Raw genomic sequence first — 72,089 nt, forward strand, 5'->3', positions numbered from 1 at the left:
TATATATAGTAAGGCTTAGAATAATGTCTAGCATAAGAAAAATCTCAATAAATACCAGATTTTTTTATGGTTATTTTACAGACAGGAAAAAAAAAAAAAAAACAGAGGAAAAGAGAAAGTACATAACTTGACTAATGTCCCCAACCACTTAAAGGAAGTTTAAACTCAAATCCAGGCACTCTGGCTTCATATTTTGTATTCTTAACCCACTGCACAGAGTGCACTCAGTATGCATTATAATTAGGTAAATCAGAGGTGGCACTGAAGGACAATCTCAATCCATGTTCCAGAAATAGGAAGGAAAGAGCAAAGGGGTGCTCATTTCTTATATAAAATGAATATTATTCTTATCCTTTTGTGTATAGTCACATTTAATTCTCCACTTCCATGATGTATATAATTGAATCCCAACTCACGGAAGAGGAAATTGAACCTAAGGGAAAGCACCTCCTATCTATGGACCAAACTAATATTAGCATTCATAGGTGTGTAACACCAAAGCCTAGGTCTTTCCATATACAAAACTGTTCCAATGACATCATATTTGCTCTGATAATTTTCAGCTTGCCTCTGGCATTGTCACCATAGTCAGAATCTAGGTTTATCCTGGACCCCAGACAGCACGGACTTGGTTGTCTCTGTAATTTCCGTCGCTCTGAAAGCTAAACCAGGTGGTCAGGAGGTGACACGGGGATGAAGTGATCAGAGCTCCGCCATCTTTCTCGGCACAAAAAGACACTTTCCAGAAAGAGAGAAACCTGTCATCAGTTCATGATGAAAAATAATGCAATAGTTCTCATCTTCAAAGCCCTCTGATATTGCTTGGGGATATTTTTGTTGGCCCAGAAATATTCACACTCCCTTTCTTTTTAGCATCTAGACCCTGGGATTGTTACTGAGGCTCAGTCTCTGCAGTCTTAAGATTCTGGGGGGAGTTGTTCCCAAAAGACACTAGCTATGCACTTTCATTTCATACAGGAAATTTGGGATTGCATTTGTTGGTTTCCTCTTCAGCTTCCATTCACCAACCCCCTCTTTTTTGTTTTGTTTAATTTCTGCCACCAACACTCTCGATTTCCTTTGGGTAAATTACTTCTCAGTGTTTTTTTTTTTTTTTTTAATTTTATGACCTTGTAGTTTGTTGGGATTGACCCCACTCCTAGCTCCAGGGAAGGGGACTGATTGGTTTAAGGTAATAGCTGTGTTTCATTCCTTCTAGCTACGGTAAGTAGTTCAGGAATAGACGCATGATCCAATTAGGGCCCATAAAAGAGACTGAACCCCAGAATTTAAGCAGAAGCTTTATGATTCTTCTTCCCCTTGAGCTGTACTGGTAGATACGGGATACATTCTGGTGTTTGAAAAAGAAACAAATCCTGCAAATGCATGGTGAAGATATAACTGAGCTATGCCTCAAGCCACAGTTTTAGAAGAGTCTTCAAATTGTTTCAGCTTTGTGAGCCAACAATTATTATTGGCTTATTGGTACTTCGGGTTTGCATTCAGTTTTCCATGTGTAGAGAAATAGAGTCCTAAAGAATTGCATGTGCCATCAGGGAAATACCACGTAATCTAGCAACCTCTGAAATCCGAAAGTTTTAAGTTCTTATGGAGGAGTGAATTAAGTATCAAATTAGAATGCAATGCCTTCTCTCAGAATAGGAAGCACATTCAGTGCTTCAAAAGCCTTCCTAGTTTCAGATGCGTACGATTAATCTACTTTATTCAATCTACATGTTATAGTAACATAACCATGTGCAGCTGCAGGATAGATTTCCTCTCACACAAGTCATTGTGGCACCACCACCATACTACAAACAGCACTGTGACTTCCTTTCCTCTACCAAGAGTCTGCTCAATATACTGGCCTTAGAGGGATCTGTTGTGAATTTATTGCTATCCTGTGACCTAGTGGCACAATAATATTATGAGAAAGTGTCCCAGAGAAAGAGGAAGCCCCTAGCTCTGATAGAACAATAGACTAAACTTGAAAAAACAATTGATTTGAGACCTATATGAGTTGATAGAGAGAGACAAATATTCTGAGTATTCTTGTGTTCTAGTAATAATCATTATGCTTTTAGATTTCTAAGACCTCAACATGCAACGCTGAGAAAAATGTGAAAACTCATATTTGAGTAGAAAGAATCTACTGTATATGTCAAGCATCACCTACAATGTGTTTGCATGCCTGTAGAGATACATATATTAACATGTGTTATATATGCAGATATGTGTATACTCTTACACATCACATATATTTAGGCCTTCTATATGTCTTTATTTCTAAAATATGAAGGGCCACCAAAAAAAAAAAAAAAAACTGACTGAAATCCTGCAATTGAAATCCTGCTCAGTGTGAAGCAGAACTTCTCTTACAATAAAATAGTGATGGTGTGGCCAGCACTCTGGGAAATTTTATTCTAGAGTCAAGACACTAGCAAAATAAACATACTCTTATTTGAATAGTTCTGAAAAACATTTTTGCATTTATGATCAATAAGAAATAAAGCAGTAAAGGGGTGACATATCAAAGTTCTTGGCAGAGTGTAGGCAGTCTGTGATTATCCAGATATCAGGCATTCTGCTTTCTCCTATCACGTTTCCATTCTCCTTTTGGTATCCAAGGACAGTACTGCTGTCATAGCTGTCCTCAGGGCTGGTGAAATTGCGGTTTGCACCTCCGAAGGTAGAAGACCATAAATTCTAATTGGTATTGATCAATGGAAATTATCCTTCATATATTTCAAAGGGGTCTTGCTTTGGAACTAGAAACATTAAAATTAAACTTTGGACTGATACCTTATTAACTTTTTAGCCTTGAGTAAGCTATTTAACCTTTGAATGCATAAACTTTCCCATCTGTTAAGTGCATATAATAAAATTTGATATGAATATTAGATATGGCATAAACAAAACCATTTAGAATGCTTACTGAATGGCATGAGGATTATTTAATGGGTGACTCCATGGCTAACTAGGACAATGTTTAAGGCCACTAAGGCTCTAGTGCCCATCATCACACAGAGGCTATTAATTCAAGTAAAAATGTTAATTGAAAACAGTTTTTAAAAAGGTAGTGGGTGGACAAACAAATGTTGGCCAGTTAAAAATATGAAACTGTTCTTCAAAATAGCATGAAGTTTTTTTCCTCATTTTTTAAATTGGAAAGTGTAGAATCATCTTGATCTTATTTATTTGGCTTACGATTTTTTTCCTCCCTAGGTAGTGGAATTTTCACTAATCAAAGAGGCATAGAGCGTCTTTAGTTTATTGCAAACAATAATGAAAGAAACTCAAGAGCAGGAAGTCAGGATATATCAGTCCTATAGTCACCTATAATAGTTTTGAATACTTTGGTTTCTTTATCTGAGCAATAAAAAGATCACTAAGTCTCAAGTCACCAAGTAAAATGCTTGATTCACTTCTATTTAATAAGAACTGTTATCTAGAAGAATCATTTAGCTTCATGATACAAAAATATCAAACTATCTCAATGTTATCAATTAAAAGTTTCTTTTAGATGGTGGAATGAGATGAATGTCATTACCCTAGGTACATGTATGACTGCACTTATGGTGCAATGCTACACCATACACAGAGAAATAAAAATTGGTGCTGCAATTATATACAATGAATCAAAGTGCATTCTGCTGTCACATAATTAAAATAAATAAATAAATTTACAAAAAAAAATCTTTGCTTTCCGTCTTTGTCTTAATTCATACCACGGATTACAAACCAATCACTGGTAATTATAACTCAGAATCTATAATATATACATTATGTAATGATCATATATTTTATCATTTTACATATATAACAATAATATTAGTTTTTCTTAAATATTTTTTTGTACTTGGAATTGTGGTCATGAATTCACCTACCTGTTACCTAAGCTAAACTTCACAGGAAATCTAATTGGACAGGTACTATCTACCTCTCATTTTGGAGGTGACAAAAAGAGAACAACAACAAAACAGTAATGTTAATTATTCATGTTTTCTTCTCTAGCAAATATTGAAGCCAGTGTGGAAACCCCAATAATCTATTTTCTGAACCCAGCCTTGTACGGTTGGCATCACACAACAAAATGCAATTGTTGTCTCCTCACTTCTCCCAGCTTCCATTTGCAATGCTAACAGATTCAAATAATATATCATAGCCTGGAAATATTGAGTTTCATAGCTCAGATTGTGTTTCACATCACTGTTTTTATAATATGGCTACCAAAATTAGGGGGAGTCTGCTTTATGAATAGAACTACTTGATCAATAGGAGAATTTTGAAATTAATCACAAAGAAGCATCATGGGTCCAATATAATCTTTTATTTTAATGGAAACTCTGAAATGATCCAAACACCTGAGAACAAAAGGTCAGAACAACAAAAAACAAAAAAGGTAGGAATTCCAAAAAATCATTAAAATATAGTCATATAACACATAATGATGCATTGGCAATATATATTAGCTGGCCCCATAGGATTATAATGGAGCTGAAAAATTCATATTATCTAGTGATATTATAGCTGCTAGTAACTTTGTAGCACAACATGTTGCCAATGTGTTTGTAAAGATGCTAGTTTAAACAAATCTGTTTAGATACACGGATATATGTAATTATGTTATACTTGTCTATAGTATTCAGTGAAATAGAGCAGCTACACAGGTTCATAGCTCAGTAAGACACACCAATATTGTAGCTGAATAAGAGAAGAAACACAAAACCATTTTCAAAACAAAGAATAATTTCTAGTTTCTCAAGTTATGAATTTTTAAAATTATGTGCAATTAATTCTATTAATTATTTTAAAGATAAAATGTAAGCATTTATTCATTTTTCATATTTGTAAAAAGCCAACTGCCTTTATGGGGGAGTGAGGTGGAATTATTTCTCATTTTTTCTCTATGCCTCAAGTTTTTTTTCATTTTTTCCTCCCCTTTTTGCACTAAATTAGACTGTTAATTTATTTACCTTGTCCATTACCCTTCTCTGTTTAATAAGGGAATAGAAAAACTAAATTGATAAATGAATTCCTGGTAGTGAAGGGGGATATATATATATATATATATATATATATATATATATATATTCCTGGTAGTGAAGAGGGAGATATATATATGATATATATATATATATCATATATATATCATATAGATTACAGAGTTGGCCAAGTATATAGAAAAGGAATGACGGGAAGTAATCATGAGGATTTTATCAACTAAATCAAACAAAAATAGATTTTAAAAAATTAAAAAGGAAAAGACACAACGATATGCGCATTCTTTCCTTCTTACCTTTGGCTCACTTTTAGTTTCTTGAAATAAAAAAAAAAGGAAGGGAAAAAATAGAAGAAAGAGACAATGAAACAAAGGAAAAAAAGAAAAAAGAAAGAAAAAAAACAAAGGGAAAAAAGAGAAAAAAATTGAAGTTGTTTCTCTATTTTCAGAGAGAGGAAGTAGACATAGAATTTTTTTTTTTTTTTTACCTAAAATGTGTCTACCTCCTCCCATGTGTTTTGCACCTTGGCTTTGATGGACAGGCAACTAAATGACCCCATGAACCCAAGACTACACGTTACTTACATGATTAATGCTTGCATCATCATCACTTCCATGAGCATGATAGTGTTCCTAAATTACTCAGGTATACCTCAATTACTCAAACTCTATCACTGAGTGGTAAGGTGGGAATATAACTTATATTATATAACATAAGCAATGGATGTGTTTTCCAAATCAGATGCTATCTCATCATAACACAGTCAACTAATAAAAAAATATTTTTTATTAACTTCTACGACTACGGAATATGAAACAGATTTGTTATCCAAAGAAATTTGAGTATAATTCATTTTCTGATGTTGTAGTAATCACAATTTTAATTTTGGCCTGAAAGAAAGTAATTCATTTCAAATTAAAAAGCATAGTGTACGTGAAAATTTTTGCCTAAATAATGATTTCTACTTCTAAAATAAAAATGGAAGACCACTGTAGTAAAGTATTAAAAATATGGGCAATATTAATATAGTCAATCTGCTTTATGTATCAGCCACTGGTCTGCCCTACAATGTGCACTTTTTGTAAAATTGAACAGAATATTTGAAGTGAAGATCCATAGGTGAATCTGAGCCTTGCAAAACCATACTTTGCACAAGGCTGTTAGCTGACTTATTTCATGATGACTTCATTGATAATCACATTTCATGAGTAAAGAAGTATTACCAATACATTAAAATGTAGATTCAAGTAAAACTCCTACAATGAAAACAAGCACAAGACATTTTTTCTAAACAAATTTTTGTATGTAAACAAACAAAAAATCTCTGAGAGTCAATGGTTCTGACTTCCATTTCCATATTATAAGAACAACGTTCATCTTTTACAAACTTCTAAATGGATACAGTAGCTAATTTTTTAATTAGATAAGAATACTTTTAATCCTTGAAGTATTACAGAGCAGGTTATAAAGAGGAAGCTGGATTCAAACTACCTGTTCAACATCTTTTCCTTCTGTAAACCTAACTTCTGTTTATATCAGTTTTATCATCTGTAAAAAAATCGTGGTAATACTATTTTGTATCTCCTGTTAGTACTATTCTGTGCCTCCTAAGCTTTCATAAGAGTGAAATGAGTGAATACAGAAGTGAAACAATAAATATATTACTAGCTATCATTACATATATATTTTTCCTCTTCAACTTAGGTGGTATGATAGAGCTGAATGTGGGTTAAAGGGTGGGAGATGGGAGGTGAAGAGATGGACAGAAAATAATCATAAGTAGTTTCTGATGGCAGAAATATACTTTCCTTTAATTGTTGGCCAGACTCTGGTTTATGAGCACTCCAGGGCTTTAAAGATGCACTCTCTAAGACAGCAGGATGAAAACTTCTTACCTAGCAAGGACAGAAGGGGACAGGGAGGTGTTAGGAGTGAAAAAGGGACCACAGCTGGGTATTTGCACTGATGTGACAAGTTTGTTTGCAACAGAAGGTATTTGACTGTAGGCTCATACTTTAAGCCCCATCTTATATATTTATTTAATGGACTAGCAGATTGTAGCAGAAATTCACCTTTTGTGCTTTCTTTCATATAATGACTTTCCTAGACCATGTTGTAAAGCTATAGACTAAAAAGTGCTTCTTCCTTTTCAAATGGAGATTTCAAGATGAATGGGAACTTTGGCCACAAATGGTTTCATCATAAATGAGAGAATAAAACATGTTTTTCTTTGTTTTCTCTTGAGGACAATAAAAAAATTAAAAATGACTTGCCTAAGGACCCCATCAATAAAAAATATTGCCAGGCAGCTTGAATTTAGTCTCTTCTAGCCGTGTGATCTTGATCAAATTATTTAACCTTTCTAAAAAAGGTTTTCCAGCCAGAAAGTAGGATTATGATAGTCCTAGTTTATAGAATGTTTTAAAAGTTGAAAAAAGTTAATATAGAGAAATAGTTCGTACAATAGTGTTTGCATTCAGCAAATACCCTTCATTTTTGTCTTTTTGATATTCTCTGCTTCTGATGGAAGGGGTTCTATCAAATTGTTTCCTATGAGCAATTTTATAAATATAGTCAATTTTCTGAATAGAAGTGAGACCAGTTATAAGAGACAAAATGGGAGAAAATAAATATTTATCACCCATCTTTCTGTTAAAACATATTTGTAGAGATGGCTGCCCATTCCACTCAGAACTCTAGGGAATACACTCTACAGTCATGACCGCCACACTCTTACCACCAATTAAATGTACCAGTTACCCTTGAAACAACAATGCTCACTTCTACTGGCTACAATGGTAGCATCCCTTGAAAATTCCTGGAGTGTGTACAGCCATGCTCTTCACCTTAAAGTACAGTCTTCTTTCTATTGGGCAAACTCAGGTGTCTAGAATACAGCAATAGGCAGCAATAGGCAGAAATCTCTAAGTGGCTCTTTCTGGAAAACCACCAAACTGTGCTAGTGAAAATAATCCTCATACAGAAAAATTCAATACTAGCCTCAATCTACGTAAACCCTAGCTTTTAATGGTTGCAGTTACCACATGCTAGGAGGGTAAATGAAAGGGAATTAACTTTCATGGAACTGATTTTTCTGGAAACCCCTCCAGATGCTTTCTATATTCAGTCTTATAGGACATGGCTCCTGAACCTTTAAATTAGCTTAGCTTACAGGTATTTTACCAAGATAAAACAATGACTAAATCATGAGCCAGGATGTCTGGGGCAGAAGTGTTCATGCTCTCTCCCACACTTAAGAAATATAGTAACAATAAAAATCATTTGGTACCCCATAGACCCATAAGTTTTTAAGTTTATTTTTTCTTCCTCCAGATATGAAAGAAGCAACAATTTTTTCATGATTAAAACTGGTATTATTTTTAAACTTCTGAAATTAGGAACACTGAATAGTTGAGAGGTATCATGGTTCAGGATAGCTGGGTTCTGCTACTTACAGGACAAAGACTGCCATTCAAGTCATTTCCTTTAGACCTGACATCATTTTTAATGGATATAAATACTCTGCCTTCCTTTCTGAACTCTGAGCTCCGGGAAGCCAGGGGCCAAGTTTGGTAGGTTTTTCTCCCATTATCCAGCTCTTAACATAGCACCTTCATCTCCACAGATGGATTGTTAACGAATGAATTAATGAGTTGATTGAAAGAATTGTGAAATCTCTCCCAAACTTCTTGCCCAGATTATATGATCTATTATTATTACCTAAGGATCAGATAATTTGACAGTTATGCAACTGAAGTCCTCCAGAGTAGTACAAGCTTTAAAAATTCTGTATTGCTAGGTGTGGTGGTGCACGCCTGTAACCCCAGCCTCCTAGGAAGGCTAAGACAGGAGGATCAGGAGTTCAAAGCCAGCTTCAGTAATAGCAAGGTGCTAAGCACTCAGTGGAACCCTGTCTCTAAATAAAGTACAAAATAGGGGTGGGGTTGTGGCTCAGCGGTAGAGTGCTCGCCTAGCATGTGCGAGGCCCTGGGTTCCATCCTCAGCACCACATTAAAAAAAAAAGAAATTATTCTGTATTGCTATTATATTAGTTGTCAGAAAATATGTCTATCTCAGTTTTGTGTTTGAGAAAGATAAGCCTCATACAATTGGCATAAAAAACTGTAAACTCATGCCCACCTTAAAGCAATGCTTGGAAGGGAGGAGTGAGATTTTGGGATCCCAGGGACCTAGGTTCAAATCCACATTTGGATCTTTACTATAGGTTTTCCAATGATTTTTATTGTCTCTGAAAAGCACTGTTTAATCAAATTTTTACATGGAAGCCAAATATATATGAGAGAAAAAAGATCTTCTCTCCTTGGAGCAGAGTAAAAGATGCACAACTTCAGCCAACACATTTCTACTTTTCCTCCATGCCTAACCCACCATGCCATAGCCCATTGGACCCAGGAAGTCAGGGCTCTGTGAAACAAAGCCGGAAACCCTGCCTAAATTTCCCTGAATCAGATAATACCTACCTGAATCCAATGTTTTTCTCACAAAAAGGTTTCATAAGCACAAGACTGATTTGGTCTTTAATCTTCAGTTATATTTTTTACTGTTAGAAAATTTTTCCTCCTGACTGAGAGGAATGGATCAGTTTCATTGTTTAATTCATCAAGTCTTGGCTCCACATATTTTCTTAAACTATTTGTAATTTGTATATACAATATTTTTTAAAAATTATCTCTTTACTCTCTCTCTCTTCCTTTAGCTTAGCCTTCAGAGTTGAAAAATTTAAAGGGAATGAAGTTAGATTCCAGTCTTTTATTCGAAGACTACACGAATGTAAGGGGCCGGTAGAATCAGTGGTATCCATCTTTTCAAATAATCTAGCACCAGATCTAAGACTATGAGAGACAACAGTTTACCTGTGATTCACAGTCATACAACATACTTTGATGCTTTTGCAGTCTCCAATAGAAGCTTGAAATCTGTCCAATCCTCTCTGTGTCTTTGCCCGCTTTTCTTGCCACCCTGTCTCAAATATAATGTGATATATTTTAAGCATCTATTGCCATTCCACTAAAATTTTGCTACCAAATTCCATATTCATTGTTTATTTTTAAATGAACAACTATTCCCAAAGAAAAAGGTAAAACTGTAACTATTATGTTGGTTTATATTTTTTTGCATTACTAATTTGAGCTGGGCTCAGCCTGGTGGTTTTTCTGTTGGTTTCAGACACTAGTAAAAAAATGAATGAAATAATCTTGAGGCTACAGTGACTTGCAGACTTAATTGTGATCTGATGATCTATAATGATTATGTCCATGTATGTAGCCTTTGTTCTTAAGACTCTTCTTATGTAACATTCTCATTTACCACATTGGCCAAAATGTCACAAGACTAAGGTCAGATTCTAAAGTTAGAGAAATAAATTATTTCTTTTGGTGGGAGGGGTACCACAAATTACAAAGGTTTATGCAGAGAGATAGAAAGAATTACTGTAACCTCTTTAAAAACAATCTACTGAAGATTTATTATAACCAGTTGTAAGATCTTTATTTTACAATTGTAAAATGTTTGTTTTTTTTAAATAATCAAATAATGAAATTTAGAAAAGTTTTTAAAAATATGATTAACAATAGATTCAGTGTTGTTCTTGAAATTACTTCTCACCCACTTGAATTTAGACTTGCTTTCTTAGAAGTGAGAGAAGAATATGGAATCATATTCAGTGTCTTGAGAATTATTCATTATTTAGATTTCTTTGGCTAAAGACCAAAATATCCTTGATAGGATGTTGATGATTAACAATATGCTGGGAGACTGCAGAACCAAACTTGAAGGTTTGCAGGAACAGAGACAATGAAGGACAACACAACACACAAAGGACAGCAAGAGTCTATTAATAGGCATATTCTGATCTTCACTGGGATATAATAAAGTCACAAACATTTGGAGTATGTTTGCCCATCTCCTTTAATAATGTTAGTTTTCAAAGAATGCTAGTCTGAATTAGCCTGTCTTTGTGTGTTCTTTTTCTGAAATTATTAATTAGTTAATTAATTTTAATTAGGTATTTATGACAGCAGAACACATTTTTATTCATTGTACACAATTGCAGCACAACTTTTCGTTTCTCTGGTTGTACACCATGTAGTGCCATACCATATGTGTAGCTATACATATACCTAGGCTAATAATGTCCATCTCATTCCACCATCTTTTCTGCCCTCATGCCCTTTCCTCCCTACCTCCCCTTTGCCCTGTCAAAGTTCCTCCATTTTTTTCCATGCACCCCTCCGCCATTATGAATCAGTATCCACTCACCAGAGAGAACATTCATCCTTTGTTTTTTTGGGATTGACTAACTTCACTTAGCATAATATTCTCCAACTCCATCCATTTACCTGTAAATAACATAATTTCATTCTCTTTTAATGCTGAGTAATATTCCATTGTGTATATATACCATGGTTTCTTTATCTATTCATCTATTGAAGGGCATCTAGGTGGCTTCCACAGTTTAGCTACTATGAATTGAGCTACTGTAAACATTGATGTGGCTCTGTTACTATAGTATGCTGATTTTAATTCCTTTGGGTGTAGACTGAGGAGTGGGACAGCTGGGTCAAATGGTGGTTCCATTCCAAGTTTTCCAAGGAATCTCCATACTGCTTTCCAGATCAGTTGCACCAATTTGCAGTGCCACCAGCAATGTATGAGTGTGCCCTTTTCCCGTCTTTGATCACATATTTGACCAAACACATGAATATGGTTTTCATAATATATATCCAATAGGAGTAAGTGTCTTTTTTTTTTTATAAAGAGTTTAGGGTTTTAGAGAGGAAGGAGTGGATGCTGGCAGCTGACAGAAGCAGAAAGTCACTTTCTCTGTCTAACAGAATTTGTCATATGTGTGGTAGAGGCATCTGACAAGTCAGGTGCAAAGGAGTTTTAAAAAGTTTGAGAGGTATTTCTTTAAATTATTAAACAACCCATGCTAAATTCATTTCAGATACCAGAGAATCTTCCTTGCTTTCCTTCCAGATCAATGTTGAAGACCCTGGGTCTTGGGCATGGGGATGTGATTGACCTAGCAGAACGCATGAAAACTTTTTTCTTTAATGTCACTGCTATGGATCATTTTCTATCCTATGGGATGCTTGTCACTCAGGGAAGGGAACAATGGAAAGTGGCTTGGTACCTGATGAATTGTCACATTGTCTCTTGGAGCCTCAGCGCTTGCATGCTTGTGTTAACTGCCATCTCAGCAAACCCTGCAGGGATGGGGTCATAACTCCACCTCCAGCAGTGACGGTCGGTTGTGCCTGGTAGATTGCAATCTGATGACTCAAAGCCACCATCCCAGGTAGCAGCTGGCTGTCTTTGGATTTCTCTTTTCTCCTAATGTTCCATTAACCTCTCACAGCTGGCCTCTCCATGCAAGATCAGCAGTTCAGCTAATCATTCCCTGATCTCTCCCCTTCTTGCAGGAAGTTCATCATTAATACATTCTCCCTTTTCTCCCTGCTTCCTCTCAGCCCACTAGTGCTCTCTATTAGTACATGCTGAGCCAGAGGCAATTCACCCTGCTGTCTGCTCAGCACCAGCTTTGTTGGGCTTCAGCACTGTAGGGCCCTAAGGCAAAGTATGTCCAAGCCCATTACACACCGGGCTGGAAGCCGCGCAAGGGTATCTACTTACGTAGGAACATGTTGAGCCCACATTTTCTCATTTGGCTTCCTTGTGTGCTCCTGTTCAGTTCTCGCCCTCTCCCATAAATGTGACTCAAATTAATTATGACAATAAAATTTGCTGTAACAGCAGTTATTTCATCAATAATAATAATAGTATCATTATAATAACAATAGTCATTTTCATATATATATGTATATATATATATATATAGTATTAATGGCTGGATCTGGGCCTAATGCTACATGCTCTCATTAAATTTTTACAATATCCCTGAGAGATAGGTAAGGTTGGTGAGGATACACGAGGTCACAGAAAGTTTAATGAAGCTGCCCAAGGCCATCCAACTACTAAGGAAAAAGCTCGGACTTGATCCTCACTTCCCTATTTCCTTTAAAGCCTGAGGTTTTAGCCATTATGCATGGTAATAAAATAGCTACCACTAACCTTGCTTGAGGTTTACCTGTGTCGATACTCAAAATTAAATGTATTTTGGTATGGGAGTGATTAGTAAGGTTGATATAAATTAATTTGGCATGTTTTAGTACACGGAATATTAACTCTATGAATTTTAAAATGAAATATAAAAAGGAAACATAAACATAAATTTCAAACGTGGTCCATTAGATAACTGAGGGTAGCTTCCCCTCTCTTCTACTTTTAAGATCAACCTAAATGGAAAGACTTAAGAGGCACTGATGTGAGTAATGAGGGTCTCCATGGAGTGTTTTTAAGAAATGGCAGGACTAGACTGAAATTCCAAGAAGGCTTGGAATCGATGGAGTGACTCCTGTTAAGTTGTGCTTTATCCTCTCCTGCTTTATGTCCCAGCCAACTTCTTTCAGCTGTCCCTCAGTATTTGGCCATCCATGTTCTTTCTACTGACTGTTCTCTCAATCTGGACAGAATCCCACTCCTCTTTTTCTCTAAGTAAGTCATCTTTCCCTTTCAGAGTTTGGTTCCAGTCTTACCAGCTCACGTGTCTTCACCTAGTCTATATCATCAATTCTTATATCCCTTTGGGTCTCTCCTTTCTGGTGTATGTCATATTTTAAATTTTATATTTGTTTTGTGACTGCTTGATTCTTGACTATTTTCCTTAGTTTGACTAGATAAGAGTGTCATCAGCAAGAAGGCAGGACCCATGCCTACTTTCTTGTACCTGCACTTAGCACAGTACCTTGCATATTGTAGATACTTAGTCATTGTTCACTGAGGGAAATAAGGAATGAAAAGAAAAAAGAAGAATGCAGGGAGCATAGGGGCATGTCAAGTGTTGACAGTATCATTCCTAACCATTTGACCTGTGCAGGAGGCCAGTGCCAGCAGGCCCCATCCCTGTTGATGGTTCTGCATTTCTGTCAAAGGCCATTCTCACTTAAGATCTGAGGAAGTGTTTATCCTTCTCACTGGGAAATTGAGAAGGACCAGAGCACTAAAGTCACAGAGAAACCAACAAAGAGAAATGCACTTTGAGCATTCAACATTGTATTTAAGGGGACTCAGGGGACAGGTACGCGTGTGCTGCCTCAGCTAGGAGGAACATATACATCACAGACAAACTGACCAAGTCAAGATGACTTCGTGCCACTGGCATGACATTTCCACAGTAGATTAATGTACTCCTGTTGATGAGTGTGAGACTTTCTGCTGTCACAGGGTAGTTACTAAAGCTCCATCGAGAAATATTTAATTTTTTTTTTTTTGCAGTAATCTCCACTTTCAGTATTTTTGTCTTTTTCCTAGTAAAAAGGGTGGACATAATCTCAGAGAAAATAACGAGAGTCAAGGGCTTGCATTTTGGAGCTAACTTTTCTATCAAATAATGGTCTGTCCTTAGAAACAATTTCATTCCTCTCTGCCTTTCTTCAGAACAGTCTGGAAAAATCCAACAGTATTCAAAGTAGAGCCCCTTCTGAACTGAGAAGGAAGGAAAGGGATCAAATCCTCCCTCTGTTTTGCTTCAACCCAAGCAGCCCAATGACTTAATTTTTTCATGTGAAAGTTTGAATATGGTTCCATTTGAAGAGAATATCATGCTATAAATACCAATTAATGCATCATATATAATTATAATATGATTTTTAAAAGAAATGAATTATTGATGCAAACAATATGAATAAATATGAAATAATCCAAAATAATTATATGATATTCATTATATTACCATATAATAAAAAAAGTCATCATCATCATCATCATCAGATCATCATCATCATCATCATCTTTGGACTTTAAAGTCTTCTTTTCAAATTCTATAAAGAGGCCAAATAAACCAAGACAAACATTCCCACTCATAGGAATCTAAAGAAAAAGTGACATTTTTGTTAGATGGAAAGGGAAAGAATTATTCAAAAGGTAAAGGTAAGAATATATTAAATTATAGTGACATTCTAGCCACACCTGACAAATGTATTTCTGTCATTTGGCTTATTCTTACGGTTCTTTCAAGTTCTCCAGCAGATTGAAAGGGAGGCCCACTGAGCTTCCTGAGGAGCTCTGCAAAGGTATGTCTTTAAAAGGGTAGCTTGGGGGAAGCACCTCCTTTTTCCTTCCCTGTGCTCTTATCAAAATGTCAGAGGAGCACATGCAGAGACGATTTCTCTCCCTTTCCACAAGCATTAGCCTCAGTCGGTGGACTAGATGTCTATCACAGAGACTGAAAGGGAAAAATAAAGTAATTTTTTTTTTTTTTTTTTGCCTTAAGTTCCCTCTGTGATTTGTCCAGGCCAGAAAAGAAGTCAAAAATACTTCTCCAGGTTGCCAATTTCCAAGGGCTCAAGCAGGGCACAGAGGAGCAGTGGGGTCAAGGAGGAAGCAGCTTCTGCGAACCCCTCAAGCTCCAGCAGGTTCCTTGATCAGTCTATTTAAGAAGCAGGAGGAGGTGAAAGGTGTTGAGGATATGAAATGCTAGGGTATGTGGGAGTTTCTTGAGAGCTGGGTAGCTCCAATTTGATTTAACAAAGAGTCTCTGGGTAGGCAACGACAATTATGTGAAAATGGAAGTACATCTGGATGCTTGTGCACTCTATCAAACACTTCACCATTTCTAGACTCTGAGGGATGGAGGACTGTGCTTTATTTGCTCTGGGTTTAACAGCCACAGCCACTCACAACAGGCTTCAATTCACAGCTGCAGATAAGACATCCTACCGGGACTCCCAGTATCCCTGGGATCATCCAGTTTAGATGGAGAACAGCATCTCTAAGACAAGACAGCTCTCTAGTTGCAAGTGAACTATTCTTATCAACAGAATTCTATGAAATGTTGAGTCTTTAAAAATAAGAATATTAATTATCTTTTCCATAAAGAGAGTGAGAAATTAAACAGAAAGACTACAATAAATTTAAAATATTTTGCATTCTGGATTTATCTTTTACTAGGTCAGTAAAAGCCTATACATTATTAAAATATCAAATAACCATGGACAGCTTATTTCATGTAAACTTATTTTCTCATCTGTAAAATATGTACACTAACACATATATCATAAAATTTTAGATTTGTAAAAAACTTAGTACGCTACCTGCTACACAGTTTAGTTTTATTATTCGGAAAATCTAAAACACTCTTCCTAAGAGTGTGGAGTTAAAACTTATGGCAAGACATAAACACCATTGGAAGTGTTTCAATTACAATTCAGGTCCTTTTAAAAAAGCAATAATTTATTTAAATTATTCCAATGTTCATTTTCATTATAATAATAGTTTTCATCCATTTAAATATAATTATTATAAACTTTATAAAAGAAATCAGTACCAAGTTAAATTAGTTAAGTAATAGAGAGCCAAAGTAGGTCTTAGAGCATGGGATTCATTAACTCATTGAATAATATTTATTCTGTGCTTGCCATGTGGCAGGCCCTGTTTTAAAAAGCTCATAAAGTTTCATTCTTATGGTGATAAAATGAGGAGAGAAGTTCTACAATATGATAAGCTGGCAGCAGAGATTGAGGATTTCATAGTGAGTGTAAAGAACTTTGAGGAAGAGGAGTTGGTTAGCAAACTATTATCCTGATCCAGGTAAGGGGCAATAATTTGCTATGTCAGGTGACAAGTGACAGCAGTGGAAAAGCCAACACGGAAAATACATGTATAAAGGGAGAGTGTGAGAGTTCATGGAAGGAAAGGGAGGACATTGAGCTAGAAGGAGAGTAAAGAGTTCTGGTACAGGACATTGCCTGGGCATCTTGTTACCTGTCTCTGAGCACTTATCAATGGGAGGTGAAAACACAAGGAGACTCTCACATTCAAGTTCAATTTGCAGCAGGATCATTATAGAGTTGACAAAGCTGTGAAAGTGCAGAGTGGAAGGAGAAAAGATGAAAGAAATGTAATGAAAATTATTCTGTATAATTAATTCATCATCCTCAATGAAGTTGGTAGGTGAGCTTCCCCAGCATCAGTTTGGAATTCAGCACTCTGGAAACTTCCATCCTGACATCTGCTTACAATTCCAAGTACACTTGTTTGTTGGTTCATCAAGGGGAAGAAAACATGTCATAATCCATGACAGGAATTAGAAATTCTGCTGAATGTGCCCTGGAGAGAACAGAACTATTTACTCAGCCTGAGTAATTCAATAGCCTTATTGTTTAGAAGTTGTTTCTTCTGTGTAGAAATGACTTTCCATTTTTGAATGAAACCCAAGGAACTGACTCAGTTTCTCTCAGGAAATATTAAGTAAGTCCTGGGTTTGCCATGCAAGAGTCAGTGACTCACCTTGAGAAGAACTGCATGTTGAATTGAGTAATCAGCCTGTTAATAAACATTATTCATATATTCCATTTTAAATTGAGTCACCAGAGATGCTGATGCTTTTGTGATAGAGAAATATAAAAGGAATAAGGAAGCCTATACATTATTAAAATATCAAATATAGGACTACAACACTTCACTGTTGATACACTAGATATTTACTACAAACAAAATGTCAAATGTAGTGGTATAATTCATGGGTAACCGAAGAAATTTAAGACAATTGCCAAATGCATGGCGTTTTCAGCGTAGCTGGGGATTATATACATATGTGCATGCATACTTAAACAACCAATTAAGATAAAAATTTAAATTGCTAATGAACTTATCCAGTCTTTTTGTTTTGTTTTGTTTTGGTATCAGGGATTGAACCCAGGGAGAAGTTAACCACTGAGCCACATCCCCAGTCCTTTTTTTGTATTTCATTTAGAGACAGGGTCTCACTGACTTGCTCAGGACCTCACTAAGTTGCTGAAGTTGGCTTGAATACTTGATCCTCCTGCCTGGCCTCCTGAGCCACTGGGATTACAGACATAAGAGGTAGAGCCTATATCATTATGTTATGGTAATAGATTTTACAGAAAAAAAAATATTATTTTAATTTGTATTTTGAAAGGTGGTTGTATGATTTGTGTGAATTCATAGAGGCAAAGAAAACAAAAAAGCATACTGTACTGAGTTTGTTTAAGTAAAAGCAGGTGAGGGCTGGGGATGAGGCTCACTGGTAGAATGTGTGCTTTGGATGTATGAGGTCCTGCAATCAATCCCCTGCACAGTAAAAGAGTAAATTTTTTAAATGTGAGACAGTTTAGGGGACTTAGTAAAAAGATTTGACATTTGATAATTTATAAAGGTAAGTTGTTAGATGCCTGGTGAAACTTTGTAAACTTTATCATCATGAATCTCAAAACCATTGAAGGTTTCTAAGTAGGATCAAGAAAGTAAAGTTTAGGGGCTGGGGCTGTAGCTCAGTGGCAGAGAGCTTGCCTGGCATGTGTGAGTTACCGGTTCCATCCTCAGCACCACATAAAAAATGGTTAATGAACAAAGATATTGTGTGTCCCTCTACAACTAAAAAACATTTTTTGAAAAAAGAAAAGTAGAGTTTAAAGAATAATCTGGCCAAAGTGTAGAGAATAGTTGGAGAAGAAATAGAGGTGGAAGAAGCATGTGCAAAAAATTCTTTCATAATGTTTGCCTTCAGACAAGATTATAAATATTCTGATATGAATTTATTTTAGGTGTGCAATCTTAAACATTCCACTGGGTTGCACAAGGGGTGCCTCTTGTTTTTCCATCCAGCACCTGAAGGACACAGTGAGCCCTCTGTAGCTAACATCAGTGCATGGACACAGAAGAGCTCTGACTTCTGCTAATAAATGACCCAGATGTCCCTTTCTAGAGGTATGAGTTAACTGATGCTAAACTTCTCCATTCCTCATCTTCTCACTCTGTAAAGTTAAATGAAAAATAGTTCAACTACCATATGTGAAGCTTATATGACCTAATACATACAAAGCAAATAGAGCAGTGTCAGGTATATTGTGGATACTATATATGTTTAAGCTATTATTGTCCTTTATTATCAATAAACTAACATAGCCATGAGATTCACAATTACCTTTAATGCCCAAACCATAAATAATGTAAATACCCTACTCTCAAGGAATTTTTCAGAAAATGGCCACTGTGAATAACTCCACATGCCTCCAACAGAGTTTTATTAAATATAAACAGTACTTCTCCTAAATTTAATACACTTGTTAAGAACATAAAGCTAAACAGTGCCTGATATTTACTCTCCTCCATCTATGAGGGTACTTTAACACTTTCCTCCTATGGGTTTTCCGAAAGCAAATTCAATTTAAATAAAGTACCCATCCAGTTACCCAAAATGTACTGGTTGCAATGGAACCTTATTCACTTGGCACATACAAAGAAATTTCTAGCATTTGTCCCTCATACTGCAAAACCACTGGAGTTTATCTGATTCTGTATTAGTCGGTAATAAAAAGCCTCAAGGCTTGACCAACTGCTGTCTAGTTCATAGATGTAAACCCTTGGATACTAGTGCAGGATGGGACTGTGCAAGGTGGGACAAGTGAGTCCATACCCAGTGTGTGTGCCTATCTCAGTAAAGATGAATCACTGCCCTTTAAATGGTGGAAAAGGTGGATCAAGTAATGATTCCATGTTAGAGGCTGAGTACTGATTTCTGCCTCTCCTGCGACAGGTGACATTTAGTAGCAGAGGTGCTACATTAAGTTTGATCATGGGAGCCCATGCTACTGAGCCCATGTGGAAAGAAAAATGACCAGCACTGGGATAGTTAATGACAGAGACTGGCCAGAGTCAACTTGCCAAGTCATTCTAATTAGTTAGTTATTTAAAGCTCCCTCTCTGATAGATGCTTTATTAATATGCAGTACAAAGGACAAGTGACTAGAGACCCAGAGCTGCAGTATTACTAGACAGTACAAGGACCTTCATATGTGCTATCAATTTCCATAGTCTACAGACTATGGAAAATTTCCCCCAGATTTCTTTGTGGTTGATCTTACAAACTTGATCCTTTGACTGACCAGTCAGTCAGGACATTGGCCACCGCCCATGAGTCTACTCACTCTTAATTTGGGCCACATGTCTTATAAAATAGATAAGGAAGAACCCTACAGGGTACTCTGCCCATTGGGAAGATTTCCCCTGTCTGCTCTCTAAGGACCACCTCAAAATGCTGCTGTGCTATAGTCTGAATACATTTCCCAAAGCTTTATGTTGAAACATAATCCCCAGTGAAATACTATTAAGATTGTGTTTCCAGGAGGTCACTAGGTCATGAGGGGTCCTGCCTTGTGAATGAGTGTGGCACTAAGGCATGCATAAAAATGCTTCTCACAGCATCTGACCCTTTCTGGCTTCCACCGTGTAAAAAGCACAGTGTTCATTCTTCCCTGTGAGGAGCAAGAAGACTCACACCAGAAACTTAGTGTCAGTGATTTGCTTTTGGAATTTCCAGTTTACAAATTGATAAGAAGTGTATTTTTAAAAATTCTTTATAAATTACTGAAATTCCTGCATTTTGTTTCAGTGGCACAAGTTGGCTATGATGAGCTATAATTAATTACAAAACATTTTTCACCATGTAATATATCAGTCCTATCCATGTGTGAACTGAGTTTATCATTTTTCTTTCTCCTCTAATGTGCCCAAAAGGTTGTTCCATATGGTCATGAGGGACCAGCATTAGTAGAATAGTAGTTGATGGTGTAGACAAACCATCTGTTTGCCTTACATGTGTCTCTGATCCAGTTCTTGCTTGATCCTTGCTCTACAACTTCCATCAATGGCGCATTGTTACTGGACTCTCTCAAACTTATGAACTGAAAAGTTTTATAGAATGCTGCTAGTGAGAAGTTTTGGGTCTCTGGTCACTTGTCCTGTCATCATGGGAAGTCAGTCTTTATGGATCCACTAACAAATCTGGAGCTGTTTTTAAGGTATGTAATTCTGTGTTGCAGATGGCATAGATTTTATTTGGCTTATATTGTGATTATCATTTGAGAGGTCAATGTAAATTCAGATCTTTTCTGCAAAACATAGTATCTGTACAATACATTTGTAAAAGACAGTTTGTTCAGTGCATTGCCTAAGTAACATAGATGCTTGCACTAAAGTCTTCATGTCACCCTGTGAATAGATCATAACAGTATTTCTAAGCATGGCATGCACAATTTCTAGAAGTAAAAGATGCTACCAAAATTATGTCTCTTTCTTCATGATGGGGGTGAGAGAAGCAATATTTTGTCTTTTATTTTGGATGAGATTTCCTCACATAATCTAATCAAGCTAAAGATCAGTGTTCATTCCTGACATATTCTAGTCAAGTGAAATCTGTTTCACAATCTTTGTAGGCTTTTTCAACCCTACTTTTGGATCCAATGTGCTTTACAAAAGCCTCCAATGTACTTACACATTCTGTTCATGTATCCGATCATCACTGTTTTTGATCTAGCAGGCAATGTGAGGTTCTGCTTGTGGAATAATGAAGTAGTTGAAATTTTTTTTTTTTTGTAATATAACATGGCAAAGAGTGAAAGAGTTAAGCATAATCCTGAACAAGAAGGTAAATGTATAATTTTATCCATCTTAAATGACAATATATTATGTCTTGTCCTCCTTCTTGGTAAATATGTTAGTGGCATTTGCATTGTTGTGACCAATATACCCAACAAGAACAACTTACAGGAGGAAGTTCATTTTGCTTCCTGGTTTCAGAGGTTCACCAACTTCATAACTCTGGGCTAAAATGAGGCAGAACATCATGTGGAAAGCACAGCTTCTCAGTTCATGATGGTCAGGAAGACAGAGTCCAAGGAGCCATGAATAAAATGATCCCCAAAGGCATGCTCTCAGTGACTTACTGTATCCAACCACATTCTACCTGCCTCTAGTTTCCACTCATTAATTCATTCAGATCATTAATCCATCAAATGAATTAATTCAATGATAAAGTAGCTGTAGCTCTCATAATCTAATCATTTTTCCTCCTGATATTGTTGTTTTGACTCACTCATGTTTTGGGGGAAAAACAAATACCCAAACCATTATATTCCACCTCAGGAATCCCCAAACCCATGTACACCTCACAATGCAAAATGCATTTGTTTCCTTTCCAAGAGTCTCCATAGTCTTAACAGTTCCAACATTGCCCAAAAGTTTAAGTCGAAAATGTCATCTGAGACTCAAGACAAACTCTTGCTTCTGAGGCCCTGTAAAGATCAGAAGCAAGTTACATATATATAATAAATAATGATACAGAGTAAATATTTTGATTCCACAAGGGAGAAATAGAGGCATAGAAAGAAGGGATAGGACCAAAGCAACACTGAACTCAAGCCGGGCTAACAAGTCCTGTGGCTCCACATTCAGCATTTGGGGTACGCAAATGCTTTCTCCAAAGGGCTTTTGTAGCTTCACCCATATGGTCTTTCTACCTGCTGTCCACAAGGCCTCTCTCTTGGCTTGTTTTTGTTTGATTTATTTGTTGGCAAATGTTCCATATAACTGGCATCTGTTAATATTTGAGGTGTCCACTGCAGCTTTAGCTTCCTTTTCGTATCTTCAAGGATTGCCCTCTTGGGATTGGCTGAAGGGATTCTGATCAGGCAATACCTTGCCTGGCCTCCCATGCCTTCTTTGAAATCTTGGTGGAAGCTTCCATGGGATCCTAACTCCAGCATTCTACCTTCTTGAAGAACCAGCACCACTAAACAAGGCTAAGCGCTAGCCAACCCTCCTGAAACCATGGCTGCAGCAACTTCTGAGCCACCTGAGCCTGGTGAAAGAAATTTCCAAGCCTCCTTAGGTAAGCAGGGTGCTCTTTGGGCTCTTCTCAAAGAAAGTTTTACTTTACACCTTCAGCTGGTATGGTCTTGCCAATTCCTGAGATGTCCTGAAGCCATCTTTTCTATTGTCTCTGTGTAAAGTACTTAGCATTGTTTTAGAGGCTGTAATTTCATAAATGACCATAACTTCCTTTGCCTCAGTTTTAAGTGCACTTTCCTGCCCCCAAATTTTTCAAGTTTATCTGCTCTGATCTCTACTCCTGATTTTCACATAAACTTTAGTAAAAAGCCACCAGCAATATTGATGCCACCACCTGAATGCTGTGTTGCCTTGACATTTCCTCCACCAGATTAATTAGCCCATCACCATTAAACTCAGTCTCACAGAAAGTATCAGGACATGGATAAAATATGTACAACTATTTGCCAGAATGCAATACAAATTGCCTCCATTCCAATTTCCAGTAGAGTCCTCCTCCTCCGGAACCTCATGGGTCCAGTCTTTACTGTCCTCAGTCCTATCACCATTCTGATCTTCAAAGCCACCCATTGGAATTGCCCAGTAACCTCTGTTTACTACATTGTAAGGCTTCTCCAGTCTGAATCTACAAAGTTTTCTAAATTACTCCTACAAACCAGTTCTAAAAGCTTCTGAATTATATGGTCAGGCTAATTACAGCAGCAATCCCATTTTTTTTCTGTATGAATTTCTGTTTTGCTCAGCTTTGTGTCACTAGGTTCTAAAGATCTGACAAGAACAACTTTGAAGAGGAAAAGTTTATTTTGACTTACGCTTTCAGAGGGTCAGTCTGTTGTTGGTTTATGTCATAGCTTTGGATCTGATGTGATGCAGAAGTTCATAGTGGAAGGACCCAGTGTAAGAAAGTTGCTCAGCCTGTGACAACCAAGAAGAAGAATAGAGAAAGAGAATGGGAACGTAAAAGCCCAAAGCAAGGGAAAATATAATCCTCACGGTGTGCCCCCCAGTGACCTAATTCCTCTGGCCACATCCTACCTGCCTGCAGTTACCACTAATTAAACCATTCAAAGTTTCAGTCCCTCAGATAAATCAATCCACGGATTAGGTTACAGCTCTTACAATCTGTTCATTTCACTTCCGGACATTTCTGCTTTATCTCACAAACGTGCTTTTGGGGGACACCTCATTTCCAAACCAGAGCAACAGAGATAGAAAAGAAAATATTTACCATAACAGTTGGATATATTTAAAGCCATGTTAATTTGCCTTTGGACAGAATATTTTTTTATCATATCAACTATAGTAACAGGTGCAACTTGATTGAGTTTGAAGAAGTCACCTTTTATCCTTTATGATTCATCTGCTCATTCTCTTGTATTACAGAAGGTTTGGGATCTTGTTTTGCTTCTTAGACTGGTTTTGAACCCCTGTGCTTAAGCAATCTGCCTGTCTCGGCCTCCTGAGTAACTGGGACCACAGACATGCCCTCCTATACTTAGCTTCATCCGCTTTCTATAGGGTATAAGTGAAGAATTAAATAAGGTTACCAGATTTATTTTTTAGGTCTTTTAAGAGCTAACTAATCTTTATAATTTCTTTTGGGATATGATTTTTTTATTTGCTGGGGAAATGCAGAGGCTTTTATTCAATTTCTTTCTACTATAATAGTTCATACCCTGTAGAACAAGAATCCAATATGAGTACAGTTTGAACTATCAAAGATATTCATTGCAATTATGCCTTTGAAAATTGGGAAATAACTACTGGGTGGTTTTGTGTACTGAATGCCCACTGCGAGTTAGACATGGACAAGAATTTTGTTTATTACTTGACCCCCATATGATTTTGCTTTAATAGTGTGGCTAAATGACACATGGGGTGCTTTTGAGAATCAATGAATACTCAGACAGTGTCCTATAATCTTTACATAGTGTGAGTGCTCTTTCCTTTTCAATGTATGATTTTATTTGCAGATGGGAGGGATGGTGTCATTATTTAGTATATTTAGTGTTACCAGATTGTTCTTTCTGAAATTTCAACCTCACTATTAAGAACTGCTGCTTTGTCATTTCTCCTTCCCTTGTCTTTAGGATCTTCATCTAAACTTCTGAAAACCATCTTAATGAAAGGTTAGCAGTGTTCTCTAGGGTTTGTATCACAGATCTGGTGTCATGGCCATCTGGTTTTATGCTCCCATATTAACAACTCTTCCTTATTCAGTTTTCTGTTCAGCTCTTGCCTCTCTGCCTCTCATTCTGTGCTTAAGATCCAGTCTTCTTTTTGCTGTCTTGGTGTGCCTGATGTGTACTTTAATATCTTCAAGATTCTTCTGGGAACGGTTTCTTTTATCCCTCAGCAAGCCCTTCCACAGCTAGGTGATATTGTTGCTTGATCTCATGTATTTGTCTAGCTCCAAAAGGGAAGTAGGGGTAGAGATGAGGTGGTCATCTATCACCTTGCAATGTGATAGATGCCCCAGCATCTTCGTCAAACATTGGGTAAGGTGGCCATATAATGCATGCCCAGAGACTGCAGGAAAAGCTGAGTATTCTAGATTTATTAGCATATTAACTCAGAACCCTTCACTCCAAGTATCTTTATCTTATTTCTTTCTAACTTGCATGCTGGCTTTGGCCCAGAAATAGAATGGGGCTGAGAGTTCATCTGTTATTTTATTTTCGTTACTCTTATGAATAAGTCCTGGCTTGATCTTTGCTTCTTGACCTCAAGATTCTGGAGATAGCACCTCATTTGTAAGTTGCATAGCTGGCTCTCTCACTTTCCCACTTCACCGTCAGTGGTTTCCAGATTGCCATGAACCTTCCTTTGTGGTTTTACCCATGTGTCAATGCCATTGACCCATAATCATCTGATCTCATTGTCCTTGACCCTATGACTTCTTTGAGTTATCGCACAGCTAGAGCATTTCCTTCAAGGTGTCCAATTGTAGCTCATCATCAGAAAACACTTCTATAAGTACATCAACAGAGCATACCAAGATCATTCAGCCTTGTATCTATCAGAGAGGGGGTGTCTTCATTGATCATTAGTCAGCAGATGGTAGAGTTCCAGAATCCCGCTTTGGAGTTAGTCATTTTTTTATTGGTGCATATGAAATATGCAGAATTGTAGGTTTCATTGTGATATATCTATACCTGTATATAACATCTGTTAATCAATTTCACTCCCTGTTACTTATTACTCCTTTTTTTCCTTCCATTCTTCTTCATCTGATCATCTTCCTTTATACAAATAGATTTCCTTTTAAATTCATAATGACTTTTTAATGCCCTCACCAGCTTCTTCATAGGAAAGAAAACATAAAGTACTTTTCTAAGTCTGATTTATCTCACTTAACATGATAATTTTCAGTTTCATCCATTTTCCTGCAAAGAATATAATTTTGTTCTTCTTCATGGCTGAATAGTACACCATTGCACATATATGCCATGTTTCCTTTATTCATTCATCTGGTGACAGATTGATTCCATAACTTGGATATTATGAATTGTGCTTCAATAAACATGGGTGTGCATGTATCACCATAGTAAGGCCTTTTAAACTCTTTTGAATAAATGCCAAGGAGTGGTATAGCTGGATCTTAAGGTAGTCCTAGTCTTAGATTTTTAAGGAGACTCCACAGTAATTTCCATAAAGGCTATGATATATACATTCCCACGAATAGTGTATAGTGTTATTTTTTCCCTTCATTCTTATTGGCACTTATTATTTGCATTCTTGAGAACTCCATTCTGTGGAGTCTCATTTTTATGATCATTACTAGCACCAACCCTATTAAGTCAGGTTCACCAAGAAACATTCAATTGAAGAGCTGCTCAGGAAGTTATAAAAAAGTGGCCTCTACTCTACCTGTGAAGAAAGGAATGATACAGGACTGGTCAGAAGGGGAAATTATATTTTAATGAAGCACCAATGCAGGTATCAGTGGATCCCTCAGAGAGATCAGGATCTGGGAACATCTTTATTCTTGTCCCAAATTGAGGCAGAGTGTTAGGTCTTTGGATCATTGCAGTGACTTGTCAGGTCATGTTAGTAATAAGTGAGCTTTATTCAAATAGGAGGAATCAACTTGGGTAGGAAGAAAGAATGTCTGGGGAGGGAAATATGCATTCTTGAGTTATTAGAAAGTTATTAGAAAGTTGTGTCCATAGTTATTAAAATATCTGATCCCCCGTTTACCTGTCTACCAAATGGCATCTACCTATTTCATAATGTTAATATGAGAATAACATGGGATAATGCTTGTGAGAATCTCCTGGAAGTATAAAGGTGATATCAAATAAAAAAAATAAAATACTGGGCTGGGGATGTGGCTCATGCGGTAGCACATTTGCCTGGCATGCGCATGGTGCTGGGTTCGATCCTGAGCACCACATACAAATAAAGATGTTGTGTCCGCTGAAAAATAAAAAATAAATATTAAAAAGTCCTCTCTCTCTCTCTCTCTCTCTCTCTCTCTCTCTAAAAGAAAAAATAAAAAAATAAAAATAAAATACTGCACACTGTAAGCAAGGATGCTTCTGGAATCTCCTTTAATGCTTCTTTTCTACACCAGTGTACCATTTTATTTTTACATTTTACTTCCTCATTTGTAAATGCTAAATGATTTAAAGGTTGGACTTGGTCAAGTTTACATTCCTTTGCATTTCACAGTGTTGTGTCCATAGTAGATACTCAATAAAACTCTTTGATACTTTAGAGCTGTCTGAAAAATTTTCATGGACCAAATCCATTTAAAGCTTTTACATATTAGCAAATATGGGAAGCATTATCTCTATTCTTTCAAACTGCACTTCATCTCATTTCATTTTCTTCCATTAAAGTTTCTTATTCTTCATAAAAATGTATATTTTCCTCTGGAATTCCCACATCTTCTCCTTAATACCTTTTGATTGACTTGACTCTGATCCTCAAGGGGATGGAGTAGGGAAGAAGAAAGAAAGCAAGAAAAGCTCAAGATAAGAGGTGGTAAGTCACAAGTAATATTGACTGAGAAGGAACAGAGAGATTTTTCTTTGCCTTTCGAAGTTGACTCAAATTTACTTTTGAAGTCATTTTCAGTAGGAAATAGATTACAAACTCAGAGTTTTCTCAAGAGATGGTCTACTTCTTTTATCCTTTGTGCTTTTCAAGGAAACACAAAAGGTGGGTGGAACCTGTGAAACTGAAGGTGAAATTATAAAGTGGGAGTATGAGCCGGGAAAAGAAGGTCCTGCACTCCAGAAACTATCCAGTGCCTTAAAGACAGAAGCTTATTGACTTGGAGTGAATTCACATTGCAGGCTAAAAAGCACAGAAACAGAGCTGCTTCCTGGATACATTGGCTTAGTCTGTGGACTAGTCCAATGTGCATGTGATCCAAGGTGCATGAAGTGAAGCTCGGGGAAAGATTTTATAGGAAAAAATATATATATATACTTGAGGTGAAAAGTCTGGATCAGCAGAAATCCAGTTTTGATGGCACCTGAGTTTACAGATGATTTCTAAAGTGGGCAGTGGTTCTTGTTCTTTTCCCTGCCCCCCTCATTATCCTAAAATACATTTTTATTTATGGAAAATATAGGATGAAGCATACCACAATAACTCGGAGGAAGAAACTCCTTTCTAAGCAAGATACCACCAGTAGTGCACTGTAGAATACTGGGATGCTGAGGCACCAATGTCACTAAAAATCTAATCTGTGACTCCAGACTGACACATTCAGAACACAGTCAGACAACATACAACCTCCTATGAAGTTCATGAGAAGTGATTCAAAACTTTTTTAAAATTGGGACAGAAACATTTCAATCATTCCCTTACCTAGCTGTTGCCCAAAACTATAAGGACTGAAGCAAATATGGATGAAGAACCTAAGCAAAGATTCGTGTATGAAAAGTGTTCCCCTTGTTTCCTACTCAGGAGATCTCATTCTAGTCTTAGTTTGGCATTAATTACTATAGTACATATAATGCTGGTTAAGGTGCTTCTCATCTTTTTTTCTAGATATAAAATAATAAAAGTTATGACTTACAAATACGAACTAAAGTTCTTTATAGAAACTTTAAAATCTTTATAGGTAATGTACCCTTTTGAAAATCTGATAAATTTTCTAAAAACTATGTAAGTTCACAGATTTTGCTTTTAAATTCCAGAGCTGATGTTCCTGCTTTCTGAAGAAAGGAAGAAAGAGTTCCTGCCCAACCCTCAGTCTAGTTAAGAATACAAAACATGCACAAAGAAGAGATATATAAAGATAGAGACAGATAATGTAAATGTATAAAGAATCAGTGGGAAGGGAACCAGATTTTCTCCATCATTCCAAGATATGATATTCACTCACGCATGTATATACTGTCAATTTATAAACACATACTGAACAAACAGAAAAAATACTGTGAGTCAGGGGGAATCACAGACTACCATTCTGTGTTCTTTGAGAAAGACCACGGCTATTGGGAAAATAATACCAATGAGAGAGAGAGTCTGAGGAACACTAGTTGGAGTTAGGATAAGAGTTGAGACACAGTCTTATGATATAGAGCTTACAAAACCATGCTTTTAGACACTGTGTTAGCAAAAGACCTTACAGTTGAGATTTGTTCCCATTATATTGAGTCTTGATAAATAGCACTATACAGGACATTGATATTTTAATATAATATTTCAAAAATGTTTTAATTCCTAAATGACAGGCCACATTTCTCAAAACCTATATCTTGTGGGAACATGCCAACTGGCTCCCAGTATATATGCATCTGCTATTTCAGTTGTAAGGGAGTCTTTAGCTTTTGTTCTTTTTGCCATTGTGATTCAATAACACTTTGGCTCTACAACAGGGCTTTAGGATGAGTGCTAGGTGCATTCTGTAGAGAGAAAGAGAGAGAGAATTTTCAACAAAGAAAAAGTCCACAAATGAATCTCCAATCAATCCAAGTGGCAGCAGATAGTCGTTAAGTGTGAAAAGGAATGTATTTTTTTATTATATTTAGGAGATTTGTGAATGCTGATGAGGCTTTTTCTATTTTTCCCCTTGGGCAATGTCACTGCATTTCCATGAAAGCTGCATGATAGACAGGTAGGATGATTTATACATAGATAGATCTTTTATGTTACACTCTCTTTTCTCTTATCTGAATAGTAGGTTTATAACTGTTTATTGAGATGGAATCATTTAGAGAATAGACCTGCAGTTTGTAATGGGGGTTAATATCAGTGTCTACTTGGTCCAGGGTTTCACTGAGTATCATGCACTGGTTAATCCTTGGCTCTGGTATAAAGTGATGCATTTACACACACCTCTGCTACTCTGTATCCAGGAGTGTCATAAGGGGAGCTGACATTCCTCATCTATAGATCCCTAAGTCTGAGACTCCCCATCTTTAAAATAGAGATAACCAAAGTAACTCTTCCTCATCAAATTGTTGGAATAATTAAGTAAGTAATCATGGCACATTTAAACTCTAAAAATATTATGCATCTTAACTATGTGAGATTAGTTGATTTCATTAACTTAACTGTGATGCTACATATCAGATTGTAAAAGCATGGAAAGCCTTCTAGTGTGTCAATTCTATAGTGTGTCTGGCTTTCTTTTTGAGCGATTTATATGTTAATATGAACTGGTCATCAAGGCCTGGATTCAGAAGTCTAACTTGATAAGTGGTAAGCTTCCTCAAGAGTTTGATAAAGTTGTCTTTATACTTGGCTACAAAAATGTTAAACATCACCAGAGATTGACATATTCATAAGAAATACATACATTGGTGCACACATGTACATCCGTGTGCATGAATACAAACATGCAAATATATGCATGCATATATACATTGGTTTTGATAAAGCAAGGTTAAGATAAGTTAATATGTACACTTTTTCATTAAGTATTGAGCTCTTCTTTGTGAGAATGTGTTCTCACTCCCTTCTTCCTCTTTTCTTCCACATTTCCCACCCCTCACCTCAACTGAGACATGTATATGGATGACTATGCTATGAAAAACTAAATTAAATTATGATACTGCTATGCTGGGTGGGTAGCATGTTGGTTTTGTTGAATTTGCATGGAATTTCTTGTTACAAAACTTTTATGTTATTATGGAATAGGCTGTCTGTTTGAATCTCTGATCCTTATCTTTCTTACCTCACTTGGTTTTGTGCTTTCTTGCAAAAACCCCATGAAGCTCCCCAGGGAAAAGTACTTTGGTTTTCTAATTAGACAATCTAATATGTGATGAAATTTAGTTTCACTCTTGGTAAGCAATACCCAACCCAGCAAACTTAGAGGGCAACATCAGGATAGTATCTCCGCTAGCAGAGGACACAACTGACTCCATTTTCTCAGAGCATCTGGAAGTCTCCATGTTCCAAGAGCACCTAATGCTAGGATGCACACCTGTTTTCTGATTATCCAAACTTAAGAGCATGTAGGGAAGAAAGGGGCATCAAATCATAAAGTAACTTAAGCCAGTGGCTTGCTGAAAGTGACTTAATATCTATATGAAGGGTTTTAGCTCTATTTCTCGAATGGGTTTAGTCTACTGGTAAGTTAAGCACGCTAAGTCAGGTGGGAGGTAGATGTCCCTTGCAAAGACAGTCTAGTTGTTTAGGGAAATAGCTCTTTGAGAACACTTGTTTATTTGTTTGCCTCAATTGGATAAAGTCTGTATGTCTTGCATATCTGTTTTTTGACAAATATTTCTTGTTTATTTCTTCAAATATTTATCTTTATGCTATTTTAGTTGTCCTGTATACTTCCACATTACTTATATCACCAAAAGTTAAACCTTAGGCACATCCCACCCATCAAGAGTCTTTCTTCTTTCCAGTTCTTTCACATAGAACACATTTTAATGTGTTCTCAGGAAAATGAGATGAATCCCACATTTAAATGGATAATCTACATTCATTGTTTATTATGCACTCCATGACCCACAAGGGGTTAAAGAATACTGAACTCATTCATGTTGGATGTTTGACACTAGTAAAAATCCACCATCTCTCCCCATCCCTGGTTTCTAACAGAATAGTCAATATAAGTCTGAATTGAATGTACTTTGGAATTCTATGTCCAGGAACAAAATCTTTGTTTTGATGTACAGATATTTGCTCTGTCTTTTGATAACTCTATGAGACAATGTTTTGTCAGTGCTTACTGTGAGGTTACATTAGAAAAAAAATTCAACATATCAACGAGGTTTATAGCCAAGATTTATTTCTCCTTCATGTTAAATGTTGATAGTTTATGTTGGCTCAGTCTATGATGTGGTAAGTCACTACAAGTCACATTGCAAGACATGTGTCACTTTCCTGTTAATGACAAAAAAAAATTCCTCTGAGCTGACTAGCTAAAACATTTATAACTGAGATTGCTGAATTTTACCTGAGCCCCCCACTCCCAGGACACCTTAAAGGTGAATAACTTCTTCCTCCTGCCTTCGTGTTCTGAAAAAGGGCTTAGCACAAAATAAATAAATAAATAAATAAGAAAAGAAAAAAAAAAAAATTCAACCTTCCCCAGGACTTAAATAAAGTTTTGGAATGCCTCCCTCATTTTCATATGATAAGAACATATATCATTCTTTTCTTCATAATGATTTGCTGAACTGCCCCCACCAATCAATCAGAACAAAATGCTTGGTAATCCACTTTGGTTAAGATACACTTCTTCCCCTGGGTGCCTGACCTTTAACCCATCCTTGACCCTCCTTTAAATGGTTCTCTGAGAATAGGCTGACATCAGGTCAAACATTTTCTGATGCACTCTTCCATCTGGCCACACATTTTCATTCCACTCTCTCACACTCGCATGCATTTTCTTAGTCTAGTTTAGTTCTTTCTGTAATAGAAAGCCCTTTTGTTTAGTCCTTGGGGGGCCTGCAGAGTTTCTCATCAGAAGTGATCTCCCCATTGCTATAACTCCCTCCCTTTATTACAATAGTCCTTTCAGTTCCCTGCAATATCCTTTAAAGAGAAAGTTTCTCCTTAATAACTCTGGACTTTTTTTAAAAAACAAATATTGTGTTTTATACTTCTAGAAGTAAGAAACATATCTCATTGGGATAAAATCAACAATGTTAGAGCTGTGTGCTTTCTGGGGCCCCCAGAGGAGAGGCCATTTCCTTATGTTTTTGAGGTCACCTGCATTCTTTGGTTCATGATTTCCTTCCTCCATCTTCAGAGCTAAAATGTTAAACTAAGTCTTTCTCATTGCACCATCTCTCTGAGTACTAGTATGGAAGGTTGTCATTCTCGCTTTCCAGAATGTGCATGCAAAATATATCTCCACACCTCCTTATGAGGGCTGGGCATGGGACCTGTCTGGCAAGTGAAATGTGAGGAAAATATGAAGCAGAAAAGAACAGAACAAAGTAGAGGAGTAGTTTAATCCCTAGGTCAGCTGAAAAAATAATGTAAGAAGAACATGAATGCCACTGAACTGAATTCTGAATTGTTTGTGGCAAACCTAAAGAATGCAGGCCCAGAAAAGGAGTGACTTTGGAAATAATCATTTAGTATCTCATTTAACCAGAAACATAAATTTCCATTTTGAACACAAAGTACCAAAAACTCTTCTTATACTGCTTCCAAAGTGATTTCTAGTGATTCTTACTTTCTGATACTCATTCCTTTGTGTAATAAATTCCCAGCACAAATAAATAGTGCTGACCTATATAACCAATTAAGAAGTAGCAACAGTGATTGTGTGTTATTCTGTGTTAGTCAGCTCCCATTACTCTAACAAACAATTGAGCTAATCAATCAGAGAGAAAATGATTATTTTGGCTCAGAGTTTTGGAAGTTCCAGTCCAAGATTGGTGGGTCCCATTGATTTTGGGCCTGTGGCAAAGAAGCACATCTTGTCAGGAATATGTGAAAGAGCAAAATCTATGAAGGACAGAAAAGAAGTGACCAGGGTCTCATATCAACTTGAAGGGCACACTCTTAATGACCTTAAGATCTACCTCTACTTCTCACTCCTTTAAAATTTGTACCATTTCCCAATAATGCCACTCTGGTGACCCAAGAACCAACACTTGGGTCTTTGGAGGTATTTAGGAGTCAAACTATAGCACCATAATTCTAAGGGTCATAAAAAACTCCAGAGTCTTCCACTCGTATAACTTGATCTTGAGGCAGCCAACTCTCATGTCATGAGAATACTCAGGAACCCCAATGGTGAGGTCCATGTGGTGAGAAATGATGCAACCTGCCTATAGCCAGTACCAATTTTCCAGCCATGTGAACTGACCTAGGAAATGGAACTCCCAGCTGCAGTCAAGCCTTCAGTCATGAAGATAATGCTTGCAATTCAAAGAGTTGACTTTTTCTGTCATTCCACACCACAATGAAGAGAGCTGAATGAATGAAAGACAGGAATGGTAGCCTAATAAAAGCATGGTGGAAATAGCAAAAAAAAAAAAAAAAAAAAAAAAATGTATTCCATACCTAAGCCAACCTGTTGACCCATCCCTGCAACAACTCATTTATTTAAAAAACCACTAAAACCATGAGAGATTTGCAGGTGATAATGGCCTGAAACCCTAGGCTCAACAACAATGGCAGGGGTTGGGAGCCAATAAGTCTTTGAACAAAATACATCTGGATCTGAGGGGAAATGGGTCCCAGAACGGACATGTCTCAGAGCATGAAGCAACAGAAGAGGTCAATACACTTGATGAACAATGCCAAAATATTTAGTAGATTGTTTATATATTTATTTGTTTATTTATTTATTTTAGTACTGGGGCTTGAACCTAAGAATGCTTGCTTTACTAGTGAACTACATTCCAAGCCTTTGAATTTTTATTATGTCTCAAAAATTTGCTGAGGCTAGCCTTGAACTTGTGATCCTTTTGCTTTAGCCTCTTGAGTTTCTAAGATTATAGATGTGTACCATTGTGCCTGGGATACAAAGAGGTGTTTAAGAAAGAAAAATTAGGAAGGAGTGATTCTGAATGGGAATAAATTGAGACCTATTTACTAGTTTCTCCCAGAATCAGGATTCAATACAATTTAACATCCTGTTTTTAAAAAGTTGAAAGCATATGTAAAATATGCTAAATAACTAGATGCATAAAGGGTATCCACTGTTTGCCATCATCTAAATGTTTCTCTCAGAGAAGAGAAAAGGAATCCTAATAAGAAAAAGGGTGAACAGCAAACATTTTCTCTACTAAATTAAATAATACTTTTCCCTCTTAATCTGTAGGAGGGAAAAGCTTCTTTGTGTGTTTAACTTCAGTTTGGAGCACATGCTGTGGTTCCTCAGTGGAGTCTGCATCTCCAGATCAGCAATTCTTCCTATTAAGTAATCATTCCATTAAATATTTAATCAGAAGGTCCACTGCTTTGCTCATCTGTCTTGTCCAGATTCAATTACAGGGGCTATCATTCTTTTATGAAGAGATGCATGTAACTTTTCAACATGCCTTGAATTTTCTTCTGTAAATTGACATATTTTAACAGGATTTTCACAGAATACTACTGATAGAAATACTAATCATTGAAATACTGTCTCTTTATTCTCTCTCCAATCTTTGATGTCAAAACCATTTCCACCTCTATGAAGAAGAGTCATTAGGGGAGGTGTTGGAGATGGCCAGAAGTTTTTGTTCATATTTACCAATTTGATTTGTACTAAAGTATTCAGGAACTGAGTTAAATTGTCAGCCCCTGCCCTGCCCATGCACACACACACACACACACACACACACACCAGTCAACTAAAAAATTAGAAATTTTGTATTTATTAGGGAAAAACCTCTAAAATAATAAGGTATAAATCACACAAGCATTGATCTTAGTTTATTACCTGAGTTTTCTATACAGGCTTATAAAAGTAATGGTCATAATAAAGATTAGAGGAAATTGTTAAGAAATCTTAGAAAATTATTTAATCTAATGACTAATTTTGCAAATGAAGAAGATGAAGCAATTTGTTCAAGATGACATAATTAATACAGAAATATAACTTATTTTTTAATATGTATTCTTTCACTTTAAGAATACATTGCCTTTACTAAGAGAATGAATTTTCAATTTTTCACACACATTTTTCTTTGTAATCCTTTTCTCTTTGTTTGTGGAGGTGGTCTTCATTTTTATTGTGGTAGATTATTTTAACTGAAAGCATTTTTTAAATCCAAATTATTATTATTAGAACAATGTTTTATCTTACATAAACAAAGGTTTATTTCTTTATTTTTCTCACTGAAACATAGGATTCTTGAGAGCAGGGAGTCAGGATTTTTATGTAAGTGGTTTTGAGTCCTAGAGATTTATCTGGTCAATACCAGGAACTTGATAAATATTTGCTGAATCAATAAATGATCCACATGTTTCAGTCTTTCCATAAGGATTGGGTCACTCTTGCACCATTCACCCCAAAGAGCTATTGCCTGTGTTTTCTTTGGTGCTGTTTCACCAACTCTTCTCAATTTCAGTTCTTTCTTTGTGCTTCAGTAATGATTTTGATTCACTGAAGCCTCTGAACATCACAGAAATACAGATCTTTATAACTTATACCAAGTCTTCCCTTTTCTAAGTAGATCACATTAGATGATTGAGACTCAAACAAATCTCATCTACTATACATATTTTCTTCCATCCAAGTACTAACCAGGCACGACCCTGATTAGCTTCCAAGATAAGATGAGATCAGGCATGTTCAGGGTAGTATGACCATAGACCATATTTTCTGATTCCTAAAGGATATTACTATATAAATTTTTTTCTGAATTAGCTTTTTGTATACTTTGTCCAAACCACTCTTTACTCCTCTACATAAACAAATATTTATCAACTGCCTTCTTTATGCTATGCAGATTTTAAGAACTATGAGTAATCAGTAAACAAGGCTGACCTTACTCTGGAATAAGGAGGATAGAAAAAAAAAAATCAGAAAAAAGAAACACTGAAACAAAACAAAACAACATCAACAAAAACTGAGGAAAACTGAAAATTTAAACGATTATCAAACAAAGAAACATTTCTTTGAACCCAAATTGACAACTTCATCCACTTTTTCACTTATGTGGTACAGTGTCTAAGAATATGTTTTAAAACAACGCTTTGAAAAAATGATGAGCTGAAAGTCCACCTGTTACTGAATGATGGACATTGATTTATCTCCACCCATCCATAGCTGAAAAGTCTGAAAATAATTTTGCCATTTGAACTTCCTTATAACTAGTGTGTGGATTCTTCTCCTATTTAATGAAGTGTCACATGTAACACTTTTTTTTTTTCAATCTATGTCACTGAAAGTTTAGGAATTTAGGAGGGTAAGGTGCTAGAGTGATCAATTTATGGACTGTAAAATAACCCAGCCTGATGACAGGTGTCAGAATAGTGTGGAAGCCTGAGGTAGCAATCAGTGGCTTCCATAATAAGAATGAGCAGGCGTGAAAAAAAGATCTGTATATGATACTGTAAAAATAAATAAATAAAGGGAGGCCTAGCAAAAGTCCCCAAAGAAATACAGAGACTTTAATCCACACAAGTATAAATCCAGTGACAGTTTAGCGTTAGTGCTGGCTTAGGAGAAATTCTGAGCCCTGGTGAATGCCTTCCAGATGCACACCAATCTGGAGGCCACGACAAGTTGGCTTTTTTTCTTTAATATATTTTATTTTTTAATTTTCGGCGGACACAACATCTTTGTTTGTATATGGTGCTGAGGATCGAAACCGGGCGGCACGCATGCTGGGTGAGCGTGCTACGGCTTGAGCCACATCCCCAGCCCAGGTTGGCATTTTTATGTTATGGCTACTAATGAAATCTTTCCAAACTAATTGAACAGGGAAAAATGATGTAGATAGCTTTTTTGAAATCAAGATTAGTTGTTCTGCTAAATAGTTAGGAAAAAATAGTGTCTATTATCCCATACATTTTCAACTTCTAAAAAGAAATGGATATGGACAAAAATAACTCAGTAGGGGAGGTTTTCTTCTACAACACTTGTGAGATAAACAAAATGGAAGGGAGAAAACAACGTATGTAGGCAATAGAAATCTGTGATTCTATCAAGATTTATGTTTTAGAACTATTTACTTATGGGCAGCCTGGCGGGGCTAATACCTGAACAGTTTCAGAAAGAATATAAGTTATAATAAAATTTAGTTTCTTCCTCCCTTAAAAGTTTACAGTTTTATCTCTGGAAAATCAGCAATAGAAGAATTCACATGAATTACACCAGCAGCTACTACTGTAAAATTTTGATTATCTAGACAATGCCATATGTGTCAGTCCCCTGGGTCTTCAGTAGTGGATATCCCCAAAACCGATGCTTATCATTAGCTGTTTTCTGTGAATATAATGTATTGGAGGTTAGTGGTCTTTCCCATTAGAAGATGAAACTACATTTGTGCTAGAGCGTGCCATCTCCTATTACCACAGAGGAACTCTGGATTCAACATTCTGGTTTTCAAGAATCTAATTCCCACTTTACATGTATTCTCAAGAGGAAAGAAAAAAAATGCAAGAGGAAATCAAAGGGTTAGTTTTGATTAGTGGTTTGCTGTATGGAATTTAATAACTCATGCTGTCAAGGGAGGTCTGATAAGAAAAACACTATAGAACCATAATCTCCAGTCCCAGGTCACAGAGCCTGGACTAGAAAAAAATTAAAGATGGGAAGAATCGGGGGAGTAGAAGGAGGGGATTGAGAGAGAAAGGGCTTGGATGAGATAAGGGAAAACAGTGGAATGAATCTGACCTAACTTTCCAATGTATATGTAAGAATATAATACAGTGAATGCCACTATTATGTATATCCACAAGACACTAATTAAAAATATATATATATATATATAAAATATATCATATTATATATAAATAATATATAACATATGTTTATATATATATATATATTAGTAGAGTAGAGGAAAGGAAACAGCCAAAGTGGTTCTTTCTTTTTTAAATTATTGCATATTAATTGTACATAACGGTGGATTTCACTGTGCAATATTTCAACATACATAAAACCATAATTTGATCAATGTAACTCCCCAATATTTCCCTTCCCCTGATTCCCTTCCTCTACCTTAATGGTTTCTCTTTTTACCACTAGCTTCCACATATGAATAAAAGTGTATGATATTTTTCTGAGTATGACTTATTTCCCTTGACATGGTAATCTTGAGTTTCATCCCTTTCCTGCAAACTACATATGTTCATTCTTTTTTATGACTGGTGCATATATGCCACATTTCCTTTATCCATTTATCTGGTGATGGACAGCTACGTGAATTCTATAACTTGGTTATTGTGAATTGTGCAGTGATAAATCTGAGTACACAGTCATCTCTATAGTATGCTGACTTTAATTCTTTGGGATAATATCAAGGTAATTCTTTTAAAGAGTAATCAATAGCATTTAACTCATAGTTCAAACACTTCCAGAGACTTCAATTCATATAGTAAAATCTAAACCATTGCTGTTTCACAAGCTTCTACCCAGCTTGGCTTCTGGCTCTTGATCTTACCTCTGATGTCATTTCTGACCTCCTATTCCTTCACTTACTAAAATTATATTGTTTTTCTGCCTGCCAAACATATTCCTGTTCAGACTAATGGTACTTATTGCCTATGTTTAAAATATTCTTCCCAAGACACTCCCATTACTTGCTCTTTGGCTAAGTTCAGTTCTCTGCTCAGATACCAATTCCTTGTTTGGATGGCTTTTTATCACTTTCTAGTTCCCCCATTCTTTTGAGGGCAGGAGATCAGTGCCACTTCTTTAACACTTGGAGTAATTTCTGATGCATAGAAAATAATCAAGAAATATTTGATCAAGGAAAAAAAGAATGTAAATAAATGGAAGAAGGAGAGAAAAAATGAAGGAGGGAGGAAGAAAGACAAGAAGATGGGTTTTGAATTCAAATGCATTCTAAGCAATTCAGAATGCCTTCTTTAATAATTTATTATCCAAGGAAGTGAAATGAAGAGCTTGACAGCATCAAGTCAGTAGTGATGAAAACCTGATATTGGAAAGATACCTGTAGACTAAGAAGCTGTCACTTTCCCTAATAAAAGAAGAACATATTTGTGTGGGGCAGTTGTGTGAAAGCAAACCTAAGAGTGCTGGGTTGTTTTGTCTCATTTTAGTTGATTTAATGGTTTACTTGGCAAGCGCACACAAACACACACACACAGACACACACACACACACACACACACACACACACACACACATAAAACACATGAAACAAAGCCAAGCACATAGAGAACTGGAGCTTTTCATTAGTACCAGCTGTGAATCAAAACTTCTAATCTGTGATCAAGTACAATAAATGGTGTGTATTTTGTGCTCCAACAATAAGGGCTCATGCACATTGTTGCATGGAAAGTTGATACAAAAAACCTTACTGATAATGCTTATTGGCCTCAACTAATGGAAAAATCAACAAACAAAGCAAATACCTGTAGTTTGATTTATGGATAATGTATCCATCCTTTAATTTCCTTCCAGTTTTGTACATTCCCCCCCCCCCCCATCTAGTGGTGAGTTAACTTCATACTTTTCATTAGCACAACTTCTGTTCTGGCTAAAATGTGGGTGGGATACATATTCCCTCCTTAAGAACTGGCCAAGGAACAATAGTAAACAGAGGTAAGTAAACACGTCCTCTGGAGGATATTCCCTATTTCACATTCTGTCTTTTGGCACAATATTTAGTAAGTGTCCAGTCCAAACATTATTTTCTGAAACATCATTTTCTGAAGTCTTCGTTATGACAGACTCTATTCTAAGCAAATTTTGTATATTTCACAGATAATGACAACACTTCAAAGTGGGTATTAGTGTCCCATCTTAGAGATGCAAAAAAACAACTGGTAGAGATTGGCACCCAAATTGGCCCAGTTAATATGCGAAACTACCCATACTCAGATCCATAACTGACTGGCTCCAAACTCTCCTCCCGTACCTACCACATCAAATTGTTTCTTACTAAATTCTAGGTATAGTCTGTGGATAGAAAATGGCTTTTCCTTTTAAGAAATTAGCTTTACTTGGTACAACTGCGTTATCACAAAATCTCAATGGATTTCAATTTCCCACAACTATGACACTCTGACCCATCCAGTTACTAATCCAAAATAGTTTAGTGGTGATTCCTGGTGTCTGTAAAGATGTGAATTGATCTGTGATGGAATTACATTTTGATGAGCCTATCTTAAATTGAAGATATCATGTCAAAAATGCATTTAGTACAACTGGCCTATAGAACTCCATAGCTTAGCAACTCCATACACTGGAGAGTATTGGCTATTTCCTCTCATGATCACATAGCTCACTGGGAACTACTGCCCACTGCTGCTAACCAACACCTTGAGAAAATATCTTGCCACATATCAATAGCCTGGGAAAGATTAAACCTTAAAATTCCAACTACCACAATGTAAACAGCTCATTTCAGAAAAAAAGAAAAACAAACAAACAAAAAAAAAATTAGTCCAACCTGACACTATTTAGAGGAAAAGGTCCCTTTGTTACCAATCACCTGAGAGTTCTTTTGCTCAATTTGGATAGAAATCCCAAAAAAGAAAAGTATAGATCTATTGGTATTACCAGATCTCAGTGATAACCAGTTCAGCCATGGACCGCATTGCTTAATTTGAGATAGAAATCAGAAGAGGTAAGCAAGCAAATCCATCTGAACAGTTTTTTCTTTTCTTTTTTTGTACCGGGGATCAAATATCCAGGGGCGTTTATATTTTATTTAGAGACAGGGTCTTGCTGAATTGGCTTACAGCCTCACTAAGTTGCTGAGACTCTGGCTTTGAACTTGCCATCCTCCTGCCTCAGCCTCCAAGCCTCTAGGATTGCAGACATGCACCACTACTCCTGGCTTCTCAACAGGTTCTATGGAGGCTTGTGCTGCAGTATAAGGGAGGCAGTGCACAGGATAGAGTTCCTGGACTGGCTCTCTGTGGGACATGAGCAGTGAAGCTTATATAAACAACAGGAGTGGGCTCGTGCAGGTTCATGGTCATCTATTGACCTCAGAATTTCTGTACCATCTTGTTAATTGTTTGGTCTTCTAACTAGGGTTTGCAACTAACACTGCTGCACAGGCACTTGTAGAACTGCTCACTACCGCTACCGCAGAAGGCTTCGGGACAATCCTTTTAGCAAGCCTGAGGGCCATTGTTGCCAGGCCTGTATACAGCAATATTCTGGCAGAAGCACCAGAAGTAGCTGAGACAACAGCTTTGGAAGTAAAAGCAGCTGCAATAAAAGCAGCTTGGTCAGGTGGAGCTGCTGAGCTCCACTGGAGACTGGTGCAGGGAGGCATGCATGGCCCTGGGTGACCCTGCTCAGTGGGGCTCAGGGGACTCACAGGCAGCCATTGACTCTGAGGTACATGGTACATATAGGAGTGTAGGTACAGTTTGTCTCTGCAACAGTTGAGATGTAGGAAAGCAGTGTCGACCACCATCAGGGCCCTTCTGGTGGTCCAAGGCCTCCAAGATCAACATCAAGGGCTTCCCTGAGGATGGGTGAATGATACAGAGAGCAAGCTAGGACCAGACTTGCCCCCATGAGTTCCATTGCACCTCCACCTCATCAGGCTGCCCGGCGCTGTTGCTCAGGTGCACCTGGGTAGGAGGTGGCTGTCCGCAATAATAACGACAAACAAAACAAAGCAAGCAAACAAAACCCTCACATATGTCTATGAAAGACTTAGAAAAATATTTAAAAAAAAAAGAAAAAGAAAGAAAAACATCCTTTCTGGAAGGTCAGGCCTTTCCTTTTCTATCTCACCCTCAATGAGACCATTTCAGGTAGTTTTAGAAATGGAAGTAATTTCATCAGTACTAATCATGGTGCCATGAGACCCATTGTTATTGCCTAATGAACTTGTCTTTATCTGATTATTCATTTCCTAAATACCTCTCAAAGAGAACTTTTGTACCATGGAGTCTGTGGAAAGATGGTATTCTAATTGAGTGATATGACTAGTTTGCTTCCTGTCAATTATAAATCTTCATTGTTAAACTGATTCCATGGCAGCAGATTCCATGGTATTAATTACGCATCAGACTTCAATTAATTTGGTTAATGTAGCTCTGGCAGCTCTGGCTTTTATTGGTGATGAGAGAGAGAGAGAGAGAAGAGAGGAGAGAGGAGAGAGAGAGAGAGAGAGAGAGAGAGAGAGAGAGAGAGAGAGAGAGAGAGAGATCGGCAATTCCTAACAGGAACCTTTTTCTAAATCTTGCTGTCTTGAGATGACCAGTCACCTTCTAGTCCAAATTTGATGAAGCAAACTGTTCATAAAACTATGTCTATACTTTTAATCTATAATCTTCAGACATTTATTTTTGGTCCAAAAGGCAGGTTGGTGGGGGAAAGTTAAAGCCAAGAAGCAGGGGTGTCTCTGCTTTCCCTATTGGATTTCTAGATTGCCTCATGTGCTTGGATATTTTGTTGAACAAATAACCTCCTCCATCAAAATGACAGGTCTTTTTGGTTAACTTGTTTCCATAATAAATGTTCCATCACCTACATCTATTTTTATTAAACAAGGTGTGGTGAGAAAGGAGAAAAGGTTTTATACAGTCAATGGGCACTTCCATTTTCAGCAGGTATTTTATTTTTAATTCATATTTCTATATCATGTTAGAATAACATGTATCAGATTATTAATGGCAGGCTTGTAATAAGATTATTTTGTATTGTCATAAAGTCTCCTAGGCATTCATGGACAGGTTATACCAGTCGAGACCCACAAGTATTTTACAGCACCTGACTTATAAATTACTCTGTTCCTTCAACTGATGATTGATTTCTAGACATAAATAACAAAGAAAATGCCAGAGTAATAATTCATCCATTCTCTTTGGTCATGACTTGTGTTTCAGAAACATTGTTTATTTTGCTTGGATTCTGACTGGACTTATAATTTATCTGCATCCCCTACACACACACACACACACACACACACACACACACACCCGGCTTTCTGCCTTTGCCCCTTCAGGTAATCATCCCAAGGAAATAAGGACAAGAATCATACATTCATGTAACACCAATAATCACCAATTCTGAAGGTGAGTTTGCTAAAAATTAAATTAAATTTTAAAAGACAGCATAAACTCTCAAAAAAACATAGCATTGATTAAACCCATCTGTCCCTTGAATTCATTTTCAAATATTCCTCTTGCTATTCTAGATCATTCATTTGTTCCTTGCTTTCCTCCCTTTCCTTCTTCCCTGGTTCTATCCACTCCTTCCTTCCTCTCTTTCTTAATAAATTGCATGTTAGTGGAAAATGCTTCTTACACCCGTGCAGATTCTTATTCCTCTGCAATCATATTTCATTCTTTCCAGCCTCTGCACTTGCTCACACATTCTTCTTGAATATGCTCTTCCTTTCATTTTCTATGGACACCCTAAAGTGCCCCTATTCTAAAGCCATTTGATATATTTATTCTTCCACTAAAGCCTTTAACAAACACTTAGGTTTATCTACAACTCTGTATTTGTCCCCTTCTCTTATGGCATTTAAAATGGCCTGCATTACTTAAGAATTTTTATATGCTCACCTTTTTTTTTTTTACCCTACCTGAAGTCGAGTGTAGAATATATGTTAAAAATAAGTGCAATAAAATAGGACCAAAATAATAACAATGCATTCCACTACAGAAAGGGCAGGACACTAGAAGGCAAAAACACTAGGATTTGAGACTTCACTTCTATAATTTACTGGCTTGAAATTCTGAAGATCCCTTTGCATTTCAATCGTCTTATGTATAAATGTACGGCTATTCTTTTTTTCTCCTTGGAACATTTACAACTTCAAAATTTATGACTGTAATACATACCTTCTGTTAAATTATTCAACATCAAATAAATCAGAGGATCACACTATCAGAGGTACAGGTTTTAAAATATGCAGGGATAACTTTGTAGACTCCCCAGATAGAAGATCCAACATATCAAATTACTTAAATGTAATAGCAGATATCCATTATTGAGCACTTTATAAATGGCAGGCACTGTGCTAGTTATTTTAGATTATGCTCTCCAATCCTCCCTGGAGTACATGAGCAAACAAAATCATGCAGTGGTGGACTTTACTGCATCTCATGAGGAAACTGAGGCACATTAGGACCAGTGACTTGGTCCATGCAGAGTCAGAATTCAAACCATTGTCCATGTTCTTTCCAATAAATAAATTAAAAAGATCTTTTGTATTTTCTACATGTGTATTGTTTGATACCCCAAATCACCTTATTATTCTCTATTTGTTGCTACAGAGCATCATTCCTGTTTTGAATATCACATGCGTAAGTTTGATTTGTTTCAATTAACTTTTGGATGTGAAGTTGGAGACCCTGTTTAAGCTGCTCCTTCTAAAACATAACATTTTAATTAATCTATAAATGACTAATGTTGGGACTCAAAAAGCTCATATAACCAATATTGCACTTTATCTAAGCTATTCTTCTGAATTCTTCTCTGCTGCTTCACCCTGACTGTGAGCTATATTTCCAGCACTACTATGGTTTGTTTGGAACCATCCATGCTACTTTGCACATAAGTTAGAAAGCCAGAATGGATGATCCAGCCTAGGGCCCTGGAACACAGCAAACCTAGAGACCACCAAGAAAATCCAAATCGGCCGGGTGCAGAGACAGACCCCTATAATCCCAGTGCCTTGGGAGATAGAGGCAGGAAAGATCACAAGTTCAAAGCCAGCATCTGCAACTCAGCAAGGCACTGAGCAACTCAACAAGGCACTGAGCAACTCAACAAGGAACTGAGCAACTCAGTGAGACTCAGTTTCTAAATAAAATAGAAAAAAAGGGCTGGAGATATGGCTCCGTGATTAAGCACCCCTGGGTTCAATCCCTGATTAAAAAAAATAAACCTTAACTCATTTATAGTTTTACCTTTTATATAATTGTTCATAATTTAGTAAGAGTTTTCTTAAGTATATGGCATTACAGAAAAGATTTGATTTTCCTCTAAATTTTGAGCCATGTTTCCCAAAGTTATCTGTTAAACAATTTGTTCTTCATTAGTTTGTAGAATCGTATTTATCATACAGTAAGTTTCCTCAGTTACATGATGTTCTGCTTTCTCTATTCTACTTTATACATCTGTTTATTAGTTTCTGAATAATAAACATACCCAGTATGTTTTCTACTATGTGACTCTTTATATCACCCTCTTCTCTTAGTTTTTTTTTTCTTTCAAAATTGGTTTAGCCATTTTTTACTTTCATATTATTAACGTATATTGGTCTATTTTTCCTGTTAATATCACAATACTACACTCTGGGAAATATATAAAAACAAGAGATTTATTTGGACTCACTGTTTTGGTCCAGTGTCAAGAACCCACATCTGGTAATGGTCTTCTGCAGACACAGTCCCCAGGAGTTTCAGGGCATCACATCTCAATAGTCAAGGTGTGTGTGTGTGTGTGTGTGTGTGTGTGTGTGTGTAGATGCACACATCCGTTGGCCTCTCTCTCTCTCGCTCTCTCTCTCTCTCTCTCTCTCTGTTTTCTCTCATATAAAGCTACCCATATTTTATCTTGGGGGATCCACTCTCATAATGTCATTTAATACTAACCACATCCCAAAGCTCAGCATCTAAACACAATAATTTTATTCATTTTCTACCCTACTACTGTCTTACAATGGGGCTTTACCTCCAACATAAAATTTGGAGGCACAAACCATATTCAAACTAAAGCAGCAGGTCTTCCATTGCTATCTAAAAAATGATGATGATAGTATTCTTGCATAAAGTTGTGTGGTGCGTCTCCTGCTCAGTCCTGTGTGCTACCATGTCCACCACAGTCTGAATAGTGTGCTTGGAGATGTTCAGGGCAACATCCTGTATTTCTGTAGATATAGCTCCTTTGGCAACCCTTACTCTTCTGTAGTCCCAACAATGGGGTCAGAGGGTCTTCCACTAGGGACAATGTTTTGCTGTAGGATTTTGGTAAATGGCATTTAATCAAGTTATTTAACCTAACATCAAAATAAGCACACATCACTGAATGATGGAAACACATTCAGAAAGGTTCCAATAAGGTGATTTTTGTCAATGTGCAAATATAATAGTGGACTTACACAATACTCAATGGGATAGGTCCATCACTGGACATGAACTAATGATGTAATCAAGAGATACTATAAGCAACAGATGTATGAGGCTTCTCCTGGAGTAGGGCAGTGTTCATAGTAGCCATTTTTATAGGTAGAAGGAGTACACCCTGAAATCATAATAAAAAGCATCATAAATACAAAAATCAGTATTACTGTCATTTGCTAACCTTATTAAGTAGTATGTATTATACACAGATGTATGTATCGTACTTGTATGACTGGAGACACGGTTGGTTTACACTAACCTCATAGCAAACAGGCAAGTAATGCACATACTAGAAAATGTGATGACTGTGATGTCACTAGGTGAAGCAATTTATGATGAAATCAGCTCCATTAGAGCTAAAGGGACCATCGTTGTATATGCTGTCCATAATTGATTCAAATGTCATTATGCAGCACATGGCTGCATTTCTAAAGTGCAAAAAAATTATTTTAAATTGGAAATAAATTATAAATTTTCTACACGTCGTTTTTCTTGATTGGAAAATAGAACATGACTTCTTTTTCTTCTTTAATCAGTTAGCTAGAGAAGTTATGTTCTTCTGATAAATAGAAAAATAAAAACATTAACTTAATGTTAACCACCATTTTATCAGATTGTTGTAATATACTATGATTCATATAGTTTATATTTCTAAAATTTTATTTGATGTTTTAGATTCTGTAGTCATCAATAAAATGGGTATATCATTTATTTTAAATCCTTCTCTGACTTGCAATGAACCTTACCTTACACTCATAATTAGAGTGATAGTTTTCAATATTTTTCTAATGTATCAAACATCGTAAATAAAAATAAGAATTTTTTTTCTTGAAACTTTTATTTCTGACAATAATAATTGTCACAAAGTAACTTAATTGCTCTTAATGATTTATTTATTTTCTTTATTACTAGCATCCTGAAATTGCTTGCAGATAAAGGTATTATACCATGTGCCACAGACCATGTAGTATCTTGTAATCAATCTCTCTCTCTCTCTCTCTCTCTCTCTCTCTCTCTCTCTCTCAGAAAGCTAGACTTTTTTTGCACTCAGATAATTCCACAGCAAAAACAGGTGATTCATATTCTTAGTATTCAGTGAGGATGTAGTGAAAAATTGAATTTTTTTCTTCTTTCTTTTTTTTTAAGCCCAGAAACAGGATCCCTTGATATATGTCTCCCAATGGAACCCACTTACTATATCCTGCTTTTAAATTCATGTGTGATGAAAAGCTTTGTTAGCAAACCTTCTGAGACATAGTATATTAGGTGTGCACACTGAACCTTCATATTTAATTAATAATTTGGACAGATAATACTCTAAGTTCAAAGTCTTTTATGCTCAATGTTTTGAAGCACTACTGTTTGGGGTCTAATATTAATCTGATTTTTATTCTTACATATATGATCGGTTCTCTCTAGGAACTGTTAGAAATGTATTTTCTCTTTGATGCTTTTAAATTTTCCTACAATGTATCTAGCTGAGAGATTTTCCTTATCTAAATTATTTACAACCTAGTGAGCCTGTTCAATCTGGGGTTTTAAAAATATTTTTCTTATTTGTATAAAACATGTAATCATTATTTCTTGGATATTTTCTCTCTTTCAATTAAGCATGTGTAGTTCATGTCAATATAAATGTATATAGTATATTTAACTTATACATATCTGTGGACCTATGTACATAAGTATATACATACATACATGTTTTTCTCCTTTTGTGAAATCATCATTTTATATGAGAATTTCTTTTTTTTATTTTCTGGGTTTTAAACTTTTTGCCATCCTGTACCATATTATAAAAATATAATTTTTATATTTTGTGAAAATCTTCATTTGGACCTTTAAATTCACTAATTCATCTTTCATTGAAAACAAACTGAGCCTCATCAGATTTTGGCTTTTCATTTCAACTACTGTATTTATTTTGAATTTTTTGTTAGTATATTTTAATACACTTCTTTAAAGCAGTTTTAATTTCACAGAAAACTTGAGAGAGAAGTAGAGAGATTTCTCATGTAATTCCTGCCAAACGTATTCATAGCCTCTTTCCTTAGGAAAATCTCATACCAGAATAGTATGTTTGTTACAGTTGATGAACCTACATTGATACATCATTATCACCTGAATTCCACAGTTTACATGAGGGGATACATTTGCTATTCTATGTTCTTTGGATTTGAATGTAGAAATGATATTTTTCTGTCACTTAAGTATCACACAGAGTACTTTTTGTCAATTGATTTTATTTTTTAAATGCATGACAGTAGAATGCATTATAATTCTTATTAGACATATAGAGCACAATTTTTCGTATCTCTTGCACAGAGTACTTTTAATGTCTTAAAATCCTCTGGGCTTCTCTTATTATTCCTCCTCCCTCCAAACTCCTGCAAACCATGGATCTTTATACTGGACACAGTTTTGCTTTTTTTCACAATATCATATAGTTGAGATAATATAGTATGTAGCCTTTCACTTAGTAATATCTATTTAAGTTTACTTCCTGTCTTTGAATGGTGTCATAGGTCACTTGTTTTATTTATGTATTTTTTTTATTTAGATAGGTCAGCAGAATGCATTACAATTATTTTTACACATATAGAGCACATTTTTTCCTATCTCTGGTTGTATACATAGTATATTCACACCAATTTGTGTCTTCATACATGTACTTTGGATAGTAATGATCATCACATTCCACCACCATTAATTATCCCTTGCCCCTCCCTTCCCTTCCAACCCCTCTACCCTACCTAGAGTTCATCTATTCCTCCCATGCTCCCTCTCCCTATCCCACTATGTATTACCCTCCTGATATCAAAGAAAACATTTGGCATTAGTTTTTGGGGGGATTGGCTAACTTCACTTAGCTATATCTTCTCTAACTCCATCCATTTACCTGCAAATGCCATGATTTTATTCTCTTTTATTGCTGAGTAATATTCCATTGTGTAAATATGCCACATTTTAAAAATTCATTCATCTAGTGAAGGGCATCTAGGTTGGTTCCACAGTTTAGCTATTGTGAATTGTGCTGCTATAAACATTGATGTGGCTGTGCCACTGTAGTATGCTATTTTTAAGTCCTTTGGGTATAGACCGAGGAGAGGAATAGCTGGGTCAAATGGTGGTTCCATTCCCAATTTTCCAAGAAATCTCCATACTGCTTTCCATATTGGTTCTCAGAAGATGATGTACAATCAGTTAACAAATACATGAAAAAGTGTTCATCATCTCTAGCAATTAGAGAAATGCAAATTAAAACCACTCTAAGATTTCATCTCACTCCAGTCAGAATGGCAGCTATTATGCATAAAAACAATAAGTGTTGGCGAGAATGTGGGGGGAAAGTTGCACTCATACATTGCTAGTTCACTTATTTTTAGACACAAATATTTCTCCTGTGTCTGCACATACCATGTTCTGCATTTATCTATTCATTCATGTACTGAAGGACATCTTGGTTGCTTTCAAGAGTTGGCTTTTTTATGAATAAAGATGCTTTAAATTTCCATGTTCAGGTATTTATGTAGACATAAGGTTTTAACTCCTTTGGGTGAATATTATGGTAAAAGTATCCTTAGTCTTTAAGAAATTGCCAAACTGTCATCTAGAAAGGCCACCATCAATGAATGAGAATCTTTATTCCTTTATATCCTTGCCAGTCCTTTCTGTGTCAGTGTTTTCTATTTTAGCTCTTTTGATAGGTGTGTAGTAGTACCCTATTGTTTAATTTGCAATTGACCAATAACAGATGATGTTGATATCTTTTCATATAATTATTTAGAATTTGTAGACTTTCTTTTATGAGTGTTGGTTCTAGTCTTTTGCCCATTTAAAAAATCAGATTACTTATTTTATCAGTGTTAAGAATTCTTTATATATTTGTATAATAGGAGAATTTTTAATTAGATATGTCCTTTGTAAATAATTTCTCTCAGTTTGTGCTCTAGAAACTTTTAAAAATATATTATTTAGTTGTAGATAGACACAATACTATAATTTTATTTATTTATTTTTATGTGGTGCTGAGGATCAAACCCAGTGCCTCACACATGCTAGGCAAGCTTTCCACCACCGAGACCCAACCCCATCCCAGTCTCCCTACTCTTTGGATAGTGTCTTTTGCACAGTAGAAGTTTTGATTTTAATGACGTCCATCTTATCTATTTTTTTCCTCTCATAGATCATGCCTTTGGTGTTGTATTTAAAAAGTCATCACCAGACCCCAGAGATAACAGTCCATAGTTTCTTCTCTTACAGTGTCTTTATCTGGTTCCACAGAATGAGTTGAAAAGCATTTCTTCTGCTTTTGCCTCCTGGAAGAGATTGTAGAGAATTAGTGTAGTTTTTCTATGTTTGGAGGAATTTTCTAATAAACCCATTTGGGCTTTTTACTTTCTTCTTTGGAAGGATATTCATTATTGACTAAATTTCTTCAATGGATGTAGGTGAATTCAAATGTTTTATTTCTTTTTGAATGAGTCTTTCCAAGTTGTATATTTCAAGAACATCATTTCTTTAGGGTTATCAAAATTGTAGACAGAATTGTTCCTCCTGTTCCTTTATTGTCCTTTCAGTATTCATGGACTCTTTTTCTTCTAATTTACAAATTGATTTTAGATCTTCTGTTCTAATATATCAGGTCAATGATAAAATTTTCTGTCTAATCTCTGTTTTCATTGATTTACATATATTCTGACAAATGTATATTAATTTTTATTTAATTCAAAAGATTTTTAAATTCATTTTAAGATTTTTCTTTGACTTTTTCCTTGTATAATTAGGTATTATTTAAAGATCTATTGTATGATCTTCTACTATTTTGAGATATTTTTAAGTGTTTTTTCTAATAATGATTTCTGGCTTGCTTCTATGGTGGTCAGCAGTAGATATTGTATAATTTCTATTGCTTTAAATATGTTAAGATGAGTCACGTGGCCCAGAACATAGTCTGTCTTGGTGAATGTTTCATGCAAACATGAGGAGTATGTGTATTATGTTAGTGTTGAATGATGAAGTATACGGATCTCATTTATGGTTAATTGATTGATGGTGCTGTTGAGTTCAATTATGTCTTTAATGATTTTCTGCATGCTGTATCTGTCCATTTCTATTAGAGAAGTGCTGAATTCTCAAACTATAACATATTCATGTATTTCTCCTTCTAGCCAGTTTTCACCTAATCTATGTTGACACTATTGTTTGCACATAAACATTAAGAATTTTTGTCATTCTTGGATAGCTGATCCCTTTACTATTATGCAAAGCCTTCTTCCCTCCTCATTATTGGAAATTTTCCTTGCTCTGAGGTCTGATCTTTCTGGAAATTAATATAGCTATTCTTGATTTCTCTTGATTACTGTTAGGATGGTATAACTTTATCCTTATGTTTCTGTATATCTCTACTTAAAGTGGGTTTCTTACTGACAACATATAGTTGAGTCTTACTTGATCCACTCGTAAAATCTATCTTATTGTTAGGGCATGTACAACACTGATTTATGGATACATTGGGTTAAAATATACCATATTTGTTACTGTTTGGGACTTGTTGACCTTTTTGTTAGTTCTGTTTTTGTTTTTCAGTATCATCCACATTATTTGGCCTTATTGAACATTTTATAAAATACCATTTTCTTTTCTTTTTTAAGTATATCAGTTAAATGTCTTTTTCCTTCCTTATCCAGTTGTGGTCCTAGTTTGCAATTTATACTTAAAAACTCATTTAATCCACTTTCAAATGATACCATAATGCTTCATGAGAAGTTCGTATAGCTTATTACATTAAAATTATCTTACTGCATCACTCCTATTCATGACATCCATTTCATTAACCCACAAGGGCGCTTTAAGTGTGGTGCATTTATATATGTACACAATTCAATACAATGTAGCTCTTATTATTTTGAACCAATCTATTTGGTTTTTTGTACCTTTGATTCTTTGTTCTTTGATGTACCTTTGATTCTTTGTTCTTTGATGTTCTTCATTTATTTATGTATGTCTGAGTTTTTGACGTAAATCAATTTTCTTCTTCCAAAGAACCTTTTTTTTTTTTAATCAGGTCTAGGAAGGCAGAACATTTCTTCAATTTTTGTTTGTTTGAAAAAGACTTTATTTTGTCTTCACTTTTGAGGAATTAAATTAATTTTCATGAAATAGGGGATAGGAAAGGGAAGGAACAGTGGAATGACTCTGACCACACTTTCATGTGATCACATATGGATATACCACACAGTGAATTTCACCTTTATGTATTTCCAAAATGCACTAATTAAAAAACTATAAATAGGAGAAAGATCACTAAAGCAGAGTAAGGAGAATAGGGGAAAGCAAGAGGGAGAGAAATGGGAAGCCCTCAGAATTGAATTTGAGTAAATTGTTGTACAATTTCATCAAAATGAACCCAATTATTATGTATAACTAACTTGAACTAATAAAAAAGATTTATTTTTAACTCATACACACAAACACACACAAAAACCTATAAAAGCTGCACCTATTTGTGGGGTACTGTGTGATGTTTTCACACATGTATACATTGTGTAATTTCCAAACCAGGAAAACGTATCCATCACTTCAAACATTTATCATTTCATTATGATAAAACATTCAAAATCCTTTCTTCTAGTTTTTTTAAATATATGGTATATTATTGTGATCTATAGTCACCTTACTGTACTACAGCATACCAGAACTTCTTACCCCTGTGTAACTGTAACTCAGTACTCATCTGTCACCCTCTCTCCATTTCCCTCTTGTCTATCCTCCCTGGTCTGTGGTAGCCACCATTCTATGATCAATTTTTAAGAGATCACCCTTTTTAGATTGCACATGTGATTGAAATCATACAGTACTTATTTTTGTGTGCCTGACTTACTTCACTTAACCTAATCTCTAGTTCCATCTCTTTCTGCAAGTGACAGGATTTCATTCTTTCTTATGGCTTAATAGTATTCCATTGTGTATATATGCACCACATTTTCTTTACCCATTCATCATTTGATAAACATCTGTATTGTGTCCATTTCTTAGTGGTTGTTATTTGAGTTATAATAAATATGCAAATGTATCTTTGAAATAGTGATTTCATTTCCTTTATATGTACACCTAGTGGTGAAATTGCTAGAGCATAGATTAGTCATAATTTTACTTATTTGAGAAAACTTTATACTGTTTTCCATAATGGCTGCACTAATTCACATTTCTACTGATATTCGTCAGGAGTTCATTTTTCTCCATGTAATTTGCCTGGACTTGTTATCATTTCTTTTTTAAAATAGACATTTTTACATCAGTGAAGGAATATCTCATTGTGGTTTTGATTTTCATTTTTCTAAAGACCAGAAAAATATTGAACATTTTTAAAATAGAATCATTGGCCATTTGTGTTTCTTTTGGGAAATACTATTTAGATCTACTGTCCATTTTAAAATTAGATTATTTGAGGTTTGTTTTTTCTATTGAGCTGAATTAGTCAGGTTTTGGTTGCTATAACAAAATACCTAATAGATCTAAATTAAAAAATAAAAGGTTTATTTAGGCTCACAACTGTGAACATTTCAGCTCATGGTCACATTTTCCTATTGCTTTTGTGTCTATGGCAGGAGTACATTATGGCAGGAGTGCATGCTAAAAGAAGCCTATTCACCTCATAACTGAGAGTAAAAAGAGAAAAAAGAGACCAAGGTCTTACAACCAACTATGAAGGCACATTCTCAGGGATTTAATATCTTCCAGTAGGCCCCACTTCTTAGAGATTATATCACTTCTCAAGAACAACATGGACTGTGGGCCTACCTTTAACAAAGGGACTCTTGGGGAACATTTTATTTTATTTTTTTAGGGGGAATACTGGGGATTGAACTCAGGATCCCTCAACCACTGAGCCACGTCCTCAGCTCTCTTTTGTATTTTGTTTAGAGACAGGGTCTCACTGAGTTGCTTAGCTCCTCGCTATTGCTGAGACTGGCTTTGAACTTGTGATCCTCCTGCCTCAGCCTCCTGAACCACTGGGATTACAGGCATGTGCCACTGCACCCAGTGGGGAACATTTTAGATACAAAAAATAACGTGAGCTTTTAGAGTTTCTTGTAATCCTGAATATTAACCTCTTGGCATATGTTTAGTTTGTGAATGTTTTCTCCCAGTCTGTTGGTTATCTCTTCCCTCTGATGATTATTTTCCTTGTAGTACAGAAGAATTTTAGATTGTAGCAATCTCCTTGCTGTAATTTTACTGTTTTTATTTTTGATTTTTTTCTGTGCTTCTACCATCTTATCCAAAATAAAAAACAACAACAAAAAACGCATTCCAATATTTTGAAGAATTTTGTTTGTGTTTGCTTCTACAGTTTGATAATTTTAAGTCTTATGTTTAATTCATTAATCCAGACTGAGTTGCTTTTGTGTATGGTAAGAGACAGGGGTCGAGTTTGACTCTTCTGCAGGTGGGTCTCCACATTTTCCAGCATCATTTATTAAAAATAATGTCCTGTCTCTACTGTGTGTTTTTTTATCAAAAATCATTTCATTGTAGATGAATGGACTTATTGTAGGCTCTTTATTCTGTTCCACTATCTTAGCCATTTGTTTCTGTGCCACTGCCATGCTGTGGTGATCACTACAACTTTTTAGTGTGTTTGGAAGTCAGTCAGCATAATGCCTCTTTCTTTGTCTTCGGCAATTTTATAGGAAAGTCTTACAGGGTACAAAATGGCAGGTTGGCAACTTTTTTCTCTAAAATTACAAAATGTTTCTGTTTGCATGTTTTCTGAGGAAAGTTAAATATATTGCCTGCCTTCATTCCTTTATAAGTAATGTGTTTTAAATTTTCTTTTCACCTCTTGAATATTTTTCTTTTTTTATATAATCTTAATATGATATGCATGTACACGCGAGCATACATACACACACTCACACACACACATACACACACACATACATATATATTTGTGGAGGGTGTGGATTTACCCACTTGGAATTCTCGGGGCTTTCTCCCACTGTGATTTAGCATTTCACATTAATTTTGGATCAGTTCTGAGTCATTATTTTTTAAATATTTTTTTGGTTCCCTTCTCTATTTTTTTTTTCCTTCTAATATTTCAATTACTTTTCTATCCTACAGATTTTGGAAATTATGCTACCTATTTTCACCAGTTCTTCTTCTCTTTGATTTTATGATTTGGTCATTTCCCATTAATTATCCTCAAAATCAGAGAGATCTTTTTCTCCCGTAATTCTCCCCTAATTGTGTCCAGTGTAATAACAAGTCCATCCAAGGCATTCTTCTACTACAATGTTCTAATCTCCAATATTTATTCTTATACCTTTTAGGATTTTTAGTCTCTGCCTACATTGTTCGTGTGCACTTGCACACTAGGCATTTTATGCTTTGGAGTCCTTAGTATATTAATCATGGTTGATTTAAATCCTTGTTCTGATCATTTTAATATCCCTGCCATATCTGATTCTGGTTCTGTGGCTCACTCTGTCTCTTCAGCTGTGGTTCTTGTCTTTTGTCTTTCAGTATGTTCTGTAATTCATGATAGTTGGATACAATGACACATTAAAGGATTCACAATGAGTAGGTCTTCAGTGATGTGAAGGATAGATGTGGAAGGAACAGAGATGTGGTACAGTTTACAGGTCTCAGTATTTTAGTGCGCCCGTGTGCCAGGATGGTGAACTTCACCGTGCTGCTCAGTCTTCCCTCTTTAGATGTGTCAGGATGGCTAGAGTGGACTGCAGTTGGATATTCATCTTCCCCCAGATCAGTTGCACTCTGATAAAATCCTAATAGTTAAAGATCTGGTAAAATAATTGTTCTTGAGGGCGCTGTGGAAAGAACAACAGAATGCACTGATGGCTTTCAAAATGGCAATTCTGCCACCTCATTTCCCCTGTGGCTGCAGGAAGTACGTGGAGCTCTTGTGCAGATGTTCACTGCAAGAACCTAGCTGAGCTCCTGGTGATAGACGGGCGAAATGGAACCCCCTGGAGTTTTTAACTCTCTGACTTTTTATGCTGATTCTCCATCACTTCTCACGGTTCGGTTTTTCCTCCCATGGTATTGGTTAGCACAGAGGTTTCTGTTCAGTTCATTTGTGATTCTCTGTATTAATCTACTCGTCTCTTTAATTTTGGGACCAGTGATGTCTAGTGAATTAACTTCTTTAAAAGACTAAAGAATTGTTGATTCTTTAGTTTATTCAATTTTTTTACACATTGTTAAAATGGACTAATGAGTTTCTCATACGCCAAATTGGAAACTGAAAGTCCTTATTGATTTATAATTAGGCATTAATTATAGATTTAAATTTGCAATTGTTATAGGTAATGGGTAGAGTTCCCATATAACCAGCGTCCAGTTTCCCCGCTTTGAGTGTCCTCTGTTAGTATAGTACTTTTGTCAGAATTTCCGAACGGGTATTGACACATTATTATTCAATGGAATCCATACTTTCTTCAATTTCCTTTAGTTTACCTACTGTCCTTTTTATATTCCAGGATCTGATCCAGAATTCCATATTCCATTTAATCAGCTTGCCCCTTAGAATCCTGCTGCCTGTGACAACAGCTACTACATTTTTTATAACTAATTTTCCAATTGTCCTACTTCATTTCATCAACATTATCCCTTATGTCATTGCAAATATTTTTATGATTAGTTTAAATTATTGATTGCTTTTTTTTCCAATTTGTATGATAAACATCGCTCTGTTTAATGCTTTCTTTTTAATGATTGTATTTTCTGAGCATCTGGTTGTTTTGGCTGAGAGTTTCTCTTCTCTCAGAGGTATCAGAAAAATCTGTCTGTTGTTGGTTACAGTGAGGAACCAAGGCACAGACCTTTGCCAAAGGGGTACAGTTTCTTTGCATTAGGCAAAGTCCCAAGGTCACGGATCTTTCTTCAAACCTTTGAACAAGCTAGCAGAGGGGGAAATCATTCTTTTTGGATTATACTGCACCATGGCCAGTGGTTTGGAGGGGATGGAGAAGGAAAGGCGAATGTTAGATGGGGTAAGGCACTTCATACTTGCTTGCACCGGGTTGAGCCAGGATTCAGCACTACTAACACTGAGTAGCCTAAATTAGTGCTTCTGTCCCTGACTCCCTAGGATATCAGGGCAGCTAAGAATCCTCCAAGTGCATTGATGGAGAGGAGGTAAATCTTTTCCCATACCTGTGTGCCTTGACATCTCATCCTCAGAGCTACCTGCCAAATTAGTTTACACAAATATCTGGTGTCATATTTGGTGTCACCATAGGATTTTCACACAACCCTCAGACCTACACTTGCTTCACTCAATGGGGAACATGAAGGAAGAAGTTCATGGCTCATGCCAGGTCTCCATATTTTCAGGAAATGACCAAAATTCAGGGGTCCAAAGTTCTGAAGCCGTGAGACATAGATGTAGAATGCAGTCTCATATGAACTCCAAAGCCTCTGAAACTCCTGCTCTCCTGTCTACTATTTGCCCGGGGTGTTAAATACGACACAGATCCCCGCAACACTGGGAGCACTATGCGATCAACAGTCAGGAGGGTGTCTTGTATGTTTTGAAATGTAGCTTTGATAGATGATTCTTCTGACAGGAAATTTCACAAATTTAAAAGTAATTTAGGAAGAGTAGAAAAGAGTGATTATTACATCTTCTATTTTTTTCATTTATTCAAAATAAATTTACAAAGAGACACTGTATCCAGATGCAGATTTCCACTTTGGATATGAAGTAGTGGGGAGAGAAAAGACAGATGGTCTATCGGTATGGAGGAGCTCCCCACATTCTGGTAAGAACAGTCAGAAATATAGTTCTCAAGTGTAAAACAAAACTAAAATCTCACCATTAAAATTATATGGCTCCCCACTCTAATGTACGCATGAAATGTATAAAACTATTCACAGGCATGTACTACATTTAGCCTAATAAAGTGTACATGATATTTGGAACTCTCTGGGAACAAGCCGCTGAGTAGGTAGCGACATTCTTCAATACATTCCAGAACTCTCTTTTCTGTTCTTTTGTTCCCTTTAACTGTTCGCATATGCTTTTTTCTTACTCCTGTCAATCACAAATTACTCCAAAAAAATCGTTTTTACATTGATAGCGTGTCTTATCCAGGTTTGATTTAGTTGGTAAAATCCTACGCCAAAGACATAGATACCTAAGTCTGAATATGATAACCCATATTGGGGGTAGAATGAGGTTAGAACCCTTTTGCAATCCCCAAAATCATGTACTTCACAGATTGCCGCTAGGAAGCATGTCTTACAAACAACAGGAAAAAGATCCAAGCAAACAACCAATCTAAAAGATGGTCAGAACTTTTCTTTTTCCCCCTCTGTGGCATCACAAACTATTGATTACAGACACAAACTGCTTGGAAATGAATGCCAGAAGATAAGAAAATGAAATCACCCCTAATAACAGGCTCCAGGATTATGTGCTTAAAACATTTCATTCTTACGAGCTTATCAGGCAACCAAAAACTTAAAAGTGATTTGCACTGGAAGCAGACAAACACTTTCAGGAGGCTGCACTCTGTGCAGCCCTGTGAGAAAGCCAATAAAACCAATTACTGGGCAGTTGAGTTGCTCATTAGATGATCAGCATAATAACATGGTCTAGGATCAATCACCTGCTTCTCCTGGAGGAACAGCTGGCTTTGTACCTGCAGAAAGAGGAGGCCTCAGGTCAGGACTGGCCCTTAGGAACCAGGATTTGAAAGGGGTCACTCGCTTACATGACGGACATAGACATATATGTATTCGTTCAAGAGGCTGTCAAAATGCCCTTACTGGAACGTTGAAGGGTACAGAAGGAGAAAGGAAGAGAAAGACAGCATCATCTGTAGATGTGTTATAATACCCTCCACATGGGGAAAATGTAAGCAAACACTTAAAAAGAGGAGAAAGGAAAGAACCCTTGTTCTTCAGAAAGACTTAAAATAGGTGTAGGAATGAAAATAGATAATAAGCATCCATTTGGCAGTTTGGATGCCTGTCTCACAGTCTGTTCAGGAACCTTTAGCATGGAGTTCAGAAATTATGTCATTTCTATATCACAAGGTGTGCCTTCTACCCGCCATGTATTATCAGAGATTCTTCTTCCCAGTACAATATCCACAAACCCGTAAAGGAAGAAAAAGACATTGTCTTCAATCTATTTGGTCACCAGTTCTCAGTTGGTGCTGATTGTGCTTTCTGTCCCCTAAGACCTTTAGGCAATATCTGGCAATAGTGTTGATTATTACATGAGAAGTGAGCCACTGCCACCAGGAAGGGAAAGGCCAGATGCTGCAGAACATCCTGCAAGGCTCAAGAAAACTCTCTTAACACAAAATCATCTTGACCAAAATTTTTAATAATACTGAGGGTGAGAATTTATGTACTATATAATAGCAATGAAATGAGCTGTATGTGAGATACAGGATGTATGTCACTGAAAATATAATAATTTGACTTAATGACATGGTATAAAATTTAAAATTTTTATTAATAGATATTATAAAGAAATATGAAGGTATACAATCAGTCTAAGTAGTTTATTAATGGGTAAAGGGATGAAGAAAACGTGTGTGTGTGCACACGTGTGTGTGCATGCATGCATGTGAAGAATATAATTTGGCTTTCAATCCCATCATTTGCAAGACATTGATAAACCTGGAAGAGATGCATAATCAAATAAATCAAGCACAGAAAGACAAATACTGTATCTCAGTTATAAGTGGAATCTAAAAAATTCAGACTCAGAAAATGAGTTGAATGTTGTAGAATGGTGATCACCAGGGACCAGGATTGGGATCAATAGATTGGAAAGATATTGGTGAAAGGATATTAAATTTTAGTTACACATGAAGAATAAATTAAAGAAATCTATTGTACAACAATGTAGAGTTAATAACAAGAATCAACAAATGGGACTTACTTAAACTAAAAAGTTTTTTCTCAGCAAGATAAACAATAAGAGAGGTAAATAGGGAGTCTACATCATGGGAACAAATTTTTACTCTTCACACTTCAGATAGAGCCCTAATATCCAGAGTATACAAAGAACTCAAAAAATTAGACAATAATATAACAAATAACCCAATCAACAAATGGGCCAAGGACCTGAACAGACACCTCTCAGAGTAGGACATACAATCAATCAACAAGTACATGAAAAAATGCTCACCATCTCTAGCAGTCAGAGAAATGCAAATCAAAACCACCCTAAGATACCATCTCACTCCAGTAAGATTGGGAGCCATTATGAAGTCAAACAACAACAAGTGTTGGAGAGGATGTGGGGAAAAGGGTACTCTTGTACATTGCTGGTGGGACTGCAAATTGGTGCGGCCAATTTGGAAAGCAGTATGGAGATTCCTGGGAAAGCTGGGAATGGAACCACCATTTGACCCAGCTATTGCCCTTCTCGGACTATTCCCTGAAGACCTTAAAAGAGTGTACTACAGGGATACTGCCACATCGATGTTCATAGCAGCACAAGTCACAATAGCTAGACTGTGGAACCAACCCAGATGCCCTTCAACAGATGAATGGATAAAAAAAATGTGGCATTTATACACCATGGAGTATTACGCAGCACTAAAAAATGACAAAATCATGGAATTTGCAGGGAAATGGATGGCACTAGAGCAGATTATGCTTAGTGAAGCTAGACAATCCCTAAAAAACAAATACCAAATGTCTTCTTTGATATAATGAGAGCAACTAAGAACAGAGCAGGGAGGAAGAGCAGGAAGAAAAGATTAACATTAAACAGAGACATGAGGTGGGAGGGAAAGGGAGAGAAAAGGGAAATTGCATGGAAATGGAGGGAGACCCTCATTGCTATACAAAATTACATATAAGAGGTTGTGAGGGAAATGGGAAAATAAACAAGGAGAGAAAAGATTTACAGTAGATGGGGTAGAGAGAGAAGATGCAAAGGGAGGGGAGGGAAGATAGTATAGGATAGGAAAGGTAGCAGAATACAACAGTTACTAATAGGGCATTATGTAAAATTGTGGATGTGTAACCAATGTGATTCTGCAATCTGTATTTGGGGTAAAAATGGGAGTTCATAACCCACTTGAATCTAATGTATGAAATATGATATGTCAAGAGCTTTGTAATGTTTTGAACAACCAATAAAAAAAAGAAAGCTGGTAAGAGAATAGATTTAAAATTTTCTTATAACAGAAGTGTGTGAGGTAATGGATATGTTAATTGGCTTGATTTAACCATTCTGCAATGGTTAAATTATATATATCAAAACATGTTGTTAGTCCATAGATGATGCACAATTTAATGTATCCATGTAAAAATTAGAGCAATTTCAATTGTATGTGTGTGCAAAACTTTGCAATTAAAAACACAGTTAAACCTGTTTTATTTTCAATCACTAAATAATGTGTGCAATAATATCTTACTCCTAATTCCTACTCCATCCCTGGTTCTCATCTGAATCTGATACTTGTCTATCCCTGGCTCCTTTCCAGATTCCACTTCTGTTTCTGACCTGGGTCTCAGCCTAAGCCTTAAAGGGTAAAAATGGGTTGTTAGTCACAAGTGTACTCAGTTCTTTTCAATTAACAAAGTAGATAATTTAAAAAAATAAAATAAAACCAAAATGTTACATGTCCGGGACAAATCTGATACCACAAGGTCAGATTGTGTCCTTCTCAACTCCACAAAATAATGCCCAATAATTTTATGAGTAATAATATACTCTTAGCAAAGCAAACTAGCATGTTGCTTTTTTCTAAATAGCTGATGCTGTGGAGAAGTCTCACTTACCTTACCACTGGGATGTTTGTCCTGTTCCCCTAGAACTGAGTTCTTTTCTTGTTTTTTTTTTTTTTTTTGTACTAGAGATTGAACTCAGGTACGCTCACCACTCAGCCACATCCCCAGCCCTATTTTATATTTTATTTAGGGACAGGGTCTCACTGAGTTACTAGCACCTTGCTTACTGCTGAGGCTGGCTTTGAACTCCTGATCCTCCAGCCTCAGCCTCTCAAGCTGCCGAGATTACAGGCTAGAGTTGGGTTTTTAACACCTCATCAATCAGGGAGAAGGCACTGCTGAAGAAAATCATCATGAGAGTCTGAAAGTGATGTCTTTCAAAAAGACAGTTGGGAGAGAATTGAAGTGTACTGGGTCCATCAACTCTAACTCAGCCCTTAAGTCATTCTTTCAAATTGCATATTGAACTACTACATATCAGGTGCTTTGCTAGGTACCAGAGCATTGAAAGAGGACACATATCATCCCTCCCTTCACAAACTTGATGTGGCCTGTTATTGCAGAGGTGGAACACAAGAGGTTGGGAATGATCTCAAACAAATAAGCACACATTTATAATAGCAAGTCTTGGGATAGGCAGAATGATCTCCCTTTACCCCCAAAGAAGTCCACATCTTAATCCCTGGACCTTGTAAATACCTCACATGGCCAGGGGAATTATGGCGGTTCATAGAATTGATGGTTAATCTCCTAGCCTTATAATAAGGATTGCCCTGGCTAGATGCCTCTGCATGTAATCAGAAGTGTCTTTAAAGTGGAAGAGAGACAGAGAGAAGTCAAGGCCAGCAGAAAAGGAGGTGAGAGTAACATGACATGTGAGGACTTGGTTTGATGGTTTTTGAGATGTTAGAAAGGAATACAGGTGAAATTTGCAAGTTAGAAAGGGTCAAGGAAATGGAGCTCTCCCCTCCTCCTCTAGAATCTCCAGAAACAACTTGAATTATTTCTAGCACACTGTGATGCATCCAGAATTTTGAATTCTGGAACTATAAGACAATAAGTTCTATTGCTTTAAGGCAATATGTGTGCAGAAATAAAATAAAAAAAATACCAAGTGCTTTGAAGGTAAAATACAAAAGTGTGATGGGTGTGCTTAGAAGAGGCATCAGTTGGGAATATTTTTCCAGAATAATTAAATCTAAACTGGATCCTAAAAGTCTCATGGAAGTTACTCTTTCAAGACTATTAGAGCAGTGCTCTAGGAGGAATGAAGCCAAGGAAAAGCCTAGAAGTGAGCAAGATTGTGCCTCTGGTGAACTGTATTATGTCTCTCAGATAATAAAGAGGTGGGAGATGGAGCAGGACAGAGAAACAAAGGTCAGAGGATTAGGCATTACAGACTAGCTCCTGAGTCTGGATTTGATTCTAAAAGAAATAGCGAACAATATCTTCTACACAGAAAAATGGCATAATATAATTCTAAGGGGAAAATGCTCTGGTCACTCCACTTGGACTGGACTGCAGAGAGATGCAAGTGGATCCAGGGAGGGAGAAGAGTTTGGAGGCAGTTGCAATGGCTCCTGGATATCCACACAATGTCTGGGCCAGGGACCAGGCAGATGGTTTAAGAAAGGCAGCATCCATTGGGATTGGTTAAAACAAAGGAACAAACAATTAGATGCTGATGGTGATGAGAAGAGGCAAGAATGAAACCCAGGTGGCTTGCTTGGAAATCCAAGTGGATGGGGGATTCACAAAATGACTGCTTTTAAACAAATTCACATTGTAGGGCCTGAGGCACATCTGAGTGGACCAGGATAGCAGGAAAGTGAGCTGCAGCCTTCTGTGGTTCTATGATTTCTTACAGTTGCACATGGCCGCAAGACCCTGCTGGGCTCTGGGTTCTAGAATTCTAAGAAAGAAGTCAGGGAAAATGAGTTCCTGAGTGACTACAGGTTTGGCACTCTGTTATTTTAAATGTTGAACTTGGCCTTATGATCATTAACAGTTATTGATGCACTTTGAAAATGTTTATATTCTTAGTCAAAAGCATCTTTAAAAATGGTGAGATGGAGAATTATTATAAGAATTTCTGGTTCTTCAAGAACATGCATAAATGAATATCAAGGTTTGTTATGGTTTGTATGTGAGGTGTCTCCCAAAAGCTCACGTGTAAGAAAATGAGAGAGGGTTCAGAGGGGAAATGATTAGGTTGTGAGAGCCTTAAACTAATCAGTGAATTAATCTCTTAATACAGATTAACTGGCGACTGAAGTCCTAGAGTGTGGCTGGAGTAGGTGGGAATAGGAATGGCTTTGAGGTATATATTTATATCTGGCAAGTGGAAACCTCTCTCTCTGCTTCCCTAAGACACATTCTCCCACCAAGATATTCTTCTGCCTCACCTGGAGCCCAAAGGAATAGAGCCAGCCTTCTATGGACTAGACCTCTGAAACCGTGAATCTTCAAATAAACTTTTCCTCCTCTAGAATTGTTCTTTAGTCACAGCAGCAAAAAAGCTGACTAAAACAAGGTTTGATTAAGACTATCATGGGGTCTGGGTAAATAGAGGAGAAAGCAGAAAAGAGAGGGAGGTGGAGGAGAGAGAGAGAGAGAAAGAGAAAGGAAGTTGTTTTCCAAAAAGTTAGTTGAATAGAGAAAAAAAAATCCTTTTCCCAAAAGACAGTCAAATAAAATATACCCTTGCAATGACTTTGAATAGTCCAGGTTCGGGTGCAATAAGTATACATTTCCAAGTTATTAGTGACTTGCAAACATTATTCACCTGTGGCTGGATTTATGAGCAACAAAACATTTATATATGAATTTGTTTCAGAATACCAGCAGATCCTAGTGAGCCGCAGAACTATTTACAACCTTTTGCTTTCCAGGTGTGGGTTGCAGATGTTTTGTTTCATTGTTGATAATGTATATTCATAAATTTATGTGTGCAGAGACTTGGAAATTCAGAGTCTATTTTATTATTCAAAAATGTATGCAATATGCCTCTAACCCTTGTCTCTACTGACATCACTCTTTTCATTTCTGCTTTTTTTTTCCCCACAACTATATAACAAGCAAACTTGTGTTCTTCTCCCTCCTGATCTTGTCTATCTGGAGCTGAGGATTTTTCAACCTCTGTGGATCCAAGTCTTGCTCATTTTTCTTTTTCTCCATCTAAATTTGTATTCTGACATATTATTAGTTATTATTTTTTTATCAAATGTTACCTAGGAAAATGGGAAGAAAAAACTTAGAAATGTAGTTCACTTTCCTATTAGTTATATGACATTGGCAAGTTGAATAACTTCTCTAACTCACTGTTTCTTTATTTATAAAGTAGGGGAAGGGTAATATTATCTACCACATAAGTTTATTTTACGAATTGAGAGTATTTCCTTCACTTTGCAAAGGTTTTAAGTAGTTAGCTCCCTTCTTCATTTGTATTCTCAGTTTCTAAATTATTTTGTTTCTGAGACTGTAGCTGAGTAGGAAATGTGTACTGTGTAGCAGATAATGTTGCAGTGGTTGCCTTCCCAATGGGAACCACTACACTATATTATAAGCAATACAGAGAGGAAAAAAAAGAAACATAATTTTACTTAGGATTTTTGTATTTTTACATAATCCCAGATATAAAAATCCAAGAATCTACTTTTTCCAAAGTGAAATATTTTCTTGATAGTACCAATGTTTTGAGAAGTCTAAGGGATGGGGACAGTGATATAAATAAAACCCAAAGAATTTAAAGTTAACTGAAACTTTAACTGCCACATAAATTTTGTAGAGGTATCATCTCTATAAATCTTATATAATCTTTTAATAATCAGTGACAAAGATTATGTTTAGTTCATCAAATTCATTGTCTTGCATCCTTATTTGTACTAAACTAAAAAAAAAAAAACTGTAAGTGTCAAAATTATTTAGTGCCTGATGTCTTCTGAGATTCCTCTCAAGCCTGGAAGGTAAGAAGCTCTGGTACATGGTGAGTAAATTCTGTCTAAGACCCCATCACTTCACACACAAACTTTTACTGTAAAGACCAAGTAATGATTTATTTTTAATTAGCTACACATGACATTACAATGATCTTGGCAATTCATACATTTGAATCAATTAGGGTATAATTTCTCATTTTTCTGATTGTACAGATTGCAGAATCACATTGATAATGATTTTAATATTTGCTGGCAATGTAGTATTCATGGCACCTCTTGAACTCTGCTCCTAGAATATAAAATCAGCCATGGTTCAAAAGTAAACTAATGAGCTTTGCTTTATTTCAATAATACTTACTTACAAAACAGACAAGGAGCCAGATTGTCTATGGTTTGCTAATCCTTGCTCTAGATTTCATGAGTTTAATTTCTATGGATGATTTTATTCCCTCTCAACAGAGTGAGATTAAGATGCCCTATTAAAATCTCAAGTTCAGTATGCACTAAGGAATACAATGAGTGAGGTGAAGGTTATCAGGAACAAGAGAAGAACAGGCGTGTTAACTCCTTGCACCACATGAACATGCACATAGGCTAAGCGCTCTTTAGGGGAGATACAGGGGAACTTCTCAGGTTATTTGTGGCAAAGAACCAATTCTTTTACAAGCCATGTTTGAAAAATACAGAATTATACTTTGATAGCAATGGTGGATTCTTATAAAATTTCTACATGTTTAATTTTACTTTCTGCATTTATCTCAACGTGCACCATGTGCACCAATAGCACACAGATGAGGCCTAGCAGAGGAGTTCACCACTATACTTTAAGTAGTGCTGTTTAGTGACTTGTAGGAAGCAAGTTTCTACTTAGATTTTTTTTTTCTGCCTTAAACTGTGTATCACACTTGTTCACAGGATTCTCTCTTGCATTCTCTGGAAATAAATATCTATTTTGTACTTTATACCTATCATCTAAGGTCTAATCATATTTTGGCAATGCCTTACTCTGCATCCACACATGATGATTTCTGTGCCCAGACACACCTGTTTCTTGCCTCCATTTGCCTTTGCCCATAGGATTGCCTAAATTTGTACTATGGTAGCAAGTCTGCCTTTACTTTTCTTCAAAACTCCTCTGTGTTGCAAACAAAGGGTTTCTACTAACATCCTGGAGCTTGGCTTTCCTTCTAGGTATTCTTGCTTTCAATACTATTGCAGTGCTTTCTACAAGTCATACCCTATGGCCAGCAGATAGCTTTTGGAATTGGAGCTGTGTTTTCTAGATGTAAGACAGCTGTATTTATTTTATTATATATACATGATCCTCAGAGTGCCTAACAACAGGGACATTTATAAAAGAGACTTCTCAAAAATTAGTCCATAAATGAATGACACTCTCAATATTGTCTCTTGGGTAACCCTGTGAATTCTGCCCTTTGCACCTCTCTCCTTTCTCTTTCCACTTAGAACGAAATGGCTTATGAGCAAGAGAGAATAAGGGTATAGAAAACCACAGGACATAGCAGTCTGTGGAATCAAAAGCAAACCAAACAGATGCATAACTCATTTACAGAATTCATAAAATGGAGCCTGGAGAATGAAATTGCAATTTATAGCTCATTTATACCATTCTGAATGTCACTGTAGAACACACATTTCATAGGCAGAAGGAAGCCAACCATGATTAGCATTTAGCTCAGCTACAGCCCATGACAACTGTTTGTTTCCTCTCCAATCTATAAGGATGAAAACTTAATTGGATATACTGAAGGAAAGAGCTGCCATTGGTAAGTGAGTAAAATTTTACAATCTCCATCAAAGTTACATGCTTGCAGAAATTATGAAGCTACATTGGTATTTACTCTGCAAATGAATACAATTCTGAATGATGAAAACTGACAGAATTAAGCCATGCTAGTAACACATGGGGAGAAGATAGTGAAAGATTCACTCAGGTATTTTATTATTATCATTACATCTGAAACAAATTAGGAGTTTTATAACCATGTTACATTTTATTGGTTGGCTTTCTATATTTAATACAGTTATAAATGAGCAAAATTCTGATGAATGTTGTCTTGGTGTATGGTTCAAACTTATTTTATCCATATAAAACTTTGTTCCAGGGAAGAGTACTGAGAAAATAAGAAACTGAGCATTGGCCCTGCCTCACTGGCCTGCCCCTGACTTCCCCAGTATTAAGGAACAGAACCAAGGTCAAGTAGACACCTGCAAGATGCTTCTTTGATAAAGCCAGGCCCACAGCTTCTACAAAAACTTTCCCACTGCTGTTTCTGCCAGAAGCAAATTGACACAATCTGTCTTGGTCCCTGTTATTTCACCAATGATTGACAACTAATTTGATCTTTTGACTATTTTAACCAGAATGTCTAAATGTGGGAAGCTAAGTGAAGCATCTGTTGAATGTGGGCCAGAGGCAGCGTGATGACTGTTCTTCTGTGTGAACTCAGGCGACAGCCTCAGCAACTCATTCAACACTGTTCTAGTGTTGCTGTGTGGGTAGTTAGTGAATGTGGTTAAGATCCATAACCAGTCAACTTAAAGTAAGGGAAATTGTCCTAGGGAATCTGAGCAGGCCAGTTTCAGTCTACTGAAAGGCCATAAGAAGAACCCTACGGCTTCTCTGAGTAAGATGAAGTTCTACCTGTGGACAGCAGTTTCAAGCTGCAGCAGGAGGGGCCCGTGCATGAGTACAGACATGGCAGCCTACATTGTCAGGCTCCACCATGCCTACTGTGATTAGAAGTCTTCTGGTCACTCTTTGAGCCCAGGATGCAAACATCAACAATGCAATCCACCCATGGAGGACAGATCTGGGAAAGGGACCCTTCAGGGGATAAGTTTAGGGCTTTTTTGAGTCTGACTCAGGTGAAATTCTCTATGGCCCAACTACCTCTTCTCTCATCCCTTGAAAAAAAAAATATATATATATACATATATTTATTTATATATTAATTTCTCTTACTTGAATATATATTAAAGTAAGAGAAATTGTCCTAGGTAAGATGAGCAGGCCAATTTCAGTCTACTGAAAGGCCATAAGAAGAACCTTAAGGCTTCTCTGAGTAAGAGGAAGTTCTTCCTGTGGACAGCAGTTTCAACCTGCAGCAAGAAAGGCCCATGCATGAGTGCAGACATGGCACTTACTTTATATATATAAATATGGCATAGGCTCCCTAAAGTTTAAGTATAAATCAAAGGCCTCATTGCTGAATATAAATGCTAAGTTCTTTGGGGGAAGTTAAATCCTCCAAAAATTATTAAGTATTTTATATGTTTTCTGGAGAAGAAAAGTATGATTTACACCATTCCTATATATCCAAGTTTTTCACAGCTTAGTGACAATTTGTGCAGTTGTGAGCCACAGTTGAAAATATGTAAGATATATTCAGGTTGTGTTGGGGTTAAGAAGTGGGATAATATATGGGTAAGGGACATTGGCAACAAAACAGAGGAACAGGAAATGGTTCAGGATAGTAAGCTAAGCAACTACAAGAGGAGGAAAAATGGGTCATACATTTTAAAATGCAGGTAGAGGCAATACTATGGAGGGTTTGGAAATATCGAAGCCTCCCAACGTTAATCTTTGTCCCCTGTATTTCTAAGAGAGCTATAGGAAGAAAAGAAAGAAGAAAGGAAAGGAGGGACAGAGGTAGGGAAGGAGGAGGGAGGAAGGAAGACTATCTTTGTTTTATTCTTACATAGTGGTGTTTGGCAGACACCTTTTAAAGTTGGCTTTGTGTATCCAGTTACATTTTGCACTAGGAGAGTGATTAAACCATTGTTGGAACAGAGAAAAATGTGACTGGCCACTTCTGTGTGCAGGCCAGGAGCACTGTGTTTCCTTTCCAGAATAGTCTTCATTTAACATTTATAGATACACTCACAAAAAGCCAAGAATAAGGCATAATAAATGGAAGCTTCTTCTAACCTCCTGGGTGGTCACAAAGCGAACGGCGTCCATTAGCTGCTCTACAGATGTTTCTAGCTCAGGCAGGGCTGTCCCGCTGTGCAGCTGAGTGGACGTAAGGATTCAGAATCTATTCTCACAGGTCTCCATCTGTGCACGTGAGCCCATGTGCACGTGGGTACCAACGTCTGCTGCCTCAGAGAGAATTCAAAGCCGGTGATAGATGCTGATCTGAGAAACTTAAAAGCTAACAATCATGTTAATGTTGCTCATTTATCCATAGAAAACGATCAGACAAATGCTTTGGGCTGCTCTGCCTTCTCTGGCCAAAAGTAAAGTGCCTTTAAAAATGAACCCTATTTCAAAAAAAAAAAAAATACACATTAACTCAAAATTTGGGCAGCAAAGAGTCTTCTGTACTTAACTGATAATCTTATTTATGTGAGGGACAGTAAATTTCTACAAGTGACGAGCAGAGAGTTCACCAACAAGTCAAATGCATGCTGTTTTTTTTTTTTTTAAACAGCTTTATTGAATTCAAAATACAGAGAAACTTCATGTGTTTAACGTATAAAAATTGGAAGAGTTTGGCATATGCATACACCTATGGCACCATTACCACCATCATAAATATATCCATCATCTCTAGAAGTTTTCTTATGCCTTTTTGTGTTTTTGTTTTTTTTTTTTTTTGGTTTTGTTGTTGTGGTAAGAATTCTGCTATGGATGTAGGAGTGCAGATATCTCTGGAAAATGTGATTTCAATGTTTTGGCATATATACCCAGAAGGTGGGATTGCTGGATCACGTGGTAGTTCTATTTTCAATGTTTTGATGCACCTCCATTCTGTTTCCCATGCTGGGTGCACAATTTTGTATTACCTTATATATGCCTTATCATATTTTTCATATTTTACTCCATATTTTATTTTTACTTGATGAATAAGAGTTGTGTGTAGTTATGCAGTACTATATGATTTTTAAGTGTATGTTTACGTCATGGAATGATTAGTAATAGCCTCATCAAGTAGGTTCTGTTATTATCCTAATTTTCCAGATGACAGAACAGGAACTTATAAAGATACAGTAAATGGCCCAAGATCACTAGTCCAATAAACAGGACTAAGTTTAAAATGAAACAAAATTCAACACTGTGGCCTGTTTCTAGAAGCCCAGCTTTTAAATGCATGTCCTCACATGCAGCCCTGTGAACAGTTCATGGATGCTTACATACGAAGCAGAAAGGAGCCCTGGGAAAGAGACCTGGGATCTTGTTTCAAAATTTCTCCTTCTTATTTGAGTCACCTTCATCACCGTCACCTCCCTTTCTTCCATTTGCAGTAGATGATAAAGATGAAGAAAGGGAATTGGTAGTTCTAATTTTCTTCAAGGAAAGCCAGCTCACTCTTCCTAGAAGATTCTAATTTTTTTTAACCTATGTCACTGGGCTGCCTGAAATGTCTGTGTTCAGACTATAACATTCTTGTGGATATGAGCTGCCTACTACATTTAAACCAAAAGTTAAAAATATGAAAAATTAATATCAGATTACTGAAGGACATTGTATTTTTTTTTTTTTAGTTTATTTCAGACATTTTTCCTAAATCAAACCAGGCATTCTGAAGGACTTGAATTT

Source organism: Callospermophilus lateralis, chromosome 2 (genome assembly GCF_048772815.1).
Source record: "Callospermophilus lateralis isolate mCalLat2 chromosome 2, mCalLat2.hap1, whole genome shotgun sequence".
Lineage (NCBI taxonomy): Eukaryota > Metazoa > Chordata > Mammalia > Rodentia > Sciuridae > Callospermophilus > Callospermophilus lateralis.